Source organism: Budorcas taxicolor, chromosome 14, assembly GCF_023091745.1.
Source record: "Budorcas taxicolor isolate Tak-1 chromosome 14, Takin1.1, whole genome shotgun sequence".
Lineage (NCBI taxonomy): Eukaryota > Metazoa > Chordata > Mammalia > Artiodactyla > Bovidae > Budorcas > Budorcas taxicolor.
This window is the reverse complement of record NC_068923.1, coordinates 22,925,845-22,997,933: the sequence shown is the minus strand read 5'-3', so window position 1 is coordinate 22,997,933 and position 72,089 is coordinate 22,925,845.

Below are 72,089 nucleotides of genomic sequence, written 5' to 3'. Positions count from 1 at the left end.
TGTGAAACTTGAGGCAGAATTTAGGAATTTCCTTCACTGTTGCCTAGACTTCAGTACACAGTCTTGGGCTAATTATAATCCTTGGTTCATGGCGCCCACTCATTGGTCCATTTGTACCATGTGATCTCTTTTTATTAAGATATACATATATATTTGCTTAGTTGTTTCACCATGGTCCACCATGGACACAGAAACTAGTACACTGATTAAAGTTTGTATGTACTTATTTGATCCTCTCCGATTCCAAACCCCTGCATCACTCTATCCAATGTAAACACCTCTATTCTAAATCTTGTGTTGATCATTCCCTTGCTTTTGAAAACAAAATTATTATATTGCATTTATTTGCAATTCTAAAAATTTATTGTTTTGCTTTATTTGCTTCAGGTAAAGAACATTACAGTGTTTGCCATTTTTGCAGTTTATGTCAAACTCAACATTTCCAAGAATAATATGTTTTTACTCAATGTTACATTAGGAATCCGGAGAAGGCAATGGCAACCCACTCCGGTACTATTGCCTGGAAAATCCCATGGACGGAGGAGCCTGGTAGGCTGCAGTCCATGAGGTCGCTAAGAGTCGGGCACGACTGAGCGACTTCACTTTCACTTTTCACTTTCATCCATTCTGAAAATATGCATAAGTTCCTCATGGACGTGTACCTAGGAGGGAAATGTTTCAACCGTAGAACACGTTTCTAGTTTGCAAAATAATGTCAACTGCTTTTCAAGATGGATGTAGCAGTGGACACTTTTTCTAGCATTCCTGTCACTGCCCAGCTTCTCTAACAGTTGCTATTCCCTGACTTTTTCATTTTTTGCATTCAGAATAAGTATTAGATATTGCTATGGAATGGTCTTGATTGCCAAATGATTGGAAATTACTAAACTGACTTGTTTTTTACAGATGATATGATTATCCATATTAAAATCACATGAGAATTTTTTGATAAACAAATTATTATAACAGTAAACAGAGCTAAGCAGGTGACTGGATTTGAGATCAATATACAGACATCAATTTCATATCCAGCAGAAACAAACAATTTCTGAAGGCTTATGAATAATTATACACAAAAATAGTTTTCTGTTAAAAAAAAGCAGTTCTAAGGTCTAGCATTTTGGCACTTGTTGACCACCCTCTTCATATTGGATCAAATATCTGACTACTATTAATTCTTCAGAACAAAGAACGACAATGTGCTCATTAACTGAGTTTTCACCCACCTGCTTCAATTACTAGAAATAAAATGGTGCCAATTTAGTGATGACTCACATATTTGTGCTTGTCCTTGGTAAGATTTAACCTGTGTCAGATCTCCTTATCCACATATACATACTGACTAAAGTCATCACTGGAGAGAATTAGATTTTATTTTATTTGGATGTAGGAAAAGTGAAAAAGTGAAAGTGTTAGTCACTCAGTCGCATCCGATTCTTTGTGACCCCTTGGACTGTAGCCCGCTAGGCTTCTCTGTCCATGGGATTTCCCAGGCAAGAATACTAGAATGGATAACCATTTCCTTCTCCAGGGGATCTTCCCCATCCGGAGATTGAACCAAGGTCTCCCACACTGCAGACAGATTCTTTAACATCCCATTGCAGGGGGCATGGATTCCTGGTCAGGAAACAAACATCCCACAGGTTGCTCTGGTTCTGGCCAAATTCCAATTCATTATCAGTGTGACTCTTCAGAGGTAGCTCCAACAATGTATACACTATGGAATGCACCATGAGGCAGAGGGAACTGCAGGTCCTTAATTCAGGTCACAGGCCCTCCCTGAGTGGAGAAGAGACAATGTCATGACCTAACCTATCCATCAAAAAAAGCTGGATTGTGATTCATCAAGCACAGGCATAGTCATTAGGCAACTTCTCCAATAATTCCCCTGGACCAAAAACATTTTTTTAATTAGCTAAAAATTTTAATCACATTATCAAGAGAACACAAAAATGATAGAAAGAAAGTGAATCAACTCATCAGGTGTCCAGTCTCTAGGGTGTCCTTGAGGCTGTTTAGCAGTAGCTGTAAACTTGCATTTGGAACCAATTGTTTAGGTCCCAGTGATGACTAACTCGTCTGAGTAGCTTAGTGGCAAGCCCAGCTACCCACAAGGGGAAGTTAATGGCTCCCTGGACAGTTCTGACTTAAAGGTTAATGCATTCAGCATCCAACTTTGAAGTTAGATATGTAGCCATTTTTAAATTATGGAGCATCACCAAAATACATGGACTGAACTTGAAGATTCATCTGGGAAAGATAACTAAAGCTAAAATAAACCAAAAACAATCACTGAATCACAGAAGCAGTGCAATGGAAGGGGTAGAATTTGAACTCAGGAGAAGATTCACCTAGCTGGGAATTTCACTCTATCAAACACTTGTGGTCCCCTGGGCAGGTCACTCAACCTTCTCTAAACTAAGCCTGCTTTCAGAGGTTGACTCATTACCTTCTGTCCTCCCATGGAACGGATGAAGAAATTATTCCTACGGTTTCATCAGGACCAGACTTCATCGATCAGATTGTTTTAGTGGATCTGTGGGTAGACAGCCACAGCTAGAAATCTGAAGCTTTGGGGGAAATAACAAAAGTCCACTGGAGGATGGATGAAGTTGAAATATGAAACATTCCCTGTTAACTTTTGGACAGAAGCTAGTGACTACTGGAATTGTTGGGGAAAAGGTGTGAGCCCTGAATGAATTTCTCCCAGGTCTCAGGAGATGGTAGATTAAAAAAAAAAAAAAAAAAAAAGCCTCAAGATCCCTGGTAGATTTTATTTTATTTATTTATTTTTTATGTGGACCATTTTAAAGTTTTTATTGCATTTATTACAATAGTGCTTTTGCTTATGACTTTTTTTTTTTGGAGGAAAAGTTTTATGGTTGCCAGACATGTGGGATCCTAGCTCAAAGACCAAGAATTAAACCAGCACCCCCTGCACTGGGAGGTGCAGTCTTAACCACTGGACTGCCAGGGAGGTCCCCACGGGTAGATTTTTTAATCTAGGAGGAACATAAAGAAATAGAAGGGTTAGACCTTTTAGTACTACCCAGTTTTCAAAGCTGTTACTTGGAAGGTGAGAGAGAGAGAGAGAAGGAAGACTGAGAGAGAGAGACAGAGGGAGAGAAAGAAATGTCCCCTGAGCTCTAGTGTTCCACATTTTAGGGAGTACAAATGTGGCTGGCCTGAGGCTCCAAGACAAGTGTGAGCACTGCAGAGAAGCCAGAGGCTTAGAGTCAAGTTAATCCGAATAAGAATCCCATTTCTATTGCTTACTAGCAGTGTGGCCTGGAGGTAGGTAAACTCTCTGAATTTGTTTCATCACATATAAAATGAGGATAATAGCAACCATCAAGAAGGGTTGCTTACTAGAGAGAAAGAATGGAGAGGGAGGTGCGAGGGGCATTCAAGAGGAAGGGGACATATGCATACCTATGGCCGATTCATGTTGGTGTATGGCAAAAATCATCACAATTTTGTTAAGTAATTATCCTTTAATTAAAAATAAAATTAAAAAATAAGAATTTTTGTTTAGATTTGACCCTTGTGCTGGTGAAAATCCTGATAAGACAGTACTCAAAATGCATTAGTGACGAAACTTCAAACTGCTTCCTGGCCTAGAAGGGCTGTTATTTCTCTTTAAAATATAAGGAACCGAATTTGATTCTCTGTCTCAGTCACAGAGCAAGACAAGAGTGAAAGAGAAAGACTCAATCAGCAGAGAGGTGGCCAATATTTACTAGAATTTACAGCTGAAGGTCAAGTGCTCCGTGGATATTGAGATATCTTCTAAAGTGTAGAACAGTGGCAAACTTTGGAAGACGCAATGAGTGAGGGTGGATTTGTAGAGGGCAGAAAATGCTAACTTTGTAGTGAAGTCAAAGCCTTCGTAGTAAAGTCAAAGCCACTAAGTTCTGCTCACCCTCACAACGTTGTGGGACTGGCGGACATGACCAGTTTTTTCTTCATGTGGAATCAATCACAATAGCACTATTCAGCTCTGGTGCAAAAGGAAATAAAAGTATTAAAAGCAATTAGTATTTAACTGCCATCCGTGTGCTAGGCACTATACTAAACATTTTTTTAAAAATTGATCAGTTCATTTAATTCACTACAAAATCTCATGAGATGGTCACCATTATTTTCTCCAGCTTCAGATGAGGAAATTACAGATGAACAAGATTTACAGACATCCCAGTTTACACAGACTGTGAGTGGCCAAGCCAAGATTCGAACCTCCAGTATCTACCTGCACTGCCGAAACTCTTAACCTCATGATGTAGCGTCCCCTCCATTGAAAGTACCCTGGATTTGTTGTCAAAGTTCTAGGCTTGTATTTTAACCCAGAGCTCTTGGAACAAGTGACTTAAAACTCCCTTTGCCTCAGTCTCATGTTTTATGACTAGGGGATGAGAGACAGCATAAAACAGGCCCTTAAACTCTCTGAGTCTCAACTTTCTTTTTAGAACATTTGTTTTAAAACATCCCTAACTTCAAGGAGCTCACAGTTAAGTACAGAAATAGACTTGTATACAGACAGGATGATATAAAGGTTACAAAGGAGTGGCCAATGGTTCCTGGTTTGGGAAGGAAGTCAAGGCTTCAAAGAAAAAAGGATCATTCAGATTCATTCACTTTTGACCCCAGGTTGACTGCTTTGAATTCCATGTTCACCATTCTGATTCTAATAAATTTTCTATTTCTGTTATAACATAGGACCACAGGCACTCACCTCAATTAGCTTATGACTTGGCTAATAATAAAAACAATATCGGCGACAGTTATGTTGTTTAATAAAAAGTTAGACTTGGTAGGGCAAAAGCAGAAAGAAGGTATATGCTTTCTTACTTCAACTCTTTAAAACTGCTCTATTGAATTGCTCATCCCTGCCCTTCGATAAAATCTGAGAGAATCAAATAACAGATTTCCAATTACATTAAGCACTGTGCCTTAGTGCTCTCAGCTTCAAGATAAGATTAATTTCTCCTGGATAATTTCCAAAAGAGTTCTTGGGGAAGACACACAGGGTGATATACAGCGTAAGCTATGCTCCTTATGAGAGAATGGATGGCGTCCCAATTCTGAATGGTTCATTACGGGCACTGCTATGCATATTCCCTGTGAGCTACGGCTACAGAGTGCACACCAGCAGAAACCAGAGTCATTATGTCTAACCAATGAAGTTTTCAGCTCCCCATCAGTTCTTCTCCTCCAGGGAGCTCAGCTGGAGTATGTCCTGTTTTCCCTGAGACTTCTTTTGCCTTTGTCCTGAAGCACCTCCCCTTCCACATTCCCAAACCACAGGCTCTTCCCCAGTCCCACCTGTTCATCTAAGGATAGGGCCCATTTGAGTCAGGAGGCACCCTCATGGGTTATGTTACCGTCACTGACATGTGGGGCAAGACAGAAAAGTAATTCACAAGAAGGAAAGGGAACATGGGTCTCCTTACCACTTTGCAAGGAAACATTCACCTCCCCGAACTGTGGGCTCCAATTATGATGACACCAAAATGATTTCAATATGGGCCCTATATATGGGAGCCTTAATTCTGTGTTTCTTAACTGATTCTTTTGTCTAATAGTGTGAAAGAAGCACAATTTTTTATAATTTTGCTCCCTTGGAAATTAAAGCAAAATCACCAATATATAAGAGCTCTTGAGTAGTGATACAGAACTCAACTTATGGGCCAAATGGTAGCATCTAGTCAATTCAAATCATATCAGAGACTTGGATTATGTAAGAAAAGCAAAATGAAGCCCTCCATTTGCCTCGAGAAGTGTCGTTGTAGGGTACTAGTCTCTCTCTCTTTTGTTTTTTAAAACATGTTTATTTGAAATAAATGAGCTGTGTTCACAGCTCTTCTCCGTCCCTTTTTTTCTGTCTCCTTTACATTCTATTTCTGTTTTTTCAAGATAGGTGTTTTGGAGGGATCCCAATTGTTCTCCCCACCCACCTCCCCCAAATCCCCACATCCATCTCACACAAATGCAGATGACCCAATTCTAATGAGGTCTTCCCCAGTGGCTCAGTAGGTAAAGAATCTGCCTGCAATGCAGGAGATGAAAGAGATGCCTGTTCGATCCGTGGGTTAGGAAGATCTCCTGGAGGAAGAAATGGCAACCCACTCCAGTATTCTTGCCTAGAAAATCTCATGGACAGAGGAACCTGGTGGATGGGGCTAGAAGTTCATGGGATTGCAAACACATACAACTGAGCACACACACAAATTCTAATGGAAAGTGACTTTGTAATCGATTTCCAACCCCTAAGTAGTAGAGACAGCACAGTCTGAAAAACAGAATGTGACAGTAGGATGTCTCCAAAAATGAAGAAGGGCACTTGTGGTTTCCATAAGGGAACAGACCTATTCAAGATGCCCACGAGCCTCCTCTAATCACCAGAATCCACTTGGGAGGACTGTCACTCCGTCTTGCTCCAAGAAGTGTCACTGAAGCTGCCAGTCCCTCTTGTTCTTTCTTTGAAGCCTTTGTTTCTCTTAAGGAGGGTAGTGTCACCTCATGAAATTAGTTTCAGCATCCTTATACCTTCATCGACGTGAGGTTTATTATCAGATATCTGGGGCCACAACCTGCTTCACAATCCCCTGTGGCATGGCGTGTAAAACTGGGAAGGCACATTAAAGACAACCAAATCTCGATTATTTATTTCATAGGTGAGGAAATAAGGGTCCAGAGAATTTGTATTCTCTTTTTTTTTTTTTTTTTTTTTGGCTGTGCTGGGTCTTCACTGTGGCATGTGGACTTATCTTCGTGTGGCTCACTGGCTTAGTTGTGCCACGGCACGTGGGATCTTAGATCCCCAACCAGGGATCAAACCCACATCTCCTGCACTAGAAGGCAGATTCTGCCTGGGACCACCAGGGAAGTCCCAAGAATTTGTATTATTTCTTCAACCTCATTTCTCACCAGTCCTCCCTATTGCAAAACATACGTTCCATCCATGTGAAATCATTGGTTTTTATCTCAGTCTATCTTACTCTAAGCCTTTGCATATGCTATTTCCACTGCTAGGAACGCTTGTCCCTACTTCTGCTTTCTCTATTAACTGTGTGACTTAAATTTCTCTTTCAGATCTGAGCTTAGATTTCACTTGCTATGACAATCTTTTCCTGACACCCTTCTCCATTTGCCTAACTTAGGTGCAGGGCTTCAAGAATACACCCCCACAAATGCACTTCCCACTTTACAACTGTGTACTGGGACGGCTTATTCATGTGTTTGGTTTTCACACTAGACTATGGGCAAGGCTGTATCTTGCTTGCCTAGCACAGAGCATGATCATAGTAGGCTTTGACTCAATATACGGAATACTAACTGAAAAATCCAGAAAGAGAACTCGGGGATCCTGCCTCCTTGTTCAGAATGACACTTTCTTCTCAGGACATTGAGAGTCTAATAGACTCAATACCTAAAGCTTGAAAGTGAAGTTTCATCTTCCCTTTTAATACAGCGTTCTGCACATGGAATATTCTTGAATGCCAGTATCATGATTAGAGTTTTCGTGGGTAGCATTGCATTACTATGAAAGCAAGATTGGGGAATGGATAGTTACAGAAAGCAATACATAATAGGTGACTTCGGAGGTGAGCTTGAATAATGTCTTCCCTTTTGCGGCTGAGTAATACCCCATTGTATATGTGTATCACACTTTCTTTATCTGTTCCTCTGTTGATGGACATCTAGGCTGCTTCCATGTCCTGGCTATTGTAAACAGTGCTGCAGTGAATATTGGAGTGCATATGTCTTTTCACATCACAGTTTTCTCAGGTTATGTGCCCAGTAGTGGGATTGCCGGGTCCGTAATGGGTTGCAGGACATAATTGGAGACTGGTGTCTAGAGATAAAGCCACATTAGAGGTAGCTGTGGGAGGATGGCTAGCATCCGACCATAAAGGGATCTGATCAGCATGTTAAGGGGGTGGAAGCAAAGATCCTGCCACATTGCTTGCAGCAATACCATAGAAATGGGACTACGCCTTGTAGAGGTCTCACCATGAACCAGAAAGGGGTAGAACCAGGGTGTGACTGCAAGTAACTGGTCTCAGAAATCATACCCTCAGCCCCATAAACCTGGCAAACCCTATCTAATGGCAGTGTCAGATGAAGTGCCCTCTCCGAGCCTTTGTTTCAATATTTAATCTATTTACCCAGATGCCAGTGTTTTTTCCAATAGCTGTTGGGGAAAATGTTGCAGTCAGAGATTGCCACCTGTTAATTACTGCACAAAAACAGCAGGGTCCAAAGTCATTATTGTGTGTCGCGGATAATTACTGCCACACAATTGTGAGGCTTCCTCTTGGCTCCTTTTCTACACAATTGTGAAAGCCTCGATCCTGAGCAGGTGATGATGATTTACAAGAATAATAATAAATGCCCGTGGGAGCACAGGTAATTAACAGCTGTAGGCTGCAGACAATGTACCCTGAACAACCAGGAGGAACTGCGGCAGCTTCCATCCAGTTTAGACTGCATCTGAAAAGACTGACCAGCAATCTGGTTAAGTTCAGTTGCCTTAATATATAAAGAAGGAGGCAGATGTTTAGATCAGGGTGAGTAAATTAGTAAATGCCATTCCTGATATGGGAAATGGGCTTTCTTTCTGGCTGGGCATGCAGACGTGAAATGAGCATGACTTGGAACAAGAGACTGAGGTGAATGTAACACCATAAACCAACAGCTGATAGACATAATTAGGATGGCTAGAGACATCTGCCTTGCTGGAATGAAAGCTAAAAACCAAAATTAAAAAAGATTTCCAAAATTCATTTAGGAACTTGGCATATTAGTGATCTAGATAGAATGAGCCATTCAGAATTTCATGTCCAAATTCAGACCTGATTGCTACCAATATTTTGGACTTATGCATTTTTTTCTTTTTTATTGAAGTATACTTGATTTATTATATTAATTCAGGTGTATAACATAGTGATCCAATGTTTTATAGATAGTATGTATGCAAGTGTACTACAGCAAGTGTGCTAAATCACTTCAGTTATCTGTTTGACCATATGGACTTTTGGCCACCAGGCTCCTCTGTCTATGGGATCCTCCAGGCAAGAATACTGGAGTGGACTGCCATTTCCTTCTCCAATAGATAGTATAGATGAGTATAAATTATACTCATCTGAAAAATGAAATATGCATCCATAAACTGAGTATTGTGTATACTCATATTAGCTTATTATAAAATATTGGCTACACTCCCTGTACTATACATTACATCTTTGTGTCTTACTCATTTTATACCTAGTAGTCTGTACCTCTTAATCCTCTTTACCTATCTTGCCCCTCCCTCCAACCCATCCCCACTAGAAACCACTAGTTTGTTCTCTTGTCTCTGTGAGTCTGTTTCTCTTTTGTCATATTCGTTTATCTGTTTTATTTTCAGATTTCACATGTAAGGGGAAATATACAGTACTTATCTTTATAGGATTTATATCCAAGTTATTGCAAATGGCAAAAATTCATTCTTTTTTATGGCTAATATTCCATTGTATATACATACCACTTTGCTTGATCCATTCATCTGTTTATGGACACAGTTTTCTTCTATGTTTTGGCTATCATAAATAATACTGCTATTAATACTTGGCTGCATATGTCCATTTCTTCTCAGTTATCCAATTTGCTTGCATATAACTGTCCATAGTATTTGCTTATGACTGTATATCTTTTTAGTTTACAGAGTAATATAAGTCACTGCAGATGGTGACTGCAGCCATGAAATTCAAAGACGCTTTCTCCTTGGAAGAAAAGTTATGACCAACCTAGACAGCATATTAAAAAGCAGAGACATTACTTTGCCAGCAAAGGTCCATCTAGTCAAAGCTATGGTTTTTCCAGTAGTCGTGTATGGAAACGAGAGTTGGATTATAGAAAGCTGAGTTGACGAAGAATTGAAGCTTTTGAACTGTGGTGTTGGAGAAGACTCTTGAGAGTCCCTTGGACTGCAAGGGGATCCAACCAGTCCATCCTAAAGGAAATCAGTCCTGAGTGTTCATTGGAAGGACTGATGTTGAAGCTGAAACTCCAATACTTTGGCCATCTTATGCTAAGAGTTGACTCATTGGAAAAGACCCTGATTCTGGGAAAGACTGAAGGCAGGAGGAGAAGGAGAATACAAAGGATGAGATGGTTGGATGGCTTCACTGACTCGATGGACATGAGTTTGAGTAAGCTCCAGGAGTTGGTGATGGACAGGGAAGCCTGACATGCTGCAGTCCATGGACTGCAAAGAGTCTGATACGACTGAGCAACTGAACTGAACTGATTTCTTTGTTGGTCCCCTGTAACCACTATTAAAGGTAGAATATTGATGAATCCAATTTTTACCATTAAATTATCTATTTCTCTAATTCTGTCAGTTTTTACTTTGTATATTTTAGCAAAAGTAACAGGTATATTTTATAAATCTATTTCATCTACATTTCCTTATTTAATCTTAGCAACAAAGTTGTGAGGATGATATTTTCTTCTCCATTTAATGGGTGAGAAAAGGAGTGTTCCTACAATTCATACAAGTATAAACAGCAGCACCAAGACTCAAATCCAGGGACCTCCCTGGTGGTCCAGTAGGTGAGAATCCACCTTGCAATGCAGGGGACCCAGGTTTAATCTCTTGTTGGGGAACTGAGACCTCACAATACCACAGAGCAACTAAGCCTGTGTACCAAAACTAGAGAGTCCCTGCAAGGCAACAAAGACCCAACACAGCCAAATAAGTGAATGTGTTTTTAAAAATACTCAAATCCAGCCTTGGCCATTTTCCACTCTTATATCATCCTCTCAGCATCACACCCAGCCAACCTGTTAACTGACTGAAAACCTAGGAGTAAGCCAAATGTAGAATGATCCAGCTGACAACAGCCCAGATTACTGACCCATAAACTTATAAGCTACATTAATGATTGTTTAGTCTCTGAGTCACTAACTTTGGGGATGGGCTGAGACACAGAAACAGCTGATACTATACTCTTGTTTATTGCCTACCTTCCCTGAATCCAAATGTCACATTCTGTTTATTTCTATACTTACATTATTTTTTTTTAGAGTTCAGAACTATCTGTTAGTAGCATGTCTACTGCAAGTCAACGAAAAATGTTGTCCAGCTTTGTTGAGATGTAATTGACATATGTGCATATGCATACACAGTTGCTAAGTCATGTCAGACTCTTTGCGACCCCATGGACGGTAGCCTGCAGACTCCTCTGTCCATGGGATTTCCCAGGCAAAATTACTGGAGTGGGTTGCCATTTCCTTCTCCAGGGGATCTTCCTGACCCAAGGGTTGAACCCTTGTCTCCTGTGACTTCTGCAAATGACAGGCAGATTCTTTACCACCGAGCTTCAGTTGAAAGTCCAATTTACATATAATGTGTAAATTTAAAGTGTACCATATGATGATTCAATACATGTATATATTGTGAAATAATTACCACAATAAAGTTAATTAATACATCAGCTCTGGTGGCTCAGACGGTAAAGCATCTGCCTGCAATGCAGGAGACCCGGGTTCAATCCCTGGGCCGGGAAAATCCCCTGGAGAAGGAAATGGCAACCTACTCCAGTACTCTTGCTTGGAAAATTCCATGGACAGAGGAGCCTTGTAGGCTATAGTCCATGCGGTCACAAAGAGTCAGACATGACTGAGTGACTTCACTTCACTTCACTTCACATATATTAATATCTAGCATTTGTGTGTATACAGTGAAAACATTTAAGATCCATGCTCTTAACAACTCTTAAGTATATAATACAATACTGTTAGCTATAGTCACCGTGCTCTGTGTGCTGTGTGTGTGCTTGGTCGCTTGTTGTGTCCTACTCTTAGAGACCCTTTGGACAGTAGCCTACCAGGCTCCTCTGTCCATGGGAATTTTCAGGCAAGAATAGTGGAGTAGGTTGCCATTTTCCTCCTCCAGGGGATCTTCCTGACCCAGAGGTTGAACTCACATCTCCTGTATTTCCTGCATTGCAGGTAAATTCTTTACCCACTGAGCTAAGGGGAAGCCCCATACATTAGTTCCCCAGGACTTATTCATCTTTGTGCCCTTTGACCAATATCTCTCCCTTTTCCCTAGTTCCCAGGCTTTGGGAGGTCACCAACATTCTAATCGCTTTTTTATGATTTTGATTTTTTAATATTTTACATGTTACTGAGATCATACAGTGTTTGTCTTTCTGTCTGATGTATTTCACTGAACACCTCAAACTCCATTCATGCTGTTGCAACTGGCAGAATTTCCTTCTTTTCATGCCTGAATAATATTCCTTTCAATGGACACTTTCTAAAACCGTTCATCTGTTGACTGATACTTAGCTTGCACGCATGGCTTGGTTACTATGAGTGAGGCTGCAAGGTCCATTGGAGAACAGATATCTCTTTGAGGTGTCGATTTCATTTCCTTTGACTATGTACCCAGGAGTGGGATTGCTGGATCATATGGTAGTAAAGTGAAAGTGAAAGTCACTCAGTCATGCCTGATTCTTTGTGACCCCATGGACTATACAATCCATGGAATTCTCCAGGCCAGAATACTGGAGTGGGTAGCCTTCCCCTTCTCCAGGGGATCTTCTCAACCCGGAGATTGAACCCAGGTCTCTTGCATTACAGGCAGATTCTTTACCAGCTGAGCCACAAAGGAAGCCCTATGGTAGTAAATGTCAGGGGTAATTTGATTAAAAGGAATGCCAGGGTTTTCTTAGTTCTGTGTCTCTTCATTCAGTTATTTTGTCTGCTTAGGACGACAAAGGATGAGATGGCTGGATGGCATCACTGACTCGATGGACGTGAGTTTGAGTGAACTCCGGGAGATGGTGATGGACAGGGAGGCCTGGTGAGCTGAGATTCATGGGGTTGCAAAGAGTCGGACATGACTGAGCGACTGGACTGAACTGAACTGAGTCCCTCTTAGCATGTCAGTTTGCAACTCTGCTATGCCACATGACTAATATACAGATGATTCATTTTGTTACAAGTTTTAAAAACATTTATTTCTGACCAGTAGTTGCCAGTTTGAGTGTTTGCTCCTACATTTCAAGCATTCCAGGAAATAGGAATTCAGTGGGTCTGTTGTTTGCATTTCTCCCACAATTATTTTATTCTTTCTTTGTTTTCTTTCTTTATTTATTTTCTATGTCTTTTTTTTTTTTGTTTTTTTGAGGAGTAGGGATAGCAACCAAACCTGAAGCAGCTAACAATAGCTCAGTTCAGTATATTCCTACAAAAAGGATGTTGTTTTCATTGCAGGTGCTAAGTACAATTTTGTTTTTCCAAGAACTTCATGAAAGTGACTTTTCCTGGTTAGCCAAGAAACCAGGAATAATTTAAAATAGTTTCAAACTTAATGTGGGTGGCTAGGAAAAAGTAGAGAGTGTTTTCTAAACTATGGATGCATTGATTATATTTTTTCTGTTTGAACTTCTCATTTCAAGCCAGGTCAGATAGCTTGATGGGGAGCCAGCTATCAAATCCTTTCTCCCCAGATTTTCATCAAACCTGTGAATGAACTAGTCTGTGATGAAAACAACAAAAAAGACAGAGAAGGAAAAGAAACTGACAATATCATTTGGGGGTAACCACTTACTGCCCCCAAATTTAAAAACTTAAGAAATACAATTTAGTTCAATTTTAAAATTGCTTTCTAAAATAAAGGATTTTTAAAAAAATCTTAAACATTATTTTAGTCTGCCTTCTCCACAACTAACAATGTAAGTACACCTTAGTTTGGCAAAGTCCACATACCAATTATTTTCAGACTAGGGTGTATAGTGTGTAATTGACACTGACATGTACAAATTATGAATTAATAATTACACATTGTTGTTACTGTTTAGCTGCTAAGTAGTGTCTGACCTAGCAGGCAAGAATATTGGAGTGAATTGCCATTTCCTTCTCCAGGAAATCTTCCTAACCCAGGGATTGAACTCATGTCTTCTGCCTTGGCAGGTGAATTCTTTACCACTGAGCCCATTAATTACACATTTTATTGTATATATATTTATTATATTATATATAATATATTATATTATATATTTATATGTTATATATTATATTATATATTTATATATCATGTATTATATTATATATATATACACACACATATATACATATGTATGTGTGTGTGCTCTTATCCACTCAGTTGTGTCTGACTCTTTGTGACCCCATTGACTGTAGCCTGCAAGGCTCCTCTGTCCATGGGATTCTACAGGCAAGAATACTAGAGTGGGTTGCCATGCCCTCCTCCAGGGGATCTTCCCAACCCAAGGGATTGAACTCAGGTCTCCTACGTTACAGGCAGATTTGTTACCATCTGAGCCACCAGAGAAAACAGGGTCCCAGACCAGGGAGGGAGTGGGGAAGAAAACCCTGGCCATTTCTCCCACCTCCTGTTGGCAAAACCGGAAGCCAGCCAGTGAGGGTGCTCACAGTGGCAACTTCCTCTAGGGTCAGGTCCTGGGGGCTGAGAAGACGTGGAGGCATTCCAGCTGGGCAGTGCTGGAGCAGCAGCTGCCCAGTGCTGGAGTGACTTTGAGGAGATACCCCACATTCAAGGGCAGAGAAGTCCCAGCAAGACAGTAGGAGGGGCAAAACTGTGTTTAGACTCAAATCCCATACCCGCCAGAGACACTCAGAAGTCTCAAACAAGCCTTGTGCACACCAGGAGACCTCACAGAGACTGAGCCAGAACTGTGTTTCAGTGTCTTCTGTGGAGGTACGGGTCAGCAATGGCCTGCCACAGGGACAGGGGCTCTGGGTACAGTCGACCTGGGTATGGCATAAGCCCTCTTGGAGAAGGTCGCCATTAACCCCAGCTATGAGCCACCAGCACTTACACAGAACTGGGGAAACAGACTCCTGGAGGGCACAAACAAAACCTTATGTGCACCAGGACCCAGGAGAAAGGAGCAGTGACCCCACAAGAGACTGACCGGACTTGCCAGTGTCCAGATACCCCTGGAGGAGGTGTGGGTCAGTGGTGGCCTGCTGCAGGGTTGGGGGCACTGCATGCAGCAGTGCCTGCAGGGGACCTTTGGAAGGAGGCCACCATTATCTTCATTACCTCCACCATAGTTTGGCCTCAGGTCAAATAACAGGGAGGGAACACAGTTCCGGCCATCAACTGAAAATTGGATGAAAGATTTACAGACACGGCCCCACCCATCAGAACAAGATCCAGTCTCCCCCTCAGTCAGTCTCTCCATCAGGAAGCTTCCATAAGCCTCTTATCTTTCTTCATCAAAGGACAGACAGAATGAAAACCACAAACACAGAAAACTAACCAATCTGATCACATGGACCACAGCCTTGTCTAACTTAACGAAACTATGAATCGTGCTGTGTAGGGCCACCCAAGACGGCGGTGGAGAGTTCTGACAAAACCACTCTCATGGTGGAGAGTTCTGACAAAAAGTGGTCCACTGGAGAAGGGAATGTCAAACCACTTCAGTATTCTTGCCTTGAGAACCCCATGAACAGCATGAAAAAGCAAAAAGATATGACACTGAAAGATGAATTCCCCAGGTTGGTAGGTGCCCAATATGCTACTGGAGATCAGTGGGGAAATAACTCCAGAAAGAATGAAGAGATGGAGCCAAAGCAAAAACAACAGTCAGTTGTGGATGTGACTGGTGATGGAAGCAAAGTCCGATGCTGTAAAGAGCAATATTGCATAGGAACCTGGAATGTTAGGTCCATGAATCAAGGCAAATTGGAAGTGGTCAAACAGGAGATGCCAAGAGTGAACACTGACAGTTCAGGAATCAGTGAACTAAAATGGACTGGAATGGGTGAATTTAACTCAGATGACCATTATATCTACAACTTGGGCAAAAATTCCTTAGAAGAAATGGAGTAGCCATCATAATCAACAAAAGAGTCCAAAATGCAGTACGTGGATGCTAGCTCAAAAATGACAGAATGATCTCTGTTCATTTCTTAGGCAAACCATTCAATATCATGGTAATCGAAGCCTATGTCCCGACAAGTAATGCTGGAGAAGCTGAAGTTGAGTGGTTCTATGAAGACCTACAAGACCTTCTAGAACTAACACCCCCCAAAAGATGTCCTTTTCATTATAGGGGACTGGAATGCAAAAGTAGAAAGTCAAGAAACACCTGGAGTAATAGGCAAATTTGGCCTTGGATTACAGAATGAAGCAGGGCAAAGGCTAATAGAGTTTTGCCAAGAGAACATGCTGGTCATAGCAAACACCCTTTTCCAACAACACAAGAGAAGACTCTACACATGGACATCACCAGATAGTCAACACTGAAATCAGGTTCATTATATTCTTTGCAGCCAAAGATGAAGAAGCTCTATACAGTCAGCAAAAACAAGACCGGGAGCTGACTGTGGCTCAGATCATGAACTCCTTATTGTCAAATTCAGACTTAAAGTTAAGAAAGTAGGGAAAACCACTTGACCATTCAGGTATGACCTAACTCAAATCCCTTACAATTATGCAGTGGAAGTGACAAATAGATTCAAGGGATTAGATCTGATAGAGTGCCTGAATAACTATGGACAGAGGTTCGTGCCATTCTACAGGAGACAGGGATCAAGACCATCCCCAGGAAAAAGAAATGCAAAAAAGCAAAATGGCTGTCTGAGGAGGCCTTACAAATAGCTGAGAAAAGAAGAGAAGCAAAAGGCAAAGGAGAAAAGGAAAAATGTAACCATCTGAATGCAGAGTTCCAAAGAATAGCAAGGAGAGATAAGAAAGCCTTCCTCAGTGATCAAGGCAAAGAAATAGAGGAAAACAATAGAATGGGAAACCCTAGAGATCTCTTCAAGAAAATTAGAGATACCAAGGGAACATTTCATGTAAACATGGGCTCAATAAAGGACAGAAATGGTATGGACCTAACAGAAGCAAAAGATATAAAGAAGAGGTGGCAGGAATACACAGAAGAACTATACAAAAAAGATCTTCATGACCCAGATAATCACAATGGTGTGATCACTCACCTAGAGCCAGGTATCCTGGAATGTGAAGTCAAGTGGGCCCTAGGAAGCATCACTACGAACAAAGCTAGTGGAGGTGATGGAATTCCAGTTGAGCTATTTCAAATCCTAAAAGATCATGCTATGAAAGTGCTGCATTCAGTATGCCAGCAAATTTGAAAAACTCAGCAGTGGCCACAGGACTGGAAAAGGTCAGTCTTCATTCCAATCCCAAAGAAAGGCAATGTCAAAGAATGCTCAAACTACTGCACAATTGCACTCATCTCACACGCTAGTAAAGTAATGCTCAAAATTCTCCAAGACAGGCTTCAACAGTATGTGAGCCATGAACTTCCAGATGTTCAAGCTGGTTTTAGAAAAGGCAGAGGAACCAGAGATCAAATTGCCAACATCTGTTGGACTTTTGAAAAAGCAAGTTCCAGAAAAACATCTGTTTCTGCTTTATTGACTATGCCAAAGCCTTTGATTGTATGGATCACCACAAACTGTGGAAAATTTTTTAAGAGATGGAAATACCAGACCACCTGACCTGCCTCCTGAGAAATCTGTATGTAGGTCAGGAACCAACAGTTAGAACTGGACATGGAACAACAGACTGGTTCCAAATAGAAAAAGGAGTATGTCAAGGATGTATATTATCACCCTGCTTATTTAACTTATATGCAGAGTACATCATGAGAAACGTTGGGCTGGAGGAAGCACAAGCTGGAATCAAAATTGCTGGGAGAAATCTCAATAACCTCAGATATGCAGATGACACCACACTATGGCAGAAAGCAAAGAACAAAAGAGACTCTTGATGAAAGTGAAAGAGTAGAGTGAAAAAGTTGTCTTAAAATTCAACATTCAAAAACCTAAGATCATGGCATCTGGTCCCATCACTTTGTGGCAAATAGATGGGGAAACAATGAAAACAGTGACAGACTTTATTTTGGGAGGGCTCCAAAATCACTCTAGATTGTGACTGCAGCCATGAAATTAAAAGACACTTGCTCCTTGGAAGAAAAGCTATGACCAACCTAGACAGCATATTGAAAAAGCAGAGACATTACTTTTCCAAGAAAGGTCCCTCTGGTCAAAGGTGTAGTTTTTCCACTAGTCATGTATGGATGTGAGAGTTGGACCATAAAGAAGTCTTAATGCTGAAGAATTGATGCTTTTGAGCTGTGGTGTTGGAGAAGACTCTTGAGAGTCCCTTGGACTGCAAGGAGATCCAACCAGTCCGTCCTAAAGGAAATCAGTCCTGAATATTAATTGGAAGGACTGATGCTGAAGCTGAAATTCCAATACTTTGGCCACCTGATGCGAAGAACTGACTCATTGGAGAAGACCTTGAATGTGGGAAAGATTGAAGGCAGCAAGAGAAGGGGATGACAGAGGATGAGATGGTTGGATGGCATCACCGACTCAATGGACATGAGTTGAGTACGCTTCAGGAGTTGTTGGTGATGGACAAGGAGCCTGGTGTACTGCAGTCCATGGGGTCGCAAAGAGTCAGACATGACTGAGTGACTGAACTGAACTGAACTCTGTGTGTGTGTGTGTGTGTGTGCGTGTGTGTAATAAATTACACACACGGTATGAGAGATAGAGAAAATCATGCCTATTAGTAGTATTACTTCCAAGGTCAGCTGAAATCTTGAAAGAGCAGAAGCATAATAATGACTGAGATCATCATAAAAGGAAGGTAAAAGGATGGTCGCTGATGGCATGATCCAGACCAGGATCCTCTTCAAACCAGCCAAAGTCCTTCTCAGATTAGCCTTTGGGGTGTGAAGGCAGATAACATTTGAAGATGAATCCAATTGCTATTCCTTCTTTGCCTTTAAAGTATCATAGTGAAGAAATCTGTCCACTTTAGCTGGAATCCTGTTTCCCCTGTTATGCCCTGAGTGATCTTTGTGCTCTGAGTCTCAGTTTCTTTATCCATGAAAAGAGAAGAATAATTCTGCAATTTAGCAAGCATCTACCCAGGACACATGATGCCTTCTCCTTTCTTGCCAGGTACACTCAATCGCATTGATAACTTTGGGATTTGGGGAAAGACATCAACGCATACAGGAAAGAAAAGCCCTCTGTCTATGAAAGCTGTGTTTCTGGAAGGATAAACATTCCTTGTCTGGCTCTGCCTGCCGCCTCCCCACTATACTACATGTGCTCAGAAGGGTGTGGCCTATGATGGTGAACACAGGTAGCCAGATTTTTTTCCCCATCATGTCATCTCATTTGTTAGCAGCTTTCTTTTAGAGGCGGAATACTTAGCACCATTTTTCCTTAACTGGAAACTTTAGTTTACAATTCCCAGAGTAACAGAAAAAGCCAGATCCATATCTAATTACACACTGATGGGTCATGCGCTTTCCTTTCAGTCACTGCCCAACTGCTTTTTGGGTTACTATTATTTTCTATACCTGGCCTGCTTCGTTCATTCTAATTTCTTAGTTCTGAATTCATTAAGTATTAAGAAGCCTTGATAATGATTATCAATTTCTTTAATTCTTCAATCATGTAAAACAAAACAAACTTTCAACATGTATGTTCCCAGAGTAACATTCAACAATCCCATTGCTTCAAACGGGGTTAATAAATTGCCCCACACGTATGGGATTAATAAATTGCTGACTCATCATGGCAATATTGTACTGTATCAAGCTTGCTATTTTATGGTGCTATTAACACTGTCTGGAAGATGAGTAAGTACAAGCCAATAAAATACCATCTGAGAGCTCTGGGATTTCAAAATAACTTGTTAAGCCTCACTGAGTATAAAAATGGATCACAATGATATGCCACTGGGAGCAGGATTTTCTGCACTTGTGGGCAGTCAGATGAAATTCAGAAATTACTGCTCTGATTTCTGGATAAGAACACTACCATCATCCACTTCCCAGCAAATGTACCTTGACTTGTTAATTGCTTGACCACTCATTATTAATAATTGAAGACTTGAATGCATTCTTACTATGTAATCCAATTCCACCCCTACACTTACCACTCAGGTTAATATGAACAAGGGTACTTCTCCTGAGGAAATGCATTAGTGCAACAACTCTGTGTTAAAAATAAAAGCAAAGTTTACTGCCAGTGGAAAGAAGAAATCTGTATTGCATCCGAAGGGTATATCAAGATAGTTGTAACAGGGAGTATGAAAAGGATTAATAGGGGGGAAATGAAATTCTTATTGTGATCCAGACACATGCCACACATTATGTTGGATATTTCACCTGAATTTGTCTTATGTAAAGCTGTCAGTTAAGTGTCATTCCTGGTTTAGACACAAAGTACTCAGGCTTAGAAGATGTTCAGTAATCAAAGTAATAGAGTCAAGTTCCTAGCTCAGGTTTTTCCTGGGAAGATTTAACAATTAATATCTAAATAAACAGAGATGTACTCTCTACTTAGAGAGGGAGAGAGGTGGGAATAGTGGAAATTTTATAAATCAGCCTGTGATGGTTAATTTTTTTGTGTCAGCTTGACTGGGTCACCAGTTGCCTACATATCTGGTGAAATATTATTTCTGAATGTGTCTGTTAGGGTGTTTCCTGAAGAGGTTAGCAACTGAACATTCTATATAGAAGACAGTGCAGAAGATTACCCTCCCCCCAGTGTCAATGGGCATCATCCATTAAGGGCCTGAATAAAACAAAAAGGCAGAGGCAAGGAGAATTCTCTCTCCACTTAGCTGTTGAACCAGAATATTAGCCTTGCTTTTCTGCCTGGGACTGAGACGTAACCCATCATTGCTCCCGGTTCTCAGACCTCCAGATGTAGACTGAAACCACCCCACAGCTGTCCTAAATCTCTCTCCAGGTTTCTTTGGCTTGTATCTGGTAGATCGTGGGAAATTCTCAGTCTCCATAAGAGACAGTTCTTTGTATTAAATCTCTCTCTCTCTCCCTCTCTCTTTCTCTAAATAGAACTTCTATCTATCTATCTAAATATCTACATATATGAAACTGAAAGTTTTAGTCATTCAGTCATGCCTGACTCTTTGCAACCCCATGGACTGTAGCCCACCAGGCTCCTCTGGGGGATTTCCCAGGAAAGAATACTAGAGTGGGTCTATCTATATCTCTCTGTATATAGATAAAAATAGACATATTATATTTATCTGACTAATATAAAGGAGATGGTGACAAAAAAGAAATTTTTTTTGGCTATGTACACATATCCAGCACTTCACCTTATTTAAACAACATTGCAAGTAAACATTTCCTCTAATTTGGATAGTTAAAAGAACTTTCTCATGAAAGGCACTACTTCACTACCTTTACCTATGTTAAATGCTGTATGCAAATTAGTTATTAATTGTGTCATATAATAGGTGCTCAAAAATGGTAGCCATTAATATAACTGCCTCAGAATTTACTGATATATCGATTAGAGTATAATTTGTATTAAGTCTTCCTCTCTCTCCCTCTCTCTTTCTCTAAATAGAACCTCTATCTATCTATCTAAATACCTACATCTATGAAACTGAAAGTTTTAGTCATTCAGTCATGTCTGACTCTTTGCAAGCCCATGGACTGTAGCCCACCAGGCCCATTTACTGATATATCAATTAGAGTATCGATTAGAGTACTGATATATTGATAAGAGTGGGTATGGTTTGGATAATTGGATGTATATATCCATGGAAGTTCAGCTATATCAAAGAAAGATTTGACAGATGACATGATTGCTTATCCACATAACAGTCGTTGAGTGCCCACCCTGTATCAGAACTACACCAGGTACTGGGACTAAAATGGAAAATATAATGTACACGCCCATGAGAAATTCATAATCAAACTGAGATGCAAATGGGAAAACCAATGTTCACAATCAGTAGAAGACCAAAAAATAGATATCTCTATAGATAAAGATTAACACTGAAAGCAACGAATGGAACCAGGAACATGGAGAAAATAGGGAAATAGGTGGGATGATGGCTGAAAATTGGTAGTACTGATCTAACGACTCGCAAGGGAGGAGCAGGCCCCAGAAGGAGGAGCTGACATTAATGAATGAAGAGTTTAAAAAGGAAACCAGGAAGGAATGACATCCTTGGAGACTAGTCACACTGGTGGAAATGGCACATAACTTCCGAATGTCTTGAACCATGATTACTTTCCTCCTTTTAATGATGATCGACATCTCCCAATGGAACTCTTAGCTAAAATGCAAATATTTCTGGGAGAAAACAAAATTGTCTTCACTCAAGTGATCAGAAAAGAGTATTATCAGAATTCTCCGCTTTTTTTCTAGAGAATATTCATTTCCCATCTTGGTAGGTTCAAATTTAGAATTTATCTTCTGAAGATTCCTGACTTAAAGGAGCGAACTAACTATAAACCATGGGAATTCATGAAATCAACCTGCCAAAGGCTGTAGTAGTAGGTGATACACTCTGAAAACAAACCGGCCACCAGGGTATGATTTGTCATCAAAACTGATCTCAAAATCCATATTTATCCCCTATATTTGTTTTTCTTTTTTCTTATCTCTTTCTCCCCTTGCACATACATTTTTCATCTCTGTTGAGAGCATGGGAAATATTTTCAGACTATATTCTGTTCCATTCAATTTCCATTGGGAAAATATTTCTTTTTATTAATACAGATGTACATTTTCTAGTCTGAAATATTTTTGGTTGTTCTTGGAAGCTGGATATATCATTTACTCACTGTCAGAACTTTTCCAGATGAATAAAGGTATGTATTTTTAACCTCATACAAACTAAGGGGGCTTGGAGGACAGTTTACAATCTGGAGTGTCAGAGCCCAGCTTGGACTCAATCACTGGACTTGAGCATCAAACTACATATGGATTTGTAAACTCCTCCTGCTGAGAAGCTAGATCCAATAACTGACACTGGGAAATGTGTGACTAGAAAATTACTGTGCTTTGCAAACTGCCTCATGGCTAAGAAGAGATAGCACATAGAGTAAGCTTAGTGTGTTGTGCATGTCTATGTGTGTGTCTCTATGCATGTCTGTGAGTGCACACATGTGGGTGTGCTTGTGTTTATGTGTGTGTATGTAAATTCAAATTATAGGGATGAATGAGGAGCTCTTTCTTTGGGAGGAGGAGGGGGGAATAAGAGGAGGAGAAGGAAGGGGAGGAGGAAGAGGAGAGGAAGACCTCAGAAATTAGGGTAGGAGCTAAGATAACCCAAGAGAGCACCTCTAGTAATCAGGCTTTCTTTTAAATTTTTTCCATAAGCTTGAAGAATATTTTGCATGTTTCAAGAGTATGTTTATTATTATTATTATTCCCTATAGTTGGTTCCCAAATTTCAGTAAAATCTGAGACAGAAGATTTGGTATTATTGGTTGTTGTTGCTGTTATTGTTGTTTAGTTGCTAAATCATGTCTGATTCTTTTGTAACCCAGGCCTGTGGACCACCAGGATCCTCTGTCCATGGAATTCTCCAGGCAAGAATACTGAAGTTGATTGTCATTTCCTTCTCCAGAGAATATTCCCAATCCAGGGATTGAACCTGTGTCTTCTGCATTGACAGGCGGGTTCTTTACCACTGAGCCACCGGGGAAACCCAGTATATTGATAGTTAAACTATATAAGGATGTTTACCATTCCTCCTATCATCCTTCTGAGGAAACCAAAGTGCAAGTAGCTGCACTTCTATAAAGGAAACAGTGGACCTGATGTTACAGCATCAGAGATCAGAGCTCCAGGCAGGACTGAATGTGGGATGGAAAAATCATCTCAGCTTGTTCAGTCCCAGGAATGAGTCTGAAGGTCACAAGTATAACTGGGAAATACAGTGCTTCAGGTGAATGTAGTCTCACGTTCAAGTTACATAATTATGAGACAGTCACTCTAAGTTGAACCTGAACTTGAATCACTCTCCAGTGAAAGCCAAACTTTTCTTTATTTGATGTGAGAAAATTAAGTTTCCAAGCCATCCCAGTTTCCTGGCCTATTGTGTATATCCTTGCTGTAAATAACCTATCTCCAAGGTTTCTGATACTGGATGGAGAGCCTGCAAACTCAGAGCACTGAAGTGATCAAGTGACCATTCCCTTAAAAAGGACTCTTTCTCAAGTGGAAATGACCATTGATGTATGATTAAAGTAATGGCCCTTAAGAAGTACTGCAAAGCTTAAGCAGACAGAAAGGATTCCACGAATAGAAAGCTATTCTGGGAAACACTTCACTCCACTCCCTGACAGTATTATAGAAAAAGCCAACAGTTGAAAACTAGTCAAATGAGAAGAAACAGAGTTGCAGTGCTGTGTATCACTGAGCACAGTGTCTGGAATTTGAAAGGTTAAAGAATGAATTCTAGCTCTTTAATTTACTATGTTTATCTTTCTGATGATAATATCATATACATATCCTATATCACATCCTGTACATGTTTATATGCAGGTACCGAACACATTAATTTGTTTCTCCTCCATTTTCCTTTCCTTTCATATCTTCATCTGTTGATTCCTAATTGGTCTTCTCTAAGCCAAATGAGCTGTGTCTGTCTCCCAGATTTAGAGTCAATGAAAATGGTAAATAAGTAATCCAACATGAATGAAAATTAACTTCTCAAAGAAATAATATCACATAGTTTTAACTATATGCAGAACTTAAACTGATGGTATAATAATGCAAAATAAGTGAGAGAATAAGTGAATTGAACTGTCCTAAGGCCCTTTTCTGCATCATCAGGAAAGTAGTAAAATTATATCATTTGTATTATATTCTAATAAGGCATTTGTGTTTTCATCTCAAAGAAAATCTTTAAAAGTAAAATAATCTATAACTCGCTAATGAAAATGGGCTGAATAAAAATAAACTCCTTGATCAACCCTAAATAAGCAAATAACCAAGTAAAAACAACCAATTAATGAAATATATAGCATCCGTGGAAAAAAAGTATGAAGAAAAAAGAATTGGCTTAGAGTCTATAGAAAGTAATAGGTCTGGGCTTTTGTTTTAGAGTCTTCGGGACAGATCTTACAATAAGAGGACAGCTTTACTGAGATTCAATTGGTAAACTGAACCCAGATTTGCACAAATAGAAGGACAGAGCATTGCATGCAAAAAGAAGAAAACTATGATGGTAGAACTGAGCTTGGCATCTTAAAGGGACAGAAAGAAAGCTCTAGTGAAGCCGAGCTGGACCATTGTGCTCAGTCCAGAGCACCTGGCTGCTAATATATTCACAGCCTAGGATGCTGTCTCAGAGCACTATGGGATATTTTCAGCCCTAACTTATAGAGGAGGAGATTGACATGCTGAGCAAGTAAGTAAATTAAGTAGAATTATTGCATATATTTCTTTTTAAATTTCTTTTTATTTATTTATTTGACTGTACCCAGGCTTAGCTGTGGCACATGAGATTCTTTGCAGCTTGCAGGATCTTTTCCTATTTTAGTTCTAGCATACAGACTCTTAGTTGTGGAATGTAGGATCTAGTTCCCTGAACAGGGATCAAACCCAGGCCCCCTGCTTTGAAAGCGTGGTGTCTTAGCCCCTGGACTACCAGGGTAAGTCCCTGTGCATGTTTCTTCAAATGCATGGTTTTTAGACAGTTGTTTGAAACCAGTCTCTGCCACTGACGACAGCAATTTGAAAATTTGCTTCAGCCTCACCTTACTTATTTGTAAAATGGAGTTATCAATAGCATAAAACCAGGGTAAGATGTGCTGAGGACTAAATCCCATTATGTAAAGTGTTCAGCAAAATGGGTGAAACTTATTACTAAGGGTTAGCTCATAAAATCATCATCTTAGATACCCTATATGATAGGAAATGATATTCTAACCCGAAGTATGTTTCACTAAGGTCTTTGCATTCTCTATTTCACCTCGCAGCCTCCTGAAAAATAAGACGATGTCGCGGAAGACAGGAAGTGCTGTAAAAGAAGCTGCGGCAAATGGCTCTGAACCACAGCAGAGGAGACAAGCTAGGTCCAGCCCTAGGGAGTCAGACTTCATTAAACACTTCCCAGAGGAGGGAATGTTTGAACTAGAACTTGGAAGATGAAGAATGTTGATTTCTCCCATTTCCTCCTCTAGACTTTTTCTATCAGAGTCATTTATTTAGAACTCAATTACATTCTTTCCTGCAAGACAGCTAAGTATGGTTTCATCTTCCAAGGAATGTAACTGCTTATGTATTCTCAGATAATTGTTTCTTATCTTCATGGCTTGTTTCACTTTTTAATCCCTTAAGAACAGGAAGCTTTGTCAGAGATAGTTCATATTTATTTTCATCATAACAAAGTGCTTGACACTAAGCTGATGTGATGTATGTAAAAGTTCTTCCAATGGCACTGGCAGATAGTAGGCCCTCAATAAGGATAGCTGAGTTAAAGTGCATAGTTAACATTTTTATACTCACTAAATTGATCTTGGATATGATAAATTGATGCTAGATATATCACATTGGTAGCATGAATATAAAAATGGGAGGGAAATGAATATAGGATGATGGATGGGTGCAGAAATAGATGACTACACAGGTCAGGTGGTTGAACAGATAGAAAATGGGAAAATACCAGTGGCTTATTGACTTTTCCAATGACTTTCATTGATTGGGGTAACACGTTTGAGCTATGCTGATGTTTTCAGATTTCTAAAGGATGTGGAAAGAGGCTTAGAAAATTCATTTATTTCAACTTTTCTCCGAACTGCTATTGAAATGATAGATGCTTGTTCTGTTCTCTGAGACTTTTGGTCCCAGTGCAACATCAATTAACTAGGATACACATCAAGTTTCACATATCTTTTCAATTTCTTCAGCCTCCCCATCTTTCTTTTTTTAAAAATTTTTATTGGAGAGTACAACTGATTTACACTGTAGTGTCCATTTCCGCTATGCACCAAAGTGAATCAGTTGTGAAAGTCACTCAGTTGTGTCCGACTCTTTGTGACTGCCCTGGACTGTAGCCCGTCAGGCTCTCCTGCTCATGGAATTCTCCAGGCAAGAATACTGGAATGGGTAACCATTCTCTTCTCCAGGGGATCTTCCTGACCCAGGGGTTGAACCCAGGTCTCCTGCACTGCAGGCAGATTCTTTAGTGTCTAAGTCACCAGGGAAGCCTGAATCAGTTACATATACATCTACATATACCCACTCTTTTTTAGGTTCTTTCCCCATACAGGTGATTACGGAGTATTGAGTATATTTCCTTGTGCTATACAGTGGGTTCTTATTAGTTATGAGCTTACAGTATTTAAGGAAGAGAAAAGTACACTGTTATGGGCTGAATTGTATACCCTTACCCTCATCTTGACCCCACAAATTCCTATGTCAAAGTCCCATTGGACTTGGAACCACCAATACCTTAGAAAGCAATAAATAAAATTTAAAAAAAGAAAAAAGAAAGCAACTGTATTTGGCAATAGGGTCTTTAAAGAGATGTTAAAATGAGGTCATTAAGGTCTTCCCTGTCTTTCTTTTTTCCTGTCATAGAAAACGATTCAGTATCTCAAGATACGAGTAAATAATCTCCCAAGAAGTATAATAACACAGAAAATCTTTTACAAACAGAAGGTAAAGTTGACTGAAATCCACCTATCTTGAAAGCACACTTTTGGCACTAAGAGTAGATATTTCAAAGCTAGGTGGTTACCTTTGGGCTACAGTTCAACAGTAAGGACATGCAATTAGAGCTAGCAAGACCTTGGTTTAGATTTAACATTGCCACTTACTAGCTGTGGGATTTAGGGCCAGTAATACCTTTTAACTGTTTGTACTTTGAGGGTATTGTTCCTACATTCCATGGTTGATAAATAAATTATATTAAGTTAATTTGTGCAAAGTTAACAATTTAGTATTAGATACATATAAAGTTTTGAATACAGAAAGTGCTCAGTCTCTCAGTTGGGTCTGACTTTTATGACTCCATGGACTGTAGCCCGCCAGACACCTGTGTCCATGGAATTCTCCAGGCAAGAATATTGGAACGGGTTGCCATTTCCTTCTCCAGGGGATCTTCCTGACCCAGGGATCAAACTCACGTTTCCTGCATTGCAGGTAGATTCTTTACTGTTTGAGCCACCAGGGAACTCCCCTTGAATAGAAAGAGTAGCTGTTAAAGTCTTGATTTCTCTGGAAATCCATGTATGAAATGGAATCATAAAGCCAACTTAGATATCTTAGAGCAGGGGTCCCCAACCTCTGGGCCACAGACTGGTGCCTCATGTCAGATCGCTAGCAGCATTAGATTAGAAATAAAGTGCATAATAAATGTGATGAGCTTGAATCATCCCAAAACCATCCCTCTGACCCCCCAGTCTGTGGAAAAATTATCTTCCATGAAACTGCTCCAAAAATGTTGGGTACTGCTGTCTTATAGCATTTTGCAAGCTACATGAATATGCTCATATATTGTTTCACTTTTATTTATCATCTCTAGCTCAGAGAGGTGATGTGATTGACTGAGGTTCACACATCTGAAAGTTAAATGAGAAGCTAGGATCCTGAACCCTGCATGTTGTGATTTTTCTTCTACAAAGGTACTTAGTGGCCTTGTCTCTCATGTTCCAGAATCTGTTATCAACGGGAAATATACCTCCCGAACCAGAGGCAGTCTGAGAATCTAGATTTCACTTTTATCCAATTCTGAGTCCTCAAGTTCCTCCAACAGCAAGACTGCAAGTGCTAGCTCCGGGCAATGCACATGTTATTATGCCAGATTTCAGTGATGTCCAACAGACTATGGCATTTTAGGATGTCAAGTGTGAAAGCCATCTCCAATGGATCACTTGTGTGCTAAAGCATTTCCAAGAACTTCCATATCTTACAGCAACAGTTCTCCAAATCAGTGGACATTAAAATCCCCCAAGGAATGTCTCAGTCCCCATCCTGAGAGACTCTGTTCTGGGTTTAAGTCTTACATAGTCACATATAAGGTTTGGGGGCTGTATTAGTCTGATGCAGAAGATCCCAGGTGTCCTTTATGAAAACTGATTTGCATAATAAGGGCCAATATGACATCCATATCCTTCCATTTCTTTGTCCTTGCCTGTTTCTTCAGTCTCAAATCCCGTCTCTTCCTACATTGGCACTGACGACCCACCAATGCCAAATTGCTTATGGACCCTTGAAATACATTCTCTTCACCATCCATTCCTTTGTTCAGGTCAACATCTTATCACCTCCTTCCAGCCTTGACTGAAGTTCCCTTTCTCTTCTTCACATACTCCCATGCATTCCTTAGGACCCAGCTCAGCCACCTTCCGGATATACCTCTCACTAAACATCCACACTATTTTACAATAATCTATGAATTGCTCATCACCCCAACTAGATGACAGTCTCCCTGAAGTCAAAGGCTGCATTTCTGTCATCTCTTCTCTGTATCCTCTGAACCTAGAATAGAGCCTGACACAAGATAATTGTTCAGTGAATTATTTATGAATTAAATTAGTGGTTTTCAACCTTGGTTATAATCACAATCACCCAAGGATCTTTAACAAAATACAAATGTGTAGGCTCCACATCCAAATATCTGAATTTAATTAGTCTCTGATGGTACACCAACATGGTTGATTTTAAAACTGCCTTGGGGGGTTCATGTGCTCCCAGAGTTAAAAACCACCAAATTAAATTCAGTTTGTTTTTAATTCTGGCCCCTGTGGTTTCCCCAGATGTCAGTCCTCCATTCCCATAGTTCCAGAAGTCCCTTAGTATTTTTTTTAACCATAATACCATTCATTTAATATGGTCATGTGTTTATCTTTTCTATGAAATTCAATTCTACTGATTCAAGTTCCTAAAGATCAAAGACTATGTCCATCCCATTGATAATTGTATATTCAGTACATGAGTTTCCCAGATGTCACAGTAGTAAAAGAATTCACCTGCCAGTGCAGGAGATACAAGAAACATGGGTTTGATCCCTGGGTTGGGAAGATTCTCCTGGAGCAGGAAATGGCAACCTGCTCGAGTATTCTTGCCTGCCTAGAAAATTCCATGGACCGGGGAGCCTGGTGGGCTACAGTCCTTGGGGGTCTCACAGAGTCAGACATGACTGAGCACAGACAGCACAGCAGCGTTCAGTACATAACACAGACTGCTACAAAGCAGAGACCAAAATGAAAACTGTGTAAATAAATGACATGGCTAAGCCCCCAAATATGTAAATATTTTCTTTATTGGGTAAACCCATTAAGCAAAAATTCATGAAAGATGTGTGTACTCAAGGAGCAGGATGGGAGAATTTCTTTCACACTCAATGCAAGAATTTCTCATGATGGATCCCAGCTGAAGAGCACTTGGAGATTCTTTCGTGTACTTGGCTTTCCCACTGGGCAATTGGCAAATGAAGACTATCTCTAGAGGCTTTCCTCTTGGCTAAAAATCCTTTTCCAAAGCTTTCCAGCTCAGAAGTCCACCTACAGAGTCAACCAAACATCCCAGGGGCCCTAACAGTTGCTGGAGAACCAGTTCCTGCCCGAAGGCCATCCACATCTCCACAAATGACCTAATTTCATCCCTTCTTATGGCTGAGTAATATTCCATATATATATACCATGAGTACGTGCTAAGTCACTTCAGTCATGTTCAACTGTTTGCGACCCCATGGACTGTAGCCCACCAGGCTCCTTTGTCCATGGCATTTTTCAGGTAAGAATACTGGATTGGGTTGCTGTACCCTCCTCCAGGAGATCTTCTCAACCCAGGGATCAGACCAGTGTCTCTTACATCTCCTGCATTGGCAGGTGGGTTCTTTACCACTAGCACCACCTGGGACATCTTCTTTATCCAGTCATCTGCTGACAGAGTTAGGACATGATGCTTCCATGTCCTGGCTATAATCAACCTTCAGGAACCAGTTCACAATGCATCTTCCAGGAACCTCTATTGATTTTCCATTTTACTCCAAACAACACTTCCCTTGAACACTCAAGTGAGAAATACCCCATTGGTGATGGTATGATTTTCTCACTGTGCGAAAAGAAAACATGAGGAGTACTAGTGTTTGCCACCATACCTTCTATCCTGGTGTGGGCTTTCCTTTGCACAAAGGGGCCTATCCACCATACCCTGTACTCACATGGTTTGTCATCACCAAAGGAGCTCTTTGTCCTATTTTAAACAAAGAACTATGCAGCAGCAGCCCTTCCTTTTGCTCCTATAACATCTTGAAGCACCCCTTGATTATAGCACTTGGGACTCTGATTAGAATTTGTCTTCTATTTCTGCAGGTACCCTGTGGATTTGTTGAGGTTGAGGACTTAGCCTTACTAATCTCTGTGTATTCTCAGGTATACTGCTTGGGCCAAAGGAAGCATAAAAAGGATTTGTCAAATCAGTGAAATAGTAAAAGTAGAGAATCTCCAAATGTATTGCTAATGTGTAGCCCACTGACTCAGTCACACACATCCATTCATTTATTTTTCATTCATGTATTTTCAGTTATATGAGCTACTCTGGGCCTCACTTATAGAATGGAAATAACGATCTCTCCTCTGATTACATAATTTGAAATTTGAGAATCAAAAGAAATAATGTTATAAAGATACCTTTCAAACAATAAAATAAAAAAAACCATGCTGGTGAGAAAGGTTTTCAGACATGTAGATGTATTTTGACATTGTTTTGTCCATGGAATTTTGGCATACGTGAATATTAAAATTTAAAGCAGCAATAGCCATGCAGATGTCACAAAGCTAGGTATTTCATAGAAACAAAATTCTGTGGTTAGTTAAATTTTGGAAACAATGCATTTTTTTTTAAGTTAATCTTTTTAACTGAAAGATCTTCAGAACCTTCGATATGGCAAGGCCACCATTCTACACGTCTAAGGGGTGATAGACTGAGCAGATTCTCCAAACTTAATTGACCAGAGAATCTTATTGATCATAAATTAGCTAACAAACCAGCCCTTCACCCTTCAACCTACCCCAATATATTTTTGACAAAAGGTCCAGGAAAGGATTCTGTTCAGACACATTGTCCCCAGGAAATTTGGCACCAAATTTCAGCTGGCAAAAGGAAAATCCTTCCAGGTTTTTAAAATAAAAAAATTTCAGAAAGTTAATGAAAATCTCAAAAGAGGCAGTAGAGTATATTAGATTGTTTCCCTGAAGCTCAATAAAGCCACAATGTATTTTTAAACAAATTTAGTTTTATAACTACAACTGCATTTTGAAATATTTGAGATCCAGTGCAGCCATAGTTTTCCAGATCACCTTTGCCCTTCACTGTATTTCTCCATCTTTCTTAGCTCTCAACCACTTAAAGATAAATTCTCTGCTGGGTGAAGCCCATCCAGAAAGTTATTGTTAATGGACTTGTTTCAACATGATTCACCTACAGGAATCATTGCTTTGTGTCAAGCCAATTTACTCAATGTTTTCCCCAGATATGTGTTCAGTCAGTTTCTATCCGTTTGCTCATGTCATCCCCTCAATAGAAATGCTCCCTTTTTATGCTTCATTCTTCTTTTTCCCCTTTTCTTTTCTCCCCATCTTTTTTCTGTACTTCTTCCATCCACTCACCTCAAAATATGTATCTGACACTGTGTGAAGTGATCAGGATACCAACACCTAACAACCAAGATTTATTCTTTGGTTTCAAGAAGTTTAAGTGAATAAATATATTGAGAGACTGAATATACAAATAAACAATGGCCAGACCATATGTTAAAACAGAATTATGACCCTCAACCATAGCAACCTTCCCAAGAAGTCAGCCTCTCCTCTATACTAAACAATCCTGAAAGCCAGTCCATTATAAGTCAGATGGCAATCTCTAGTGACGTTCCAGGAAGCTAAACAATAACTTCTGTAATTGGCCCCAAATGGCCAAGACAGGATTAATAACCAAAAGCTTTCCTAACTTTTGTCCGTGTTTCTAGCTTAGGATCAAGCTGAGAAGGCCAAATATGCATCGCTTTTAAAAAATCACATAAGATGCCCATCCTTAGTTAGCCCACCTACAGTTTCACCATGCCAATAGCGTCTGCTCAGAACATACCTGAAAACTTATTTTTTCTCCACTGTGAAGTTTTCCAGTTTTCCCACTCCTCTGCCTGCCTTTGAGTCTCTGCCAAAACCAAGTAATGGAAGCTGACTCCTTTGCTCAGAAGAAATAGCCTTTGCTTCTCTCATTTGGTTGCTTTTTATTCCCACAGTGTGAGCAATGTAATTTGCAATGCAATATAGTCAACTCGTTGTTATACTTGCTTCTTCTGTAACAGTGGTTACTGTTGGTGGGGAAGGCATTTTCATGCACATTAGCTTCCCATTCAGAAAACTAAGATCATGGCATCTGGTCCCATCACTTCATGGCAAATAGATGGGGAAACAGTGTCAGACTTTGTTTTTGGGGGCCTCCAAAATCACTGCAGATGGTGATTGCAGCCATGAAATTAAGACGCTTACTCCTTGGAAGGAAAGTTATGACCAACCTAGAGAGCATATTAAAAAGCAGAGACATTACTTTGCCAGCAAAGGTCCGTCTAGTTAAGGCTGTGGTTTTTCCCATGGTCGTGTAGGGATGTGACAGTTGGACTTTGAAGAAAGCTGAGCGCCACAGAATTGATGCTTTTGAACTGTGGTGTTGGAGAAGACTCTTGAGAGTCCCTTGAACTGCAAAGAGATCCAACCAGTCCATTCTAAAGGAGATTGGTCCTGGGTGTTCATTGGAAGGACTTATGTTGAAGCTGAAACTCCAACACTTTGGCCACCTCATGTGAAGAGCTGACTCACTGGAAAAGACCCTGATGCTGGGAGGGATTGGGGGCAGGAGGAGAAGGGGATGACAGAGGATGAGATGGCTGGATGGCATCATCGACTCGATGGACATGAGTTTGAGTAAATTCCGGGAGTTGGTCATGGACAGGGAGGCCCGGCATGCTGCAATTCATGGGGTCGCAAAGAGTCAGACACGACTGAGCGACTGAACTGAACTGAGCTGCCCATAGCCTTTGAACTGACCAAAACCCTTAAAATGACTTGACGGATGAATCTCTCACCTTTCAACTAGATGATGAGCTATCCAGTGGTGGGTACTGCATCAACACCTTCTCCTCTTGATGCCCAACACAAAGTTTGCAGAAAGCACGTATTTAGTTGGAAGAATTAAAAAGGAATAAAGGAATAAGCCCTTGAATCATCAAGACTTCAACATGGGTAGAGCATTTTCACATACACAGTTGACTCTGATCTGAAAAAAAAGTCTGTGAGGTAGTTACAATTTCAAGCTATATTTTAGATATAAGGAAGTTGAGTTTCATTTCAGCTCAGTTCAGTTGCATAGTCGTGCCCAACTCTATGGACTGCAGCCCCCATGGACTACAGCATGCCAGGCTTCCCTGTCCATTACCAACTCCCAGAGCCTACTCAAACTCATGTCCATTGCATCGGTGATGCCATCAAACCATCTCATCATCTGTCATCCCCTTCTCCTCCCACCTTCAGTCTTTCCCAGCATCAGGGTTTCAGGGCATGTTTAATAACATTCAAAGTGAGAATGATAAAGCAAGTGATAGGTATTGAAGTTTTGAGTGCCTAAATCCCTTAGTTAGTTTGGGGTTCTTTTTGTTTGTTTGTTTGTGTGTGTGTGCTTTTGACCACACTGAACAGCATGTGGAACTTCCCTGACCAGGGATTGAACCCATGTCTCCTGCAGCAGAAGCACAGAGTCTTAACCACTGGACCACTAAGAAAACCCTAAATCCCTTAGTTTTCTATTTCTTCATTGCTAATCATTTTCAAAACTGCTTTAATAGAAAGGGAACAGGTAGTTGGTAGAATAGAGACTATATTTGATGCATTTAATACTCATTTCCTTTAGAAAAACTCCATTATTATCCCCCAGAAACTAGCCCTGATCCAGGTTTCATTTACTGCAGCAAAAGTACAAATTGTGAAGGCAAAGACCAATAATATTGGTTGAGTTGCTAAGATACCCAAAGCATTGTTAAATATGCCAGGTCACTATCCTACAGAGAGACAAATAATATGTCATGTCTCCATAGTAACTTGCTATGAACAGGATATGAGTTGAAAATAGAGGAAACTATGAGAATGTTCATCAGTAACAGTTAAACCAGAAAAACGCTGAGTATCAAATCATTTGATAATGTTAAAATCCTCAGAAATAGATGGCAAAGCATGGGCTTTGGGATCCAAAAGACTGGGTTCAAATCATGACTCCCTCTATTGAAAGTTATAAGACCAGGATAAAACAGGATAAAACTCTCTAAACTGTATGTTCCCAAGATGAGAAGTAGAAAATGTCTTGCCCTACTTAATTCTCAGGGAGTTGTGAGTTAACGGCTGAACAGGTATAAAATACATTTAAAGAATCATTAACATAACTGTCTTTAAAAATGCACATAGTCTTACATAATCTGAGAAAGTAAATAAATAAAAGTCCATCCTCATTTCTCAGTGGTTTATACTATGCAGTAGAATTTTCTGCTTGCAGTAGAATTACAGTAGAATTCCTTTAAATTTTGCAAGATTGGACTGATGTTAAAGTAATTGGTTGTTGGCTGGAAAGAGCATAAATTTGGAGCTTTGAAACCTAAGTTGCAGCCCATCATTCTCCTAATGATTTATATGATCCTGAGCAGGTCGTTTGGTATTTTAAACCTCAATCTCTTTATTTGTAAAGTAACAGTAGTAATATTAAGAGGTACCACCCTTAGACTATGACAAGTGGGGCCCTGTCTGAATTCAGTGCCTCAGTGGGCCCAGTGCTTTGGAGTGGTTCCTTGCAGTTTTCTAAGTCCCCTTGCAGTGCCTAGAACCTTCTAAGGCCAGCAGTGCAACACAGACAGAGGATCCTAATCCCAGACCAGGACATGTGGACCTCAGTCACCACTTCTCCCTTTCAGAGCACTATCTGACCATCTTCCTTGTGTGGAGTCAACCAGATATCCCTAGTTGTTCTGGAATTTGTACCTGAGAAGTCATCATAGCACCTGCCTCAGTTCCAGGGGCATTGTCTGGTGAACAGATCATTCCACTGGCCAGGGTGGTTTTTCTTTCACAGGATGGGGCAAGATTGAGCTGTAGGAACCATACTACATGCTGAGTTAGAGTGACTATCACTCATGTTGAGCACAGGACAAGTTCAGGGCTCTAGGCTAACAACTTGTTAACAAGTTAACAACAAGGGTTCTTCCAATTCTTGGACTTGAGCCACGTAAGCATCAGCTCTCACCCGTACATGTGTCAACAATGGAATATCTTCCTGCCTACACATCTCAGGGTGGCTGGGATAAATGTATGTATTTTTTACCCCATGCCCCCTCTGCCACTGACACCAGGGTGGTCATCCACGCCCTCACAGGCTCTGAGCCACATGTCAGGTGTCAACATGCCTGTCCTGCAAGGTCTTTGGAAATCATTGCTCTGCAACAGCAAGGAACCCTCCCAACAGTTGCATCTCTGATCCATGCAGTGCTCTCCCCGGCATGGGTCTTAATTCATTCTGGATAAAAGATAAACATGTATTGCATAAACTGGACTGGATCTCTTGCCCTGCCCACATTCTTTCTGGCTGGTTGCTATTTATGGGAGGCAAGAGCATGCTCAGCATCAAAAGATAACACATTCTAGGGATACAATGATTAGGGCCCTAGGAGTTCAAGAGAAGGTATGGTTGAAAGATGCATTGTTCTACCTTTGTGCTATGAAATTCTAAACAGTTAATACATCATGATCATAAACTAAATTATTATTCAAATTTTCCCGCTTGATCTCAGTAAGATGTACATGTGCGGTCATCATGAACAAAGCACAGTAACAGCTATGGGAAATCACTGGAGTCCAAGATCCATGAATGCCTTGGAGAATGATGTACCATGAGTAGAGTTATAAAGAGTTGTTGTTGTTATTGCTTGGTCAGTCGTGTCTGACTCAGGACGCCATGGACTGTAGCCCACCAGGCTCCTCTGTCTATGGGATTTTCCAGGCAAGAATACTGGAATGGGTTGCCATTTGCTTCTCCAGGGAATCTTCCCAACCTAAGGACTGAACTTGTGTCTCCTGCATTGCAGGCAGATTCTTTACCTCTGAGCCACCAGGAAAGCCAGCTACAACTGGTTACCAGCTGTAAATTACATTAGGGAATTGCACATGCAAAAGGGTTTACATATTCCAACACAAACAGAGTCCAAAGAACCATGACATTCTGAGCATGCTACATTTTACTGGCAGTGGGTAACATGAAATTTGGCAATAATAGCACATTTGACAATAAAGATTGTAAAGCAATATCTTCTAGACATTTACGTAAAGAGATGGTGCCCATCCCCTATGAAGAATCTTTATGTACAATGATGAAACAATAAACAAATACATAAGTATACATCTCTAACCATTACTCCAAATCTTCATTGATAAAACACTGTGCTTCAAGTAGACCCATTAATTTTATAATACATGTTTTAACTAAATTGCATATATAGACAAAAATCCCACCAAAAATATTCACACAGGGCCTCATATATTACAGGGTGACCCTGATACTGATTATGCTTTTGCCAGAAGATATTAAAAATACTACTACTAATAAAACAAGTTGATAAGTTGTTCTTGACACATGCATCACCCCCTATACCTGAGAAAAAGCTGACTCTTCCCATTTTTATGTCACTTATCTTCTTATTCACAGTGCTGGGACACAACACAGCATCTGCCTCCTGACATGTGTCTATCATCTTCAAGCACTATGAACTTCAGGACAGTGGCACATACAATTCTTTTCTGAATCCCCAGCACTTATCGTCAAACCTGGTGCTGCATAAGCAGCCAATGAATGTTTGATGAATGAATGAATAAAAAATGAATTAATTTATAAATTATAAAGTGAGATAGAAATGGAAATATTATCACAATAATATTATTTCCTGGCAGGATTATCCTTAAAGATAAGATAAGCCAAAATGCTGAACTGCTGAAAGGATGCAAACATAGAGAAATCATTTTTCCAAGGGAAAAAAGAATAGTTTTTTAAATACTCAACAGCAGGCACCTTAAACCAAATATTCCTTTGAAACTCAATCATCCTTAGAATCAGCTAGAGTGTCCTATAAACATACAGATTCCTAGACCTCATTCCAATTCTACTGGATCAAAATCTCTGGTCTTGGGTTTGGGGAGGAATACGCACACTTAAGATGTTTTCCAGTTGATATTTGAGACTTATTTCCATAGACTATTTTCAATGTGAGATTTGCCATTCAGTTTCTGAATTGAGCAAATTCTTAAATCTTTGATTAGAAAGGAGATAGGATTCAATATTGGGAAACTCCATGAATCGTAAATTGGTATATGTTTCTCAATACCCACAGTAGATATTTAGAAGCTATTATAGCATTTCTTATTGCTTTGAAATAACTAGATTTCTTACATTTTATAGTTTGCATATGATAATACTTTTCTTATTGTCTATAGTGTAAGCTCCATGAGGCAATGAACTATAGATATTTTGTTTATCACTGTGAACACAGCTGCCAGCACAGTTCCTAGCCTTTGTAAATGTTTAAGTGAATCCATAAGTTAGTAAGAATGACTGAATGAGTCAAAAACAAATGAAGAAAATACCTTCATCTGGTAATTTTACTACATCCAATCCATTTTTTACCTTTTGTTAGGTGAAGATATTTTTTCCCACTGGCATTTCTCTTTCCTCTCAATTGTTCCTCATGAAAGGAAAAGTGCTTTCATATAACTATGTCAACTGACTCCACATGTGTCTAGCAGATCCATGATCCATGGTTGACCACACTTACAGTCTTTGCCTCTTCCTTGATTTTCCTACTTCTTCTGCTTCAAGTATGTCACACAACCCAGATTCCCAAAAGCTGCCATAGGAGCCAACCCAAATATAGAGGGGGACTAACTTCCTGTGGGGCAGAATTTGAACAGTGGGGCAGGAGAAAGGAGGGAGCCTACAGTTAATACTCCCTGCAATAGATTTCTTCCATGCACCTTACTATTTAGGCAGAGAGTCACAAAAATGCCCACATGACCAGATAGATACACCTTCACAGCAACAAAGTCTTTTCCTGGCTCTGAGGAAATATTGTCCACTGTGATTCAATCAGTTCAGTTCAGTCACTCACTCGTGTCTGACTTTTTTTGACCCCATGGACTGCAGATGCCAGGCCTCCCGACCATCACCAACTCCCGGAGTTCACCAAAACTCATGTCCATCGAGTCAGTGATGCCATCCAACCATCTTGTCCTCTGTCATCCCCTTCTTCTCCCACCTTCAATCTTTCCCAGCATCAGGGTCTTTTCCAATGAGTCAATTCTTCACATCATGTGGTCAAAGTATTGGAGTTTCAGCTTCAACATAAGTCCTTCCAATGAATGCTCAGGACTGATCCCCTTTAGGATGGACTGGTTGGATCTCTATGCAGTTCAAGGGACTCTCAAGAGTCTTCTCCAACACCACAGTTCAAAAGCATCAATTCTTCACCACTCAGCTTTCTTTATAGTCCAACTCTCACATCCATACATGACTACTGGAAAAACCATATCTTTGGCTAGACGGACCTTTGTTGACAAAGTAATGTCTCTGCGTTTTAATATGCTGTCTAGGTTGATCATAACTTTCCTTCCAAGGAGTAAGTGTCTTTTAATTTCATGGCTACAGTCACCATCTGCAGTGATTTGGGAGCCCAAAAAAATAAAGTCTGTTTCCACTGTTATCCCATCTATTTGCCATGAAGCGATGGAACCAGATGCCATGATCTTCGTTTTCTGAATGTTGAGCTTTAAGCCAACTTTTTCACTCTATTCTTTCACTTTCTTCAAGAGGTTCTTTAGTTCTTTTTCACTTTCTGCCATAAGGGTGGTGTTATCTGCATATCTGAGGTTATCGATATTTCTCCCGGCAATCTTGATTCCAGCCTGTGCTTCTTCCAGCCCAGTGTTTCTCATGATGTGTCGGGAGCCGCGTTAGGCATTATTGACAAAATGGAGGCACGGTCCCCAGCCCCCTCTCCTCATTCCGCAGGCACGTATCCCAGGATGAAGGAGTTAGGCTTTGTGATTCTGATTTGTCTTTTCCTCTCCTCGGCTGAGCTGACTGAAAAGGAATATTAAGGTGCTTATTGTTCTTGAGAGGAGCATGAGAAGGCATAAAGCCTTCTGCAGCATTGCTCTGAAAATAATTCATAAAGTTAATCATTGACATTTGTTCAAGGACTTTTACAAAAGAGTGTTCCAGGATGAGCACATAGGCTGCAGCTTGAGGCAATGGGAGAGATTGATGTCTGAAGCCTATTTGCGAGGAGAATGTTCATGGCAAAGGAGTTACTGAATTTAGGGCTTGGAAATAATTAAAACAGTTAGAGGTTAAAGATTTAAGGAGTGTTGTAAAGTTAGCATATTTTACTATAGCTTATAGAAGTTAGGAATTTTTAGACACTATAGCTAGAAACCTTTTTAAGAGATAGTGAGCGCAGGATGTTAGGGGCCAACAGGACTTAGGAAGATAAGTAGTAAACTGAGGAATGTAGCATGAGTTAAAATGTAATCACAAGTCAACTATAGGACACTTTAAAGGAGGTAGATAATAGATGATAAGGTTAATTCCGAGAGAATCACTGACGCAGGAATTCTGTTTGAGGAGCAACAATGATTTATGGAGATAATAAATCTGGGAGAGGGGGAACTGAAAATGTCAAACCTCTGGCCTAATGCTTTTGTAAAAATACAAAAGAGTTTCTTAAACTTGGAATAAACAGGCATCCATAGAAAAATGAGACGCTGTCTCATTCGCCAACACCGTCCGTCTCTTCAGGTTGAATCCCTGGCTGCTGGAGCTGGACTCCGGCAATGATGTACTCTGCATATAAGTTAAATAAGCAGGGTGACAATATACAGCCTTGATGTACTCCTTTTCCTGTTTGGAACCAGTCTGTTGTGCCATGTCCAGTTCTAACTTGCTTCCTGACCTGCATACAGATTTCTCAAGAGGCAGGTCAGGTGGTTTGGTATTCCCATCTCTTTCAGAATTTTCCACAGTTTATTGTGATCCACAGAGTCAAAGGCTTTGGCATAGTCAATAAAGCAGAAACAGATGCTTTTCTGGAACTCTCTTACTTTTTTGATGATCCAGCAGATGTTGGCAATTTGATCTCTGGTTCCTCTGCCTTTTCTAAAACCAGCTTGAACATCTGGAAGTTCACGGCTCACATATTGTTGAAGCCTGGCTTCGAGAATTTTGAGCATTACTTTACTTGCGTGTGAGATGAGTGCAATTGTGTGGTAGTTTGAGCATTCTTTGGCATTGCCTTTCTTTGGGATTGGAATGAAAACTGACCTTTTCCAGTCCTGTGGCCACTGCTGAGTTTTCCAAATTTGCTGGCATACTGAGTGCAGCACTTTCAGAGCATGATCTTTTAGGATTTGAAATAGCTCAGCTGGGATTCCATCACCTCCACTAGCTTTGTTCATTGTGATGCTTCCTAATGCCCATTTGACTTCACATTCCAGGATATCTGGCTCTAGGTGAGTGATCACACCATCGTGATTATCAGGGTCATGAAGATTTTTTTGTACAGTTCTGTGTATTTTTGCCACCTCTTCTTAATATTTTATACTTCTGTTAGGTCCATACCATTTCTGTCCTTTATTGAGCCCATCTTTGCATGAAATGTTCCCTTGGTATCTCTAATTTTCTTGAAGTGATCTCTAGTCTTTCACATTCTATTGTTTTCCTCTATTTCTTTGCCCTGATCACTGAGGAAGGCTTTCTCATCCCTCCTTGCTATTCTTTGGAACTCTGCATTCAAATGGGTATATCTTTCCTTTTCTCCTTTGCTTTTGCTTCTCTTCTTTTCTCAGCTATTTGTAAGGCCTCCCCAGACAGCCATTTTGCTTTTTTGCATTTTTTTTCCCCTTGGGGATGGTCTTCATCTCTGTCTCCTGTACAATGTCATGAACCTCCATCCATAGTTCATCAGGCACTCTATCAGATCTAGTTCCTTAAATCTGTTTCTCACTTCCACTATATAATTGTAAGGGATTTGAGTTAGGTCATACCTGAATGGTCTAGTGGTTTTCCCTACTTTCTTCAATTTAAGTCTGAATTTGGCAATAAGGAGTTCATGATCTGAGCCACAGTCAGCTCCTGGTCTTGTTTTTGCTGACTGTATGGAGCTTCTCCAACTTTGGCTGCAAAGAATATAATCAGTCTGATCGAGGTGTTGACTATCTGGTGATGCCCATGTCCATGGGTAGAGTCTTCTCTTGTGTTGTTGGAAGAGGGTGCTTGCTAGAGTGCGTTCCCTTGGCAAAACTCTATTAGCTTTTGCCCTGCTTCATTCTGTAATCCAAGGCCAAATTTGCTTTGTTAATCCAGGTGTTTCTTGACTTCTTACTTTTGCATTCCAGTACCCCATAATAAAAAGGATACCTTTTTTTGATGTTAGTCCTAAAAGGTCTTGTAGGTCTTTATAGAACTGTTCAACTTCAGCTTCTTCAGCGTTACTGGTCAGAGCATGGACTTGGATTACTGTGATATAGAATGGTTTGCCTTGGAAATGAACAGAGATCATTCTGTTGTTTTTGAGATTGCATCCAAGTACTGTATTTCAGAGTCTTTGGTTGACTATGAGGGCTACTCCATTTCTTCAAAGGGATTCTTGCCCACAGTAGTAGATATAATGGTCATCTGAGTTAAATTCACCCATTCCAGTCCATTTTAGCTCATTGATTCCTAAAATGTCGACATTCACTCTTGCCATCTCTTGTTTGACCACTTCCAATTTACCTTGATTCGTGGACCTAACATTCCAGGTTCCTATGCAATATTGCTCTTTACAGCATCGGACTTTGCTTCTATCACCAGTCACATCCACAACTGACTGCTGTTTTTGCTTTGACTCCATCTCTTTATTCTTTCTGGAGTTAATTCTCCATTGATCTCCAGTAGCATATTGGGCACCTACTGACCTCAGGAGTTCGTCATTCAATGTCGTATCTTTTTGCCTTTTCCTACTGTTCATGGGGTTCTCAAGGCAAGAATACTAAAGTGCTTTGCCATTCTCTTCTCCAGTGTGATTAATGCATCATTTTTCATCTCTTTCTACTGTTGCACTGCCTCACTTTGCTTTCCCCTCCCTCTTCTCACCTTAGGGTTGTACTTCTAAAATAAAGCATCCACGCTAAATTCCTGCCTCAGGGTCTACTTCTAGGAAACGCTGCCTCAGATTATTGCTAACAAGAGTGGTTTGGGGACTTCCCTGGAGGTACAGTAGTTAAGACTTCGCCTTTCATGCTGGCAGTGTGGGTTCTTGGTTGGGAAATAAACCAGAACATTTAAAAAAAAATGGACAATATGTAACAAATTCAATAAAGGCTTTTAAAAATGGTACACATCAAAAAAGTCTTTTATTAAAAAAAAAAAAGTGGTTCTGCGAGGCAGACTGTTGGACAAGATTTGGGAACTGTCTTTCTCACTGCTCAGAAGGCAACAAAATCCCTGTTACTAGAAGTAGGTGGGGTGCAGTGGCACATGAGTCCTGAGACTTTCATCTGTAGTTAACGGAATAAGGATGAGGCTTTGGGATTTTGAATACTTGTGATGCTTAATCAATTTGGTAGCAAAGAAAGTAGAAGAATTGTGAGTAAAGTGACTTTTGGGAAGGAGGTGAGTACAAGAGACCTTGCCAAAAAAAAAAAAAAAAGAAAGAAAGAAAAAGTCCAGTGCTTCTAATTGCTAATTTACAGCATAATCTAGAATATGGAATCTTTATGATGCATTCAAAGAGACATTCATCCATTGAAGCTAGAAGACAAGTAATGCAGTGAATCCGATTGCAGGGGTAATAACTGCAAAGAATATTAAATCAACTATCTCAACAAGTCTCTTATGTCAAAACCAGGGCCCTAATGGAGAAAAAAAAAGGACTATTTAGACCTGAAATAGGGATATTAGCATAGACAAGTCTGAAAATCTTTGAACTCCCTAATCCTCTGAAATCTTCTCATGGCAAACTTTTTATTCTTTCCAAATGAGAACTTCTCTCACAAAAGAGTCATTTGAAACTGGTACCTTGTGAGATGATGCTTGATCTCCTATCACATACATTGTGCTTCTAGTCTAATAATGAGAATCAAGTCCAGGGAAGCCCCAGCAGAAAAAAATCTACACACTAAAGGACCTGCAGGATCTAGCTAATATGTCCTGGCAGAAACTAGAGGAACACATGTGGCACTGGGTCTTGCACATGGTAATCCAAGTAAAAATATAACACTGGGTAGGGGGAAATGCCCATTGACATGTGAATTCTTACCCAAGACTTGAAATTCAATAGCTTGACTACTCCAAATAGTTGGCTTATATGAATGGCTCCTCAATGCATTGACTTAAGGGTGACTTTTAGTCAAACAAAATGGAAGTGCCAACATTTCTTTGGCATAATATCAAATGAGATGTTTTCATTACATTTGGTTTTTCCATCAGCCCAGACCAACATATTTGCTGCCCTTGTGGACAAAGAGGCCCTGCTTCCCTTGTGGCTCAGACAGTAAAGAATCTGCTTGCAATGCAAGAGAATGAGATTTGATCCCTGGGTTGGAAAGATCCCCTGGAGAAGGAAATGGCAACCCACTCCAGTATTCTTGCCTGGAGAAACCCATGGACAAAGGAGCCTGGCAGGCTACAGTCCATGATTGCAAAGATTCAGACACAACTGAGTGACTAACATTTCATGGCTACATCTCATTACAGCAATGTACATCTTTGTTGCTATAACCACCACAGTGAACACGACAAAGAACCACACATGTAGCATCACCTGGAAAAGAGAGACTGGCACATCAGCATAAGGGCTGGACTGTACCCACAGGGTCTCTAGTCTGTCTCACCAAGGACAGCTCTTCCATTTGCCTGGAATCATGCAGTGACCTGGGGAAAAAAAAATGCTTCACAAGATGACTTTTTTTTTCTACAAGATTTTTCCCCATTACTCTTCATTGCATCCAGGCTAATAATGAGGATATGTCTCAACCCACTCTAAGTGAAGAAACACAATCCCTACTCTAGGGGAAATGGCCTCCATCAAAATAATTGTAGTACTTGACTGATATGTACCACAGGGACTGTGGGGAATTCATTGATCTGGAGAGCTCATCTTTAGCTCAAGAATTATGGTCTGGGAAGGACATGACAGAATTGGTTTGGCTGATTCCTTCAACCTTGTTGAATTCAACAGTGATGACTACAACAAAGGAACTGAAGATGTCATAGTACTGAGAAAAAATTCAAAATGATCATGGAAGTAGGGATGTTTCAATGGATTTACTATATGCAACTACAAAACAGCATTCACTAGAAAAACTCAAGGATGCTTCTTCTACCAAGGCAATATGGAACATAATGAGGGGGCAAATGCCATCTTTATGTGTTCAGCAGAGACCTTGCTCTGTAAATTGGTGAAAGTGAAAGTGAAGTCGCTCAGTCATGTACAACTCTTTGCAACCAGATGGACTGTAGCCCACCAGGATCCTTCATCCATGAGATTTTCTATTCAAGAGTACTGAAGTGGGTTGCCATTTCCTTCTGCAGAGGATCTTCCCAACCCAGGGATTGAACCCAGGTCTCCAGCATTGTAGGCAGATGCTTTACCATCTGAACCATCAGGGAAGTCCTAAAAAAGACTCCAAAGTGAAAGTCACCCAGTTGTATCTCACTCTTTGTGACCCCATGGACTTCTCCAGGCCAGAATACTGGAATAAGTAGTCTTTCCCTTCTCCAGGGGATCTTCCCAACCCAGGGATTGAACCCAGATCTCCTGCATTGCAGGCAGATTCTTTACTAGCTGAGCCAAAAGGGAAGCCCAACTGGTATTTGAGGCCAATTTCTAGTTTGGAATTGCCTTCTTAGGGAAAGTCACTGATTTATTTGTCCTTAAATCCCCTTGAGCAGGTGTTGGTAGCTAAATAGATGCTCAACAAATTCCTCTAGTTTTCCTATATTTAAGCCAGGATACTAGAAACTATCTGAGCTACAGAGTTGAATTTAGATGAACTCTAGGCTCTGCATTTTTTTCTTTCTTCTACATCTATTTTTAAAACACTTAAATTTTTTATGTATTTCTCCCCAAGAAATTTTTATTTCCAGAATAATCTGCTTAAAATAATGTTCCCTACATGACCTCATGGCTGCCTATACATCTCTGTAATTCTCTGTTTTCTCCCCTTTGGCTCTGGATAGGAAAGAAAATAGAAACTTTGAGCTCTTTGGTCCATTAAAAGCAAAAAGAAGAAGCCACTGGAGTTCTTCTTTAGACTCTCTTCACTGTAATGGATGAAACTCTCATTATTTTAAGCAAAGCACTACAAGGTGGTATATTTCTATGAAGCTGCACTATTTTGAAGGATGTCCAGGAGCTTTTTTTATTCCCTCAATAAAATCTCTTCCTACTTATTTTCTATTTATAATGACTCCCTCCATTCCCTCACCAAATGTTTGAGTTTCAACTCATCTCAACACCTGAAAGTCCAGCTGTCTTTTGAGACAGAGAAAACCAGCATTTTTAGAATCTGAAATGTCTGCTCACAGGACAGAGGAGAATTCAGGCTTGCTTGGCTCCCAGTGGCCCACCAATTAGGAACTTCTCAAGGTGGAATGTAAGTCTTTTTTCTATGCCTATGCCAGGGCCAACACTGGGCCAGCAACATAGGAAGCACTTGGTGAATCTTGGATTGATTGTCCTTTGTGAAGTAGACTTCTTGTAAATGTTTAAAATCAGCAGCATGTCATAAATAAGCATAACCAACTTTTTTTGAGTGCTTCTTGTGTTCTAGAGGCCTTACATGTGTTCCTTCATTTAACCCTCATAACATAATATTATTCCCAATTTCTAGATGAAAGAAGAGAGGTACATTGTGGTTGAATGACCAGCCCATCACATGTAATAAAGGTTTCAGCTTTTGAAATCTTAGGTTAATAAATGTGGGTTAAATCATTCATTCAATGAAGTATTCTTCAGCAATATACTGTGTGCCCAGAACTGTGCTCTGCAGTCAGAAATGGTGGCCCAAGACAGACCTGATCCTTGACTTCACTGAGATCACAAAGAATCAGCAATGACCAATGCCTATCATAGTCAGAGGTGCTGTTCAACAGTCAAAAAAACTAGTACCACCACTGCTAGTCCTGACAACATCGTAGATTTGTGTAACCCTTTGAAATTTGCAAGTGCTTCTGCGGGAATTAATGCATATGTCCTGATGCAGAACAGACATCCTCCTTCTTACCTTAAAGATGGGAAAGTGGAGGCTGGCACAGGTTGTGGGACTTGCTTAAGGATCACAGAATTGGTCACTGGAAGAACCATGACTGGAATTAGGGATATAACTGTGCAGGCCGGATGTGAAGAGCTAAACTCCTCTGTTTGTGCACAAATAAAAGTGGAAATTGATTTACAGATAGTTTGCAGGATGTGGCATATTAGAAAGAATACTGAATTTAAAGTCCTGCTACATCAATGGCCTGTGGTCTTGAAAAAGTCACTTAGTTTCTTTGCCTTTCATTGCCAGGTTTGGAAGATGAAAATTGAGCTAATTCAATTGGTGTATTCCTTCCCTCTGAGCACATAGACGAACAAGAGAAGAATATGTAACCTAACCCAGTCCAATCACAGTAAACCTTAGAGAATACTATACATTTTGAGATAAAGACACCCTCTTTTCTGCTGGATATAAAATCGAAGGCATACAGTGCTAAGAAATTATTGGCAACCGTATATGGAAAATCAAATTCAGGTTGCAGCCTATCCAGATGAAGGCAGACCAAGGGGACAAGGAGCATACAAAAGCTTGATGACACTTCTGTGTGTCTCTGTATCACGCTGTGCCTGAAGCTGAAATTACCAAAACACTTTTCAGTAACATGAACATGCCACAACCAGTAACTGGTGTTTCTCAACTTTAAACCAAGGTCTGCATGATTTAAAAGCTGCTACACTGCAATGTCCAGAGGTTCCTAGCTTCAAGTGTTCGTGGACTACACTTCACATATGACAAAATCGGTTTTCTCATGAGGTTAAGTTTCCTCTTGCCCTGCATAAAGGATTGCCTATTCTGTTAATTGTGCAAAACAAGAAAAGCAGGGAGGGATTTTTTAACTCATTGTCTTCTGCCCAAAGCAAGAGGTATGGTCTATGGTCAAATGGTTGCTTTGGTAGATTTAACAAATCCTACCATTTCAGATTTAGGACTGAGGATATCAGATGTATCTTCAGTTCAGTTCAGTTCAGTCGCTCAGTCGTGTCCGACTCTTTGCGACCCCATGAATCGCAGCACGCCAGGCCTCCTTGTCCATCACAAACTCCCGGAGTTCCTCATGTCCATCGAGTTGGTGATGCCATCCAGCCATCTCTTCCTCTGTTGTCCCCTTCTCCTCCTGCCCCCAATCCCTCCCAGCATCAGAGTCTTTTCCAATGAGTCAACTCTTCGCATGAGGTGGCCAAATTATTGGAGTTTCAGCTTTAGCATCATTCCTTCCAAGGAACACCCAGGGCTGATCTCCTTTAGAATAGACTGGTTGGATCTCTTTGCAGTCCAAGGGACTCTCAAGAGTCTTCTCCAACACCACAGTTCAAAAAGTTCAAAAGCATCAATTCTTCGGCACTCAGCCTTCTTCACAGTCCAACTCTCACATCCATACGTGACCACAGGAAAAACCATAGCCTTGACTAGATGGACCTTAGTCGGCAAATTAATGTCTCTGCTTTTGAATATGCTATCTAGGTTGGTCATAACTTTCCTTCCAAGGAGTAAGCGTCTTTTAATTGTATCTTAGAGGAAGTTAAAGGGTGAGTGAAGAGATGGCATAGAATTGTTTAAGCTTTAACATTACTCTGTAGTTACTCAACAATTTTGCCCCTCTTTGTGGCTCTATCAATCTAAGTCTGAGTGATGGGGAGAGTTGACCCAGGATCCACTGCCATCCAGTGCCTGTGTGACTGTGGACAAATCCCTCCACATTTCTGGGATCAGTTTCCTCATCATCTACGAAGTGATACTTTGTGAATAAATAATCCCTAAGAACCCATCCAGCTCCCACCAACTGAAGCTCAGATTTTCTGGCATATGCTTGAAGATTAGGGCTTCCCTTGTAGCTCAGCTGGTAAAGAATCTACCTACAATGCTGGAGACCTGGGTTCAACTCCTGGGTCAGGAAGATCGCCTGGAGACGGAAATGGCAACCCACTCCAGTATTCTTGCCTGGAGAATCCCATGAACAGAGGAGCCTGGTGGGTTACAGCCCATGTCAAAAGTCAGACACGAGTGAGATTGTGCATGCGTGCATGCGTGTGTGTGCATGCACACACACATACACACACACATGCCTGAAGGTCACAATCTATGCCTGCTCCAAGACTCAGAATGTCCACATTAGAAAAGATGCATCCAACTGCTTAATCTATCAGATAACTGAGGAATGAAACAAGAGCTGCAAAGAGAAATGCTCTAATTTGTTACTGAGTAACAGATGGATGAAAACCCAACATATTGACCTGGAATGTGATAACCTGTTCACATTTGACAACAAGAGCTTAGTGCTTTCAGCAAGTTGTCAGATTGAAGCTGAGGGAGCCCAGAGTCAATTTCTACAAATGTAGACTGCCACAGTACATATCAAAGAGCTGAATGGTTCCAGGGTCCCTTCAGGGTGTGAGATGAGGGAAAGAGGCCCTGGAGATGGAGCATGGCAGGGAGTACAGCCAGGGGAAGCAATGCTGTCTTTAGAACCTCAACTTTGGGACTGACCTTGGAGTCATCTAAGAAGTCAGCAATACTATATGTGAATTGCGTTCAGGGCTTGGAGTCACACAGCCTTGGTGTGAATCCCAACTCTGTCACTTATTAGCTGCAGGATCTTAAATATGCTGTTGATTCTCTAGCCAGTGTCTACAGCCTAGGTCTGTCTTATACCCCTGACTTGTGTGTCCCACGGGAACGCCCCATAGAGAGCTCAAACTGGATTCAAGCAAAATGGAATGGACCATCTTCACCCCACACTCACACCCATGTTTCTGGTCACTGTTATATTGTCCCCTCTAACAGCCTTGATGGACCTTATAGCCAAGTCTCAAGTGCAAGCCTTGCCTGACCACGATGTCTGATTGGTCCATGATACAAACAGGAAGCCATCTTTTCTGAATGAATCCCTAAACTCACAAAAACCAAGAGTGTATGAAGATGAGGAGGAGGAAGAGAAGAGTAGCAGGTGATGCAACAAGAAACGAAGAAAGACAAGTGGGAGAGCATCAAGCACAGAGCCTGAAAAGCTGGGAATGGAATGTGTGCTGCCTGGTAAATTGTTTTCATGCATTTGCATCTCAGATCCTGAAAACAGACCCTGGGTGCCCCGAGACATATTTTGTTGCTATTTCTGGCAGCACATTTACAAATTAGAAAATTATAAATGCAAACTTCAGCCCTAGAGGGTCAGTGCAAATGAAGGAACAGTTCATAAACTCCCAATACTGATCTCCCTATTAGCCTGTGTGAAAACAGAGGCTCGAGGCTCACGGGGGAATTCGAACTGCAGCAAGAAGCTGACTGAAAGCCAAAAGAGGAGGCTAAGACAAGGCAAATTCCTCTTACGATCAGGAAAGAGCACTGCAAATAAGCAGAACATCTGGGGAAAAGAGAAACTCCTTGACTACTAGAGCACAAGGTTGGAATAGCAATAATGAGCCTAGAAGAAAGAGTAAATTTCTTCCAAGTTATAGAGCGAATGACAAGGTTATTTTTTAAAGTTAAAAAATCCAAAAAAGTTAAAATTTAGTCATGATAACAAAATTATATCTTGGGGTGCATAAATAAGAAACAAAATTCTCCCTTAATCTAAGCTTTTTGGCACTAAGGTTTGAGATCCTATTGTAAATGGTCTTAGAAAGTATCTTTTTCTCACATTATTTTACCTAGTGAATATCTTGCCATTTTGGTGCTTCCTTATTAACCCTATTCATTATTTTTCATGGGTGTAAAGCAGCTCATGATACTAGGTTTAATTTAATTGAACCCCAATCCACTGGAAGTCCTGTAAGTTGTTTCCACTCCTCTTGTTATTTGTATGGCTGCAATAAAATTTCCTACACATATCCATCTTAAGATATTCATGTTACGTAGTGAACTTCTGGAGTATAAAACCATCTAAGCGGAACTGCAAGTACACGAGTTATGCACATTTATTTTCATGTCTCAGTCACTCAGTTGTGTCTGACTCTTTGTGATCCCATGGACTGTAGCCCATCAGGCTCCTTTGTCCATGGGATTTTGTGGGTAAGAATACTGGAGTGGGTTGCTATTTCCTTCTCCAGGGGATCTTCCTGACCCAGGGATCAAGCCCATGTCTCTTGTGTCTCCTGCATTGACAGGAAAATTCTTTACATTAGCACCGCCTGAGAAGCCCTTTATTTTCATAAAAATTGCAAAATACCCCCTTGAAATTACTGTAGCTATTTAAACTTCCAACAGCATATATGAGTGCCCATATGCATACTCTATCGTCTACCTGGGATGTTTCCAATATCTTAAATTCTAGTCATAGGTGTAAAAATATTTTTTACTTTCAATTTTTATCATAAAAATATTAGGTGAAGCATGTTTTTATATTTAAAAGCATTTATGTTTTCGGAGCCTTTCCTTTAATAGTCTTTGTGTGTGTGTGTGTCTGTGTGTGTGTGTGTGTGTGTGTGTGTGATTTTTAAATATTTTTTAAGTGGTAAAAGTCACATAATATAAAACATACCATTTTAACTATATTTAACTGTACAGTTCAGTGGCACTAAGTACATTATATTGTGGTACAACTCTCACCTTCATCTATCTCCCAAATTTTTCACCTTCCTAAACTGAAACTCTGTCCCCATTAAACCAGGACATGGAGGCAATCTAAAAGTCAATCAACAGAGAAATGGATAAAGAAGCTGTGGTATATTTATACAATGGAATATTACTCAGTCATTAAAAGGAACAGAAATTGTGCCATCTGCAGAGATGTGGGTGGACCTAGAGATGGTCATATAGAGTGAAGTAAATCATAAACAGAAAAACAAATATTGTATTCAACTCAGTTCAGTCTTTAAGTTGTGTCTGACTCTTTGAGACCCCATGGCACACCAGGCCTCCCTGTCTATCACCAACTCCCAGAGCTTGCTCAAACTCAAGTCCATTGAGCCAGCGATGCCATCCAACCATCTCTTTAATTAAAATATGTGGAAGCTAGAAAAATGGTACAGATGAACTTATTTGCAAAGCAGAAATAGAGACATAGACATAGAGAACAAACAAGGGAGGAGCTGCCAAAATGCAATGACCCCCCCTCCAGCCTTACACATAACAATATCTGCAAGTTCTAAAACCCCCAATAAATGAAAGATGAAACAATCCTCATTCCAGAGAGACAGTCATGGTTTGAGGCCCTTTGAGGCCATATTAAAGGAGTGAACACGCTCTAATCTTAGCAGCAACCCAACCCTTGAACCAATTTCTATAAAACTCCTCACCAAGTCCTCCTGGGTTGGGACACATAGTTTTTCAGGGCAGGAGCCCACTGTGTCCCCATTTGCTGGCAAAGCAATAAAGCTATCCTTTTCTACTTCACCTAAAACTCTGTCCCGGGGATTTGATTCAGCGCTGGTATACAGAGAGGCTGAGCTTTCAGCATCAGCACTGTCTAGTTGATCTCCCTCTGGAAATAGGATGAGTACTATGTAAAGTCTGTAAAGCTAATTCTGAAGTATCTCAGCTACTAATGATCTAACTGTGCATTAGGAAATTAATAGAAGGGTGCCTTTGCCCAAGTACAGGAGGAATCAGAAACAATAGAATCCAAAGCCCTTACAACATAGCCTGCTCCACCAGTTCAGGTTCTTCAGCCTTTAAAGAACTAATTGTAGGGACAGCCATTGACTGGATATTCAATACCCTGGTAGACCTTCTATTGTAACCCCATGTCCTAGCCTAAACTGATGTAGCAAGTGCCTCATTGTATGTGCAGGAGGGGACTTTGGAGGATTGGAGTTGAAGGTGCTATACTGAGACTACTGTATAAGAAAACCAAAGTTTTCTATAAGTTGATGTCAATTTCCAGTGGAGTGAGGAAGTTATCAGTTGTACAAATCTATGTTATCAGCAAGATCTCTCCAGGGAACACAACCATAAGGAGTAGGATTAGATCCAACTGCTCTGAGGTATAAAAATGGCACAGCAATAAATTCACATGCAATCAGCAAGAAACACATATAAGTGATGTTGGCATGTGTTAGTAATCGGGTATAACATTACTTTGACAAACCAGTGAGCTACATTCCTTCGTAAGATTCTAGTTAATAACAACTGAGTAGTGTAAAGCTTTAATTTGACACACACTTAAACTCACCTCAGGCTCATTGGATACCAAGCTTTTAGTAACAACACTAGTCTCGGACTTCACCCATCAGTGGACCGAAGCTGATGATGCACTGTTATCCTGGTGAAAATTGGCTAGAAAAGTTGGAACCAACCACGGAGAAGGAAAAAATTATTGACTCCAGTTGAAAGGGGCTCGAGATGACAGTGTTGACAGCTGATGCCTGGTCCCCCATTGCCAGAGCCAAGCCCAGTCTGGCAGGTTGGCAGCCATGTGAATCAGCCCAAATTTGGACCCTCAAACTAGAGACCAGCTGTGTTGTTGCTGAGGCTTGCCAGAGAAGTCAGAGTTGGTTCTAATCAACATGGCAAAAACAAAGAGGCTAGTAAAAGAAGAATATTCTTTGTTTTCAGATATGGAAGACTTTTAAGCCCGTACCAGTAGATTCAGTAAAGAGGCAAATTGAAAGTCACTCAGTCATGTCTGACTCTTTGTGACCCCATGGTCTATACAGTCCAGGGAATTCTCCAGGCTAGAATACTCGAGAGGGTAGCCTTTCCCTTCTCCAGGGGATCTTCCCAACCTAGGGATTGAACCCAGGTCTCCTGCATTGCGAGCACATTCTTTACCAGCTGAGTCACAAGGGAAGCCCAAGAATACTGGAGTGTGTAGCCTATACCTTTTCCAGTGGCTCTTCCTGACCCAGGAATCAAACCAGGGTCTCCTGCATTGCAGGCGGATTCTTTACCAACTGAGCTACCAGGGGAGGAAGAGGTAAAGGACAGCAAGCATTTTTAAGAAAAGGAATCCAAGGTAGGACATAGCAAAGGAATTTAGAGTAAAATTTGACCTGAATTGTCCTAATTGGTGACATTTTATTTTTCATTTGATGCTGGCTACATGAGAACCAAATTATTTTATTTGACAAACATGTACTCAGTGATCACTAGGTACTAGGCACTGAATTAAGTTCAAGGGCTATAACTGTAAATGAGACAGTGCCCTTCCTTCATGCATTCTTGAATTTGTTCAGAGAAACAGGTAAGAAATTTGCAATGGCAATGCTGTGTGACATTACAGTAACTCCTCTACCGATGAACCTTCAAGTTGGGAGATTTCAAAGAAGTGAACATACATTTGCATGTCCAATCACATAGGTTGGTTCACATGTCTGGCTACATTGTTGTGGTGACCCAAGGACAAAAGAGCAGATAAAACCAAGGAGGGTCTTGGAATGCAGGAACAGAAAAGCCAGACCCTTATCATCCTTCTTTCCCACATGTTGTAACTGTTAATGGATTTCAGTCCTCCTGAGCCGTATAACTTGTTTTCCCTCCTACCCCATAGGGAGAAGGTATTTGATTGTCACATGCCTCCTCTACAAGTGGGTGTGATTTTGTGTACTTGATGCTACAGTACTGTTAGGTGAAGCACACTGATTGAAACCGTCCACCCTGGCCAGACACCGTAGTAACCATTTGCATAAGTTGTTTTACAACAGGGGGTCCCAGTAAGGAACACGGAACTAATAAGCCTGCACCAACCGGAAGAGTTCGGGAAAGGTCAAAACGAGACATCACATGTCCGACCACCTCCCAGAATCCTTCTCTCTGGCATCCATTTGGCAGAACAAGGCATGCACCACCAGGAAGGACTCTGACTCAGAATGGTTGGCTAAAGACAACCCGGAAACTAATCCCATCACCATAAAACTGGAGACTGCGAGCCATGTGGCAGAGCTGGTCTCCTGGGTTCCCTTACCCTACTGCTCTCCACCGGGGTGCCCTTTCCCAATAAAATCTCTTGCTTTGTTAGCACATGTGTCTCCTCGGACAATGCATTTCTGAGTGTTAGGCAAGAGCCCAGTTTCAGGCCCTGGAAGGGGTCCGCCTTCCGGCAACAGTACTGTATACAGTACAGTAGAACAGTATCTTTGTTTCAAGCCCAAGATGTCCAGAAGCAACCATAAAAGCAGAGGTGATATTGCCGACAGTGTTAGTTGGGTACCTAAGCTAACTGTTGGACATACGAACAAATTGCACTCAGGAAAGCACTCTCAGAATGGATCTCATTCGTATGGAGGAGACTTACTGTATAGAGAAAATATATAGTGTGATGCTGTTATGCCCAAGTCGCGAAATCTCCCAATGACCACCAAGGAGCCGATATCCGATGCAAAAGCAAGAGAGTTTTTATTACCAAGCTCGAGCTGGGGCTCCCACTGATATCGATGCAGCGGCTATAGGGAGGAGCCCCGAGCTCTGGGTTACATTGCTTATATAGGGTATTCTTGCCGGAAAAATTTGAAAAACATGAGTTTCCGGGTTGAGAGACGTCTAATTGGTTACCTTCTGTGGAAGGGTTAGGTGCTGGGTTCTGATTGGTTTTCATTTCCCAGGCTGGCCACGGGTTCTGATTGGTTCCCATTGTCTAGGTAGACCACAAGTTCCTGAGCGTTAAGTCAGGAGATTTTTGTCTGGGGTCCGATTAGCTCGTGGGTGGTGGGGTGAGGTCAGGGGATTTCCAAAGGCTCTTTTCCCGGAACCTTACAAAATGGAGTTTTTCTGTTAACAAAATGGAGTAGCTTAGATTCTTCAATGCAAAGCCTGAAAACATTACCAAAACATTTCTTGGGTGATCAAGGAAACCCTCTCAGGGGAACCGATCTCCTCACTGAGAGCAAAATGATAAATTGGAGTCAATTTTCTGGAATAGGGTTTGAAAGTGTTCTTCAGGCAAAACAAAGTCTACATAAGAGAAAGCCAGGCACATTCAAGGAAATGCACAGCATTCAATGTGATTACAGCCCAGTATATCTGTGTGTGTGCAAAATGTGTGCATGAGTAAGTAAGTAGACACTTCCAGCACACATAAACACTTCCACAATCATGATTTAGAATGATCAGCCTGGCTGAAGAATGGAGAAAGGGTTAGACATGGCCAGACTAGAGACCAAGGATCAATTTGAAGACTCTTGTGATAACCCCATACAGAAATGACTGTTAACTTGAACATGAATAAAGGCAGTACACATCACCTAGCCTAGAGGCTCACACAAACAAGGCACTGAATAATTTGTTGCGTAAATAAATGAATGAGGCTCTGGAGCTCATTCTCTACAACACGAAAGGTCACCCCAGTGAGAAGCCTGCAAACCACAACTAGAGAGTAGCCCCTGCTCCCTGCAACTAGAGAAAGCCTGCACACAGCAGTGAAGACCCAGAGCTGTCAAAAATACAATAAATAAAGGTTTCAAAAAATAAACTAACGAACGAATGGACGAATGAGCATATATGGAGATGGGAATAGCTTCTAGGTATAAACAGATTTAACCCAAACTGGCTCAAAGAACTGAGAAAATTCTTTAAAAAAAAAAAGTTTCTTTAGCTGTGTAAACTGTATCTCCACGACCACAGAATCCTAGACTTCTTAAAGCAGGCATGTCAGACTATGCACACTGGAATGCTCAATGCTTTCATGCATCACTGGGGCATGATTACATAACACCCTGCACGCCTTCAATCTGCCTTTGCAGACCTCTTGCTGTTAGTTATGAATCACTGAAAGCTGACATAACATTGCATTTCCTCCTTTGCCATATGTCTCCAGTCCTTTGTCATCATTGCTCATCCCTGAGCTAACCCTCCCTTCCTTCCTTTCCATTAATTTGCATGACTAAGATGCCTTCTCAAGCAAATGAGGCCCCTTGTTCCCCATGCCTGCTGTAGCTGCCTCTGCTGAAAGCCCTCTCCTGGGCTGTGACCTTGTTTCACTTTGATATTTTCCACTTTATTAACTCTGTAAATGTCTTCAGATGGGCAAAGTCATTTCTCTCCACTAACGTTCAGCAATATGGCCACATGTTCAGATGGAGACCCTATTAAGCGGCCATCACTGGAAATGGAGAGCTGGACCATTGAATAAGAGGGCACCAATTACTCTAGGTAAATTATTTGGCTTCTGCTGCTCAAAATAACTATTATCTGGCTTGAAGCTGTCTCCTCTACCTAACCTGAGTTTGCAGCACCTTAGTAGTGTCAATGTTTCCTGTGAAGTCTTACAGGATTGTAAGGCTTGAGGGCAGGAATCATATTCAACAAATATTGGAGGGCTTCCATGCACCTGGTTTCATGCCAAGGGCTGGGTGAATAATGAGTTAGAAAATAGGCATGATCCCAGCCTTTATGGGGCTGAAAATTGAGTAAGGATATGAACATCAGTCATGCAAACAGACAAAGATAATAGTCAACCATAGGGATGCTCTTTTAAAGTATAGTGAAATGACTATAAAGAAATGACTTGCCCTGTTATCTGAAGGATAAGTAGGGGTTAAGTAGGTGAAAGAAGAATGGCGGGGAGGGGAGAATGATCCTTGCTCTGCCCTCTGAAGCTATTTTAAATAAATTTGTCCTCCCTTCCATATAAAAGTCCTTTAATTACATGTACATTTATCAGATCCATGTATGTTCGTTTGTTTTCTCTTTAACAAAATAACGAAAGCATGCCAAGTCCAGCTCCCATTCTGATCATTTCTGTCATCCTACTCTGGATTATTCCTAATTTCTTTTTACTGATTTTCTGATTGAATGTGCTCAGTGTCAATTTGGGAATGAGGTTAATGTAAAGAAACCAACATTTCTTGACTACTAATATGTCAGGCACTGTATTAGGGACTTTACACATGTTCCTATTTAATCTTCCAGCGAGTGAATAGTTATCAATCAGTCTACTACATAGATGATTAAATGGAGGCTGCAGGATGCATCCAAGACCACACAGGGACAGGTGGTAGAACCCAGTGTTTCTGACTCTTAAGACTTTATTACTTTCTCTCCATCTTACCACAGCCATGAACTTGATCATCTATCTGTGTAGCCTAGGATGGCATAAGCTTCTTCAAATATCATGTCACACATTTGGCTTCTCATGGACAAATAAAATGTCAGGGCTTTCTGCATGCACGCACATGCATGTATGTATGTATGTACACTTTCATTCCAGGACTCCACTGTCTCTGTTGTGGCAACTGGCTGTTTAGAATCTAATTCAGTTTGACTCTTTGTTTAGCCCTATGAGAGTTATCCTGCTGTGCTTCAAAAATCTTTCCAGTCTATTGAGAAGTTTCAAGTATTGATTCTCTTAGCGTGTTTCTACCAGCTTTAAGTAACAGAGTATGGAGGCTTTCTATGTTCTCCATTAAGTCCCTAGTGTTAAAAGTGAGCCAAGGAGATTATACATATTGAGAATCAGAAATCCTGTATTTTCTATTACTAAACTCTCAACTTCTTTTCTTTGTTCTCTGTCCTTAGAAATCCAAATCTACAGCCTCATCGAACTAACTGAAGCTGTCCCAAGCCCTCAGTGCCCTCTTAGGGTATTTCTTCTGGACCTACATCCTGGTACGTCCTCTTTATCACTGAACTCTTACTCGCGAATCAAGAAAGATTCTTTTCCAAAGACCCCCACATTCAAGGTGAATCAACTGTCCCCACTGTATGTTTTCTAAACCCAGAAATTTTCCCTATCGTGACTCTTATACACTGTATGGTAATCTGATTTTTTTCCTGGCAAGACGGAGAATAGTATTACGTTACCTATTCATGAAGCCTGACCCAACGCACAGCGTATTTGAAGAGCTCAGTGTATGTGGGTGGAATTAAAATGACTTTGACTAAATCAGGCTGGGTTGTATAGGGCTCGCCTGTGCTTCCTGCATAATGACAAAGCAGGAAATGGAAAATGAATGCCTTACAGACTATGCCATTCTGTGACATTGATCAGCAGGTCCACAGCAAGGGCAATACTACTGCTCTTTCCTAGTTCGCTGTGTGATAATTTCTGTAGACGTCTCTGCCTTTCACACTTTCTAAGGCTTCCTCTCAATCCCTATTTAATGCCTCAGGGAGTAGTGACCCTGAAACTAGCTGGCCAGCTCTGCCGCTCCATCAGCAAACACAGAGAGCAGCCCAGGATGGAGCACAAAATTCCCCAGTCTTGATGAAGCACCAATTTGGTTTCCTACGGTGCCAACCACTGACTCTGAAGCTGACTGAAGCCCTGAGGGACATCAGGAGAACAGAAAAAGTGAGTCTGGAAAATGACGTGGCCACTAATTCCTAGATCCTCCAAGCCCTATGACCATGATCAGATTTAGAGTCTACCAAAATAGCTGGAGCATCTAAGCCAGATTCTTTCCCTACTCAATCTTGCATAACCCGTACATCCTATTACAGCCGAATATCACTATGCAGATTTCAAAGATGGAACACTAAAGTTTCAGAAAGTCGCTTCCAGGCAAACAGCAAGGCACGGGTGAAGCAGGTAAAGGTTCCCTGGAGCCACCTCACTCTCACCTTGGGGACACTCAGGAGACCTCATGAAGACCTCTTCTTTGCCTGACCCCTGGAGCCCTCTCTTCTGTCTGCATCCACGTCTTGGTTATGATTTTCCTTCTACTCGAAATTGATCCTCTGATCTACATCTGTATGTATGGATGTATCTTTAGCTCTAATTTATTGATTCCTTTGCTAGTCACTTTAAAAACTTCATTTTCGTTTATCTTTATAAATCCTAGCAAAATACGTATCATTACCGCTTTTCTTTCTCTTTTTTTCTTTCCCTTTTTGGCCGTCCTGTGTAACATGTATCCTTGGCATTGAGAGTGCAGAGTCTTAACCCCTACATAGCCAGAGCTGTCCCTGGCTTCCATTTTCTAACTGAGAAACACGAAACATGCAAAGATACAACTTGCCCAAAAATGTGGCTAATGATGAGCAGAGGCAGGATTTAAATCTAGGCTGTGCAAGCCAGAAACACAGCTTTTAATTGCTGAATGACACTATTGTACTAGTTGAGCTATTGCTTTCTTGACCTCCCCATCTTTTGAAAAAGGGCCATTTTTGAAGAGTGGGAGCTCTGGGATCAGAGTGCTGCAACCTAATCCCCAGCTTTGTCAGTTACTAATTGTATCATCTCTAGCAAGTTACTTGAGCTTCCCTGGTGGCTCAGTGGCAAAGAATCTGCCTATGATACAGCAAACTCAGGTTCAACCTGCGGGTCAGGAATATCCCCTGGAGAAGGGAATGGCAACCGACTCCAATACTCTTATGCAAGAAATCCCATGGACAGAGGAGCCTGGTGGGCTACAGTCCATGGGGTCTCAAAGAGTCGGACACGACTGAGAGACTAAACAGCAACAGCAGCAAGCTCCTTTTTTCCAATTTCTGTCTGTATAAAATTGAAACGTTCACAACACCTACAGAAAGAGATGATTGTGTTGTGTAAATTAATTTAGGTAAAGCATTTAGAAGAACACTCAGTGTATCATTAAGCATGTATTGAAGGTAATAACATCACCATGTCCACTAGTGGTGTATCCTGCTCTCTACTGTCTGGTCTGTTTTTCCTATAACCCTGTGAGGTAGCCAAGAGCAGAGATCTTATTTCATTCATTTTCACACTTCCATACATGAAGACACAGAGTAGGAATTCAATAGACGTTTGTTAAATGAGTGATAGAATGAAAGGCCAACAGGGTTCACTTCTGCCTCTCCCCAAGCCTTGCTTTGCCCTACATCAGATTTCTCAGTAATCAGTCCTAAAGTTTAGCAATCTGATCATGCATTTTATGAAAAAAAAAAAAAAAAAAGCCTGGATAACAATTAACTATTAAGCTACCCAAGGCGCCTCCCACCTCATCCCACATACTGTAGTGACAAAGAGGTGAAAGTTGCTAAGGCCCCTAGGAAGACACAGAGGAGGGTAAGGAGGAAAAGGAAGAAAGGATGGAGGGAAGGGAGGAAGAGACCCATCCAAGTTGATGCACCAGTGGTTTGTTCCTTTGGACTTTAAGCTAATGATTTAGTGCTAACTTTGGGCCTAAAACCATTCTAAACTGTCCAAACTAAACAGACAGTTCTAAACTGTCTAAATGTCCTAACTCATTTATTCTTCACAAAAACTCTAAAAGGTGGATAATATTATCACGCCCATTATATGGATGAAAAATCAGAGGAACAAAGATGGCGACTTCCCTCACCTGATCATTAAGCACAGAGCCTGAGCATTATGGCTGCAGCTAACATACTCCGCTACCTTGTCTGACAAGGTGTGCTGTGATTAGAAATGGCTAAGCTACTGGTGGAAACAGTGGCTCACTTTATTTTTCTGAGCTCCAAAATCACTGTGGATGGTGATTGTAGCCATGAAATTAAAAGATGCTTGCTCCTTGGAAGGAAAGTTATGACCAACCTAGACAGCATATTAAAAAGCAGAGACATTACTTTGCCAACAAAGGTCCATCTCATCCAAGCTATGGTTTTTCCAGTGGTCATGTATGGATGTGAGAGTTGGACTGTGAAGAAAGCTGAGCACCGAAGAACTGATGCTTTTGAACTGTGGTGTTGGAGAAGACTCTTGAGAGTCCCTTGAACTGCAAGGAGATCCAACCAGTCCACCCTAAAGGAGATCAGTCCCGGGTGTTCATTGGAGGGACTTATGTTGAAGCTGGAACTCCAATACTTTGGCCACCTAATGTGGAGAACTGACTCATTTGAAAAGACCCTTGATGCTGGGAAACATTGAGGGCAGGAGGAGAAGGGGACAACAGAGGATGAGATGGTTGGATGGCATCACCGACAAAATGGACATGGGTTTGGGTGGACTCTGGGAGTTGGTGATGGACAGGGACACTTGGCGTGCTGTAGTTCATGAGGTCACAATGAGTCGGACACAACTGAGCGACTGAACTGAACTGAAGCCACCAGAATGGCTGAGATAGAGAAAAATGGTTGAAATAAGGAAGATATGTAACCAGGTCATATCCATGGTCTTGACCACATGTATTTGTGTGTATGTTTGGATGTGTCATGACATTGAGTCACTAGCATATTTGCTTATATACTGGCTGCCTTATTAAATTGCAGGATCCAAGCAGGCAGAGACAATGTCTCATTAGAGTCATCATCTCCCAGAACATTTGTTATATTGCATTTACATACTATGCCTTCAATAAAAGGAAAATAGCCAGATATTCATCAGCTAACCATATGGATATATATTCCCCAAATGAACAATATGTATATTATTATTCTTACATATATGCATTGTGTTAACTTTTTTGTGTTTTCCGTACCTAGTTAAGAGTCTCTGCATCTCAGCATTCTGAAGAGCTGACCCAGGAAATTATTGATAATCCATTTCTGATGTACTGTTTCATTCTTGTTGTTGAAAGTCTTAGTTGGTTAGTCGTGCCTGACACTTTGTGACACCATGGCCTGTAGCCCACCAGACTTCTCTGTCCATGAGATTGTCTTGGCAAGAGTACTGGAGTGGATTACCATTCTCTTTTCTAGGGCACCTCCCCAACTCAGGGATCAAACCCAGATCTCCCACATAGCAAGCAGATTCTTTACTATCTGAGCCACCAGGGAAGCCTCTGTTTCTTAAATACTAAAAATAAATGATGGGTTTCCCTGGTGGTTCAGTGGTTGAGAATCTGTTTTGCAATGCAGGGGACATGGGTTTGATCTCTGGTCCAGGAAGATCCCACATGCCTAACAGCCAGAACACCAAAACATAAAACAGAAGCAATATTGTAACAAATTCAATAAAGAGTTTAAAAATGGTCCACATTAAAAAAAAAAAAAAACCTTTAAAAAAGAAAAAAATTCCCAATTTTCGTGTGACCTTGGGAAAATCGCTTTTCTTTTCTGGGACTCACTTTCCTCAGCTAATAAAATGAGAAGGTTGTTTAAACACAATTCCCAATTCTATGATCCTATCATTTAAAGAATATAAGTTTAATTTTTTAATCTTTTAAATTTCAGGTAAAGAACAATAGGCCAAGAAGAAGGTGTCCTTTAATCATAAATATAAATCATAGTGTTCTGTGTACATAGACGTCAAAATACAAAGCTGGCCTCCATGAGAAACCACTCTCTCTCGCCACTGCTTAATGAAGACACCAGAGCGTTGGGGGCTGGAGAGCCAGAAGCAGCTATTACAGGTTATTAACTTCTTTCCAGTTAAGGGCACACATTCTAATTTGCATTTTTGAATATGCATGAACAGATTTCAGTTGAAAAAGAATTTTGCCAGTTGTGACAAGGCCCTCACCGAAACTGTGACATGAGTGTTAAGTGATGAGGAAGCAGTTTCCTTTTTCAATACGAAGGTTGAAGAGCCCTCAACAGATCTGGCAAGTTTTCTTGTTGCTCCGTGGGTGAGTGTCTTACTTGGTAACAACGATCTAAAACAAGATCAGTTTAGACTGGCTTCCTTTGGCACTGGGGCTCGTTGTGACGTGGCTAATAACTGCTGCTTTGCACAGTAGTGGAAAGCATACTGAATTCAGGGCTGAGGGACTAGGCTACAGATCATGGATCTGCCATTAATTGTCTGTCTCCCTGAGCAAAACCATTAAACATCATAGAACATAAAATTTCCAATACGACATCAGAGCAAGAATGCCAAAGCAATGTGACTTAAGGAAAAGATGATATCATAAGTATGAGAACACTTTGAAAACACTGAAAGATCATCAAATACAGTGGAATTCTACTAATATGGAAAAATAAGATTGTACTATGTATGACTGCCTTTCAGAATAGACTGGAATGAAAATAAATATTATTGTGCTTAGTTGCTCTGTCGTGTCCCACTCTTTGCAACCCTATGAACTGTAGCTCTCCAGGCTCCTCTGTCCATGGGATTCTTTGTCCCGGATTCTATCCAGGCAGGAATACTGGAGTGGGCTACCATTACAGATTGTATATTCAAAAGATATGTTAGCTTGGTGTGGAAAGTAAAACATGATCCATTACAGATGGTCTGCAAGTGTTGTGACAGCAGAAGTTCAGACAAGGAGATCAAAATGCAGATCACTCCTGGTTGCGTAAATGCCAAGGCATATCACAAGGCTTTTGCAAACCCTACCACGATGTCTCGTTAAGGTCACTAAACAGTAAGACTCACAACTCCACCCGAGGCCACACATGACATCAGATTCACTCAGAAAGATCCAGGAAAGCCAACGCTGCAGCCCTGCAGGAGTCCTTGCAAAAGAGTGGCGTCTCGGACTCTCACCCAACCCCAGATGAAGGTTCAGATGCCAGGAAGCCAGAGCCACACAGAGCAGGCACGAGAGCCTTGGTTTAACGTGTCATGTCCCATGGGAGCCAGTATCTCGTAATAGTTCCATAAGCATGGGTTCCTGGGTCACCGCAAGTATGTGCCCAGTTACAAGAGGCGCTGTACTCAGGGTGGCTTCAAGCCAATCAGGTATGTATAGTTCTTATAGGCCCGCTGCATTTTACCACGCAGAAGATATTGTACCATAATGAACATTCCCTGGGAACATAGCTGACATTCTTGCCCTTATTAGGTTCTAGGAAAACACAAAAGAAGAGTTAACTGGAGTTAAAATTCTTATGCAGTAGGGGGAAGTATTTGTTTTGAGCTGCTGGAAGAAAAAAATTAGTGAGTTTGAAGACTAGTGAAAAGAAATTATCCAGTGAGAAATAAAAGGAAAAAAAAAAAAAAAAGAAATGAACAGAATCTAAAAGACCTGTGGGACACCATCATACATGCATATGCTAAATGTGTACCAGGAGTCACAAAAGAAGAGAAAGATGAGGTGGGGTGGGGGGCGGGGGGGTATGTAGGAGAAATATTATTCGAAAAAATAATGGCAGAAAACTTTCCAAATTTGACACAAAGCATTAACTTAGACATTCAAGAAATTCAACAAGCCACAAGTGGACAAACTCGAAGAGATCCATAACGGTTAAATAGATACATTATAGTCAAACAATCAAAACACAAAGAGAAAGAGAGTCTTTAAAGCATCAAAAGACAAGCATCTTATCATATGCAAGGCATCCTCCACAGGATTAACAGTTGATTTCTTGTCAGAAACCATCACAGTGAAAAAGCTGTGTAGTGACATATTCATTGTGCTGAAATAAAAAAATATCACTAAGAATTCTATATCCAGCAAAATAATCTTTCAAAAAATAAAGGAAAATTAAGACTTTCCCAGAAACACAGTAATTGAGAATCCTTTCTAGAAAGCCTGCCTGGTGAGAAATACTAAAATGAGTTTTTCAGGCTTAAATAAAAAGACAATAGACAGTAAGTCAAATAATATGATATTTATTATTATATTATAATATAATCTAGCACAAATTTTATTTTTATTTGTAAGTCTTTTCTTCTCCTAATTTAAAAGTTAATTGCACAAAGCAATAATTATTAACAAATATAAATAAGCTTAGCATGTATAAACATATATATGTTTATCATATATATATAACATATATCATTTCTATGATAACAGCACACAAAATGAGGGAGGAATAGAGTTGTATTGGAGCAAAGTTTTATATATTGTTTAAGTTCTTTTAAACTGAAATTACACTGTTTTAAATTAAGACGTTAATTATAAACCCCAAGACAATCACTGAGAAGACAGCTCAATAAATATGGTAAAAAAAAAAAAAAAAAAAAAGAGAGAGAGAGAGAGAGAGAGAAAATAAAATTTTAAAGTTTGTTTCACACAGAATAAGGTAGTCATGGAGGAAAAAACAAGACAGTCATAAGACGTAGAGAAAACAAGCAACAAAATAGCAGATGTAAACCTTACCTTATCGGCAGTTATGCAACATGTAAATAAGTTACACACTCCAATCAAAAGGCAGAGATTGGCAGAATAAATACAAATGAACAAAAACCATGATTCAATAATATATTGTCAAAGATACACTCGAGTTACAAAAAATGAAAGATGCATGGTGAAACCATAACCAAAAAAAAGCCCAGGTTGCCATAATGTACTTTGGAGGCAGTAATTATTACTTCACACAGAAAGGGCATTGTGTAATGACAAACGTATCGATTTATCAGAAAAATATAACAATTATAAATATATTTTCACCTAGCGATAGAACCCCAAAATTCATAAAGAGAAAAATCTTCAAAGGTCCCAATTTACTTTTCAAACAATGAAACCCAAACTTCTGATAGACTACTAGACAATGCATGCTTCTTTGTTCACATTCCCAGTTTTTTTCTCCTACTTTTTCCCTTCCCATACAATGCTCCTTGCATAAAACCTACCTTTAATTTCCTTAACGTTTCTATTTTCCCCCTAGCTTTTGCACATGTTCTTGCTTTTGCCAGGGATGCCCTAACTACCTTGCATCTTTCAAATCTTAGTTCAAATGCCAACTCTTAAAGTAAGCATTACCCTATCCTCCCAGGAACACTAAAATATGTTCTCCTGTGTTGTACCATTGTTTTTTACTTTTATTTCTAAGTCTGACTTGCAATGATTCAATCATGTTTGTCCATTCCACTTAAACCTGAATTTCTGGAAAACAAAATCAGTTTCCAATAATCTTTGTTAATGCTGAGGCTAGAACAGTATTTAGTACAGATTATGTTCACGAAAATAAATGTTTCCTGGATACATGAAGAGCAGAGAGCATATGAAAATACCATAGACTGAGCAGCTAAAACAACATAAAAGTATTTTCTCACAGTTCTGAAGCCTGGAAGCTCAAAATCAGGGTGCAGATTCCTGAAGCTGACGAGAGAACACCTCCTGGTTTGTAGACACCTACCTTCCCACCGTGTGTCACTTGACTTTTCCTTGGTGTGCATAAAGAAAAAAAGAGAGAGGGGGTTCTCTTCTTCTTATAAGGCCACTGAATCCCATCTGATAAGGACTCCACCTTTATGACCTCATTTAACATTAATTACCTCCCCAAAGCTCTATTTTTACATACAGTCACTTTTTATAGTACGACTTCAATATATGAATTTTGAGGAAACACGATTCAGTTATTAGCAATGTATAATAGTATATTCCATTATATTCAAGTGAAAGTATTAGTTGCTCAGTTGTGTCTGACTCTTTGTGATCCCATGGACTGTAGCCCACCGGGCTCCTCTGTCCAAAGAATTCTCCAGGCAAGAATACTAGAGTGGGTTGCCATTCCCTTCTCCAAGGGATCTTCCTGACCCAGGGATCAAATCCGGCTCTCCCTAGAGTACTATTAACTCAGCCAGAACCCACTCCTCACTCTGTTGTCTCATTTTGCAATGATGTCTTTGACCTTGCTTTTTGAGCTGAGTTCCCAAGGTCAGAAAAATGTTGACTTACCACTGGCAATCCATAAATCAGCATCCATTTCCCCAGTTTTCTTGATTTACATAAGGAGCCTCTTGTCCCAGCCTAACAGCAGTAGAAATAGAAATGTACCAATTAAATGATTGTTCTGCTTATCAAAATCCTCATTGGAATATATTGGGCAGGAAGTAATTTTCTCCTCTGATTTTCATGAATATACATAGGATTGAAGCACTGAAATCAAATACACATTAGTCAGATTCTATAACCAATGTGAAGGTGGATCTAATTTATCTTTTTTTAAGATTTTAGAGCCTGAGGAAAAAGAAAGAATAGAAAGAGATTACAAAGTCATCAAATATTTACATAAAGCTTAACAGTTTAGAAAGAAAATACTTTTTCCTGCAGAAGGAGATGTTTTAGCTATTATTACTCCACAGATAAGACTCTGAAATGATAATTTTCTCCTGAGATAAGTCAGCTGTTAAATCACTAATAGATTTAACTAACTCCATCCACTAATGCTAGAGTCTGTGTTTCTCCCGTCACTAACTGCCTGGAAAAGTCAAAAGCTTGATTTTTATTTTGCTCTGCACTTTACTTATTATTTTGACACATGTTAACTTAATCCATCTGCTTACAAGAGTCCTGAGTGTTTGGCACAAGAAAATTGAGGATGAGATTTTTTGGAGAGACTAACCCAGGGAAGACTCTGATGGTTAGAGCTTAATTCTGAACATAAAGAGTCTGTGGTCATGGAATTTGGTGTCCAATGCACATCCCGTCAGATGACTTCCCGTCCTTCTCCCTTCCCCTGTCTTTCCTCTTCTGGTGTCTCCTCCTCTTGAGCTGCGGCTCAAGTCCATAGATCTCTGGGAAATTGAAGGTAACCACCACACTGGTTAGGATATCCCTCTCTGGACTTCTTTTGTCCCTGATAGACTGGGATGTTGCTGCACTGATCATTCCATAGGACAATGTTGTGTCTGCAATATGTTCCTCCCACTGGGCCACAAGTGCCTTGAGGACAGGAATGCTAGGTCTTGTATCTCCTTTACACCTACACTTGACATAGGACCTGGGTCAAAGCACATTCTCTTTGCATAGTTCTTGAATAAACTGGGATGGGGAGACATATTTAGGAACCACCTCCCTTGGCAACCCCTCCTCAGACTGCCATCTTCCTAAACATGCAGATGTTAAGAGACCAGCACAAAAAGCACGTAAGACATTAGATGATATTCTTAACCTCTATTCTGTATTGTATTCATTAAGGGTTCTTCCTGTATCTTGGTCTGTTTTGGCTGCCATAAAAAAATAGCATTGACTGGATAGCTTGAAAGTGAAAAGTGAAAGTGAAAGTCACTCAGTCCTGTCCAACTCTTTGTGAGCCCATGGACTATACAGTCCATGGAATTCTCCAGGCCAGAATTCTGGAGTGGGTAGCCTTTTCTTCCAGGGGATCTTCCCAACCCAGGTCTCCCACATTGCAGGCAGATTCTTTACCAGCTGAGCCACAAGGGAAGTCCAAGAACACTGGAGGGGGTAGCCTATCCCTTCTCCAGGGAATTTTCCCGACCCAGGAATTGAACCAGGGTCTCCTGCATTGCAGGTGGATTCTTTACCAACTGGGCTATGGTCTGTTTTGGCTGCTATAACAAAATATCACAGACTGGGTCGCTTAAGCAATAGAAACTTTTTCTCACAGTTCTAGAGGCTGGAAGTAAGCTGAGGGTGCCAGCATGGTGAGGTGAGGGCCCTCTTCTGCACTGTTGGTTTCCCACTGTACTTTTACAAGATGGAAGGGGCTTTCTGGGGCCTCTTTAAAAAGGTACTAATCCCATTCGTGAGGACGCCACCTCTTTCACCTGATGGCTTATGCAATCCTCTTACTTACCTTAATTTCCTCCTCTGCAAAATGGAAGTGACATTATGGTTTTCAGTAGCGTGATTTGTCGCATACTGAGAGGCTCATTAGTATTCATTTTCTGCTTTTTTCACCCTAATTGCCTTTCCATGCGGTTTCAGGATCTTCTTCTCTTCTCATGTAGCGAATTTTTTCCTGTCTCTGAATCAACAGCACACTGTCTGGAACAAATACAATACTAATTAAAATCCGGTGTGTGTACATGTATATAAACTGACAACCTAATTTTAAAATTAGATAGAGTCACGAAGATTAAAGAGACTTATTCATACTTTCAGACATGAGGGCTTATTATAAAGCTACACTAAATAGAACTGTATAATAGAAGCACAAGTGTAGGCAAATAGACTAATGGACTAGAACAGGAGCTTTTGAAAGATCCATACATTTATGACAAAACTGATAGGTCAATGCAGAAAGAAATTATTTGTTATAAAAAGCGCTGATCAATTAGATATCCATGTGGAAACTATACACCTCAATTCCAGGTCCTTTGTAGATCCACATGTGAAAAGCAAATCAATAAAATTTCTAGAAGATAGTATTCGTTTGACCTTAGGGTAGGCAAAAATTTCCTAAACAGGACATGAAAAGCACTAAATATAAAGGAAATAATGACAAACATAGACAATATTTGTATTAAAAAATTCTGATGTTCATAGGATACCTCTAGGAAATGAAATGGCAGGCCAGGGACTGGCAGGAGATCCCCGTACATGTGACTAGCAAAAGACTTGTACTAGAATATATATATATTTAAGAAAATAGTCATCTATAGACAGACAGCTAATGAGAACATACTGTATAGCACAGGGAGCTCTACTTACTGTGCTGTGGTGACCTGAACGGGAAGGAAGCCCAAAAGGGAGGGGATATATGTATATGCATGGCTGACTCCTTTTGCGGTGCAGCAGAAACTAACAGTGCATTGTAAACCAACTATATTCCAATAAAGATTGAGTTTAAAATAAAAATAAATTAAAAACTATAAATAAATAAGAAAAAGACAAACAACCTTATAGAAAACATGGCAAACGCTATGAATAGACATTGCAAAGAAATGATACATTCAAATGGTCAATGAACATGAAAATGTATTAGTAATCAGAGAAATGCAAATAAGACCACAATGAGATAGCATCGTATTTAACAGAATGACCCAAATGTAAGTCTTCTGATAACAATTGCTGATGAAAATGTAGAACAATTGGTATCTCCAGTCTTCTGGGATCACAACTATATTGGGAATATAGTTATCACCACTTTGAAAATGAGTGCTGTTTGTTGTGGTTGAATAATAGAACCCTGATAATGTTGAAATGCTGTTCCTAGATGTTAACCAAATGAAAGGAGTGCACATTTGCCTAAGAAGGCATGCAGAAGATTGTTCAGATTAGCATTTGAACAATACTCAAGAATCAAACACTGGGAAGAAAAGCAAGATTTCATCAACAGTAGGAAAAATAAATGGTATATTTTTACATGGCAGTATCATACAACAATGAAAATAAAAAATTAAAGATATATGCAATAACCTAAGTGAATCTCATGAGCATAATATTAAGCCAATAAAGCAAAACATAAAAATGATCAATGTTGTATGATTCTTTTTGTATAAAATTCAAAATCTGATAAAACTGATCTATAACAAAAGGAGTCAGGATAGTTATTACATTTGTGGGGGACAGAGAATGTCAAATGTAACAGAATATTTTATTTCTCACTTTTGATGATAGCTATACCAGTGGGCTCCTTTTGTGATAATTCACCAAGCTGTAGAGTTATGATTTCTCTGTTTCTCTTGCATGTTATATTTTCATTAAAAATTATAAATGTTTAAGTATTTTACCAGGCCAGAGGCATGTATGTGTTACTAGCAATGATAATTACAGAACAGAAATAGAAGGAACCTCATAGGTTTTCTGGTTCAATTCTCTCATTTTATCCAGCAAATCATTAAAGGATGAGTTGTAAGAACTGGGCTTCACTTGTCTCTCATTTTGTCAATATCTAAAAGAGGAAATGTTTGGTGACAGATTTATATGACTATTTATTCCTTGGGAGCTCAAATAAGGTCATCAATTCTTTTGCGGAAAAGAATCAATAATCAGTAGTGAGCTACTTTGTCCTAGACTGCTAGTCAGACAATCATTCACCTTCTGGAAAACCCTTTTATCCTGCCTCTGTGGTTCATCTGACAGTGGAATGTAGACATGCAGAATATAAAAGAGAGAGTGTGTTGAAATATTTAATTCAAATAAAACATATGCATTAAGAACAAAGGAAAATATTAATGCTAGCTAACATATATAAATGAAGATAGAACAAAAAGAAGTATATTGGCAAATGAAGAGATGTGATTAGAATAAATTTACTATGAAAGAAGAATGCTGAGTTTACTTCACAAAACACAAGCTAAATTTGTGCTACATTAAAAAAAAAAAAACTTCTAAAAATGAAGAAAAGCAAGAATTCTGGAATCGAAAGAATGGCCAGAACACTACCAGGTAAATGCAGAGCCAAAGGAAGAGGCAAGAAAGCTGCAATAAATAATAATAGATAACAGATTTAATTCCAGCTTCAGTTCAGTCGCTCAGTCATGTCTGACTCTTTGCAACACCATGGACTGCAGCACGCCAGGCCTCCCTGTCCATCCCCACTTCCCGGAGCTCACTCAAACTCATGTCCACAGAGTCAGTGATGCCATCCAACCATCTCATCCTCTGTTGTCCCCTTCTTCTCCTG